Source organism: Patella vulgata, chromosome 6 (genome assembly GCF_932274485.2).
Source record: "Patella vulgata chromosome 6, xgPatVulg1.2, whole genome shotgun sequence".
In the NCBI taxonomy this organism is placed as follows: Eukaryota; Metazoa; Mollusca; class Gastropoda; family Patellidae; genus Patella; species Patella vulgata.
The window spans coordinates 25,395,826-25,467,914 of NC_065884.2; the positions used below are offsets into that span (position 1 = coordinate 25,395,826).

General features: G+C 34.6%; 1 protein-coding gene across 1 annotated transcript; it reads right to left on the reverse strand.

Annotated features, from left to right (window-relative positions):
* Positions 1 to 39,659: 39,659 nt before the first annotated feature.
* On the reverse strand, positions 39,660 to 60,601 carry LOC126823356 (uncharacterized). Its single transcript, XM_050552149.2, has 3 exons — positions 60,431 to 60,601; positions 46,837 to 52,967; positions 39,660 to 45,568 (listed from the first exon to the last, which is right to left on the reverse strand). The coding sequence occupies exons 1-3, from the start codon at positions 60,440 to 60,442 to the stop codon at positions 43,177 to 43,179; spliced, it is 8,535 nt and encodes a 2,844-aa protein (XP_050408106.2). The 5' UTR covers positions 60,443 to 60,601; the 3' UTR covers positions 39,660 to 43,176.
* Positions 60,602 to 72,089: the final 11,488 nt, after the last annotated feature.

Below are 72,089 nucleotides of genomic sequence, written 5' to 3' on the forward strand. Positions count from 1 at the left end.
TGAATCAGGGTCTTATAGGCTCAATTATAACCCGGACAAATGGATAGACCAGGGGGTTGTCCATTTTAAAGCTAATGTGTTACAGTTTAATTTAACATTGATCGTCATTTCCATTTTTCGGGCAATATTTATTTCAGAGCTCAGCCCATGCTAAACAGTAATTATATTTATTTGCATCCAATGAAAAGTAATCGTAGATAAGGAATAATGTCCGCTTGCATTGAGGGTAACGTCGGTGACAAATTTAATTTAAAAAAAAACAACAAAAAAACAATCAAAACATCAGCAGTAGATTATCTCCAGCATTAGCTTCAATCGGATTAAAAAGAGGTCCACCGTGTGATTTCTAGCGAGGATTAGAGAGGGTGGCAAATGTGGACATATTTTCCTTAAATTCATCATATCTTTGTACATACTGACATGAATCGGACCGTTTTTGATATCCCTTTAAGAGACTCAACTTTCATATTATTGTAGTTTGCAAACGATTACAAATGACGATCAGCTACTTTAAAACCATGCACATGTTTGCTCCACAGCGTTGACATCACTATATTGTATGGGAAGTCATGACGTTACATTTGGAGTTTTATACCCTGCATTACACAGGTATTTCCAGTATGTCAACAAGAATATAATCATCGGGATTAATTGTTACATGTTCCCGACTTCGCAAATACTGTAACTTTTCTGACTACTTTTTTATAACTTTAAACAACCATCAGAGAAATTCGCCCAGTGTTAGGTTCCTCCCTCATTTCCCACCCGCTAAGTCCTCGGCCTTGAAGATGGGAAAGTAGAATAGAATCGGCTACTGAAATTTGATGTTGTAATATAGGAGATTTTACGTCCACTTCCACCAAAGTGATATCGCAGACAATATTTTTGCTTTATGATATTTTTTCTCTCATCTCTCCGGCGTTGATAGAATACTCGTTGCTCATGTTTTCTGTTGGGGATTTTGATTCGGAGGGTGTTCTGGATTGTCTCAAAGGAGATGTTGATAGCCCTTTTCTTTGATGGTATTTGTTGACACTTAAATCACTGATTAGTAAACTTTTATTAACACTAATAATACAGAGAGGACGATGCCATGTTCTCTTCCGAAACCCTCTAGGCGGAAGTGTCTCTCCCCGCCCTGAACACTGCGCATGCACAAAAAATACATATTTATATTAGGTTAGTAACAGTAAATATTATGATTATGATTACAATAAAGGCTAACAGTAATGATACAGGAGGTGACGACTTTTGTACTGTAGACTGGTTCTAGGTTTCAATGGGGGGGGGGGGGGCTTTTTGATACGGTATTTTGGGTCACTGGTTTCATTTCTGATGAGACTGGTGTGGGCACTGGTTGGCCCTTGATTCAAGGGACTTTGTGACAAGGGGAAGGATTCCATGCCCGTTTGCGTAGGTTTTATACCGATTCTCTGTGTACAAGCGAATTATAGAAATAAATATATACCATGTTAATTCCAAAATGACTTTGTTTTTGTTAATGGACGTTAAACTCCATGTTGAATGTTTTTGTTAATGGACGTTAAACTCCATGTTGAAGGACATTAAACCCCATTTCCCCCACCTCTCTCGTTAAAAGTTGTAGTCGCATATTTATTTTTATATTTATTGCTTAATAGATTGTCAAATCACTTTTATACTGCCAAAGGAATCATTCTATAGTGAATTAAAGGATTAATAGGATTATCATTTAATGAGTTAGAACTGTGTATAGATGCAACCATAGCTTTAAAGGGTTCGAGTAGATTGATAGTGACTGCCAACTTCTCTTGTATTGCATGTCAATGATTGCCAACTTAAGTGAAGGGGAAGGGGAGGAAATGAATCACCGAAATAAAGAATATCATATATTAAACCGGAATTATCCCAGTTGTGATGAATGTAAGTTAAAAACCATTTCCGTGCTTCAAATTAACTGACTCAAACAATCATGTGAAATGCACCATGGATATCAGCGGCTAAAATAATGATATACGACATGGCCATTAGCATACGTCCCTACATCTGTGACAGATGCAGTAAAGATAAACATACTGTATATAGATATGTGGTACTGTCGAATATGCATCTTTAAACGAATAGAACTCCCTTCCTTTGCCAAAAATAGATTTTGTCGAACAGTTTTTCATAGTTGAATTCTTGCAGCTATGTCAAATAAAGTCTTTGGCAATAGGATTTAGCTAATACGACACCGCGAGTTCCCGTGACAACCAGAATTAAAATTGCTTCATAAAATAAAATTCCACACTACTGTGTCATAACCTTCACTTGTTTAAACCAACGCCTTTGTGTATGTCATATGGGCGCGTTGTGGAGGCTGATTTTGTATGAGGAACAAGATCGCGAGGGTGTAAAACGTACAACACAAAGCGCTTCATAGTGCCCAATTCCCTTAGTCTTAGTCTGGTGCTAAACATATATCATGGACGCCGAGAGGGGCTCACTAGTCCGCCGCTATAAAAAATAAAAAATACTATAAATATGAATATTAAGAATACAAGCAGGTATGGTGGCTGATTGGTATCCTGTCGTGATGTCGCCCCTCATAAGGCGACAACCCATCATCACGACATTTTAACACGTTAACCCGACATCAAGACATTTTAACCCGACAATACGACATTTTTAAAATGTCGCAATGTCGCGTAAAAATGTCGTCTCGGGTTAGCGGCCATCTTCCTCTCAATGTACAGTTTGATTATGTACACTGATCCTGGTGTTGGTCACGTAAGTTCCCCGGGATTTTGTAGCGTGATTTCTCCATTTCGGTAGTGCAGGACAAAGGGCCTGGTAAAGAACAGTGTCTAGTTGTGTAGATTGGACAAAAACACAAGCCATTGTGTACACATTGGCATGTACATAAAATAAGCCTTCACAGTTGGAATTCGATGGAGAAATGTCACTGTCCCTAGAAAATTTCCATCATAGCACTCAATAGTCCGATTGGCGCAGAAAATTAGGAAAAGTAAATAAAATGAAATGGGGTTTAACGTCCTGTTCTGCTCCGAGTGGGCTAATGAAGACGAGCATGCGCTAAACAGTGTACTATGATGGAAACTTTGCCCGGATAGCGGCACTACCAGGCCTATACTCTTATATAGAATTGAATCAATCTTGGAAAAATGGTTATATATACCATTGTCAGTGTGGGTGCGTTGCGTATATACCATTGTTGGTGCATTACATTCCATTGTCAGGGTTGGTGTATTACATTTCATTGTCGGTCGAAGTTGGTGCTTTACATTTCATAGTCAGTGTGGATGCGTTACATTTCATTGTCAGGGTGGGTGCGTTAGTATTGTTGTCAGAGTTCGTTACGGATGTGCATTTACATGAGATCTTCAATCGTAAAAATGGCAAATGTGGTGGGGATAGATATTATGGACACAAACCAGTGCCATGAATAAAACAAATATCCTGGAAATAAACTATCACAACTATCATACACTGTACAGATAAATATCATTGACACTATAGTAAACATGAATATCATGTGAACCCACATTTGTGAAGAAGATAAATACCATGGATACTAACAGCTCATCAACACACGGTATTATGTATAGGTTATTAACCTACCCGAGGCTGATATGATAGAGAACACGCGGGTGAGAAGGTTTATTATCCGACATATACAACGTCATAGTTTTAATCACGCTTAAGATAAATGGATCCCTTCCATTAAAAGTCAACAATGACTGGATAATTATAGGATAGTTTCCGCCAAATAACGAAAATTACCGAACTAATCACGTGAATGCACGTGAATGTTATTATTTATACCCAACTACTGTCGCCATGAGTAAATATAGGTTCAATTGAATTGAAAACAAAAACAGATTGACGCTGGAATAGATGTGAATACAAATTCCGACGAGGATCTACTAGTTGCTAGTCAAAAGGATGAAGAAAATTTGGATTAAAAGGCAATCTTTTTCGATAATACTGACAGTGAACCTTGAAGGTTTTCGGTATGTTCAGAGAAGAATTTGACCGATTGTGTTAAGTGGACTGTACCCAAAAATGCTTTACAAAAGAACTCTTGGGCTATAAATACTTTCAAGTCTTGGAGTGTATGGAGAAATAATCGAAATTTGGACGAAAAGAAAATTCTGAACAGATATCTTAGGATAACCGATCTAAATATGCCGATAAGTACGCCGTCTATTTCGGTGCTGAATGCTACAAACTGTACCATAAAAAATTTAATTGTCAAAAGAATAAAAATGTATTTCTGTGTTCTTTGTATTATTTCGATCATCAACGTCATCAGCAGTTGAGATGAACAACCGAATATTATTAACCTGAGATGACTCCATGACAGGTTGATATGAGATATAACTTCTATGCACGTCAAAGAAAAAAAACTACCGCCAGTTATATACATACATATAAATACACCCACCACTGATTAAAATACATGATATAAGGAACAAATAAGTTTATTGTGGGGAGATTTAGAAAAATGGGTGAAATATAATCCAATATGACAATTTAAAAAGATAGTCACACAGAGCGAAGCCGCTATGTCTCGAAAAAATAAGATATTCATAGACATCAAATTAGAAGCTATTCCGTTAAAAAAATACCCGAAGCCTTGTTTTCAGGATAGTGTGAGTAACTGCGGAACGGAAGGTCACCAAATGTTGAAATTCGGTGGGACTTGTCCTCGCATGACCCAGTGCTTTACACCAAATTAAAAACTGTAGTCTCTATCGTTTTCACGTGGTTTTCGGAAAGTGGGTGGTGTGGGGTTATCCAGAATCGCCACTCTTATGACCCCACTGCTTCACGTCCAATTTGAAAAATATCTGTTAAAAACTGTACCGTCTATCGCGCTCACAAGCTTTTCAGAAAAAGGGGCGTGACTCCAGAATGATAATCGTCCTCTCATAAACCAATATAATACTATAGAGGTTAATTTAGTTCTGTTTAATGGGTGACAACGAGAACTTGAAGAAGTAGGTATTTTACAAAATTCAACTTTCTTAGACTAATTCACCTACAGTTACTGGTGTCCCAGTCATCTCGTGCACAGATTAGTCCAATTAAAAGGCAATTAGGTAAGATTAGATAAAGAGCTGACAGTTCTCGCTATAATATTTAAACAATCTATAATGAAGATTAATATGCTGAACATTTCAGTCAAATTGCTTCACTCTGAACCGAGGTATTCGCGATTCAATTTCAAGATAGCCTCGAACGCCATTACTAACTTTGGTGCGATAATAAACCAAGTCTCGATTATCCATTTTTACGTTAAATTATTCATCAGATGTATTCAAATCCACTAAATATTGCAGGCTAACGATGGCATCGAGATTTGATTATGGTCTGGATAATTTAATTAATGTCTAATTAATAATTTATATAACATTTCAGGCCTAAAGAAAGACCTGTAATGGGCAGATTTGGCTTTTGCATAATGCATGTTAATAAACAATGTTAATGAAAACGGGTGCTCAAATGAAACACTTACCCCAAAATGACAATTATCCCACCCTAATAGCCAACGTATTAAAACGTTTGATATAAATTAAACAGCGCCATCAAATTTGCTTTAGACATCATTGGCGATCTTAGGGGGACGTACAGCCGCCTGGACTTAGAGGCCGGGATACCGACATTATGCATGTTTAAATAAACAATGTTAATGAAAACGGGTGCTCAAATGAAACATTTACCCGAAAATGGCAATTATCCCACCCTAATAGCCGACGTATTAAAACGTTTGATATAAATTAAACAGCGCCATCAAATTTGCTTTAGACATCATTGGCGATCTTAGGGGGACGTATAGCCGCCTCGACTTAGATGCCGGGATACCGACATTATGCGGGGTTCTTAGAGCAAGGCTTACCCACGGCCTCCCCGACATAGAGGCTGGGATATAGACAACATGCAGTGTTCCTAGAGGGTCATACCTTTAGTCGCCTCGGCTTAAAGACCGAGTATGTAGACTTGGAAAGAAGGGCGTAACTCTTAGGGAACTTATATTTAGCTTATATTTCATGGCATAGTTGTGTGTGTAGTTTCCTGTATCTTTGTATTATGGATGTTATAAAAATATAAATATAGTTAGAACTAGAACTGCGAAGCAGTAATGACGGGTTTCACCGGTGCCACGTTACCCTTGAACTTATGTCACTTCCGGTACCAATGAAACCGTTAAACAGGTTTCCACATAAGCATTGCACACATGAAATAAAATGGACGCAGAAACAACCAAATCCAGCAATCAATTCATTTGCTACATGTCAGTGATCCTGTCAAAATTACATTACTTCCGGTGATAATGAAAATGTTAAATTGGTTTATGAAATCAGAACGTACTAAACTAAGGCATACATGTACATAATGACTGACGGGTATCAACACCATCAGATAATAACTCTAAGATACCAGACCATAGCCCACAAATGGTTCTGAAGGTTTTTATAAATCTTTCCAACAAATATGGTAAATATCAGCCATTTAAATTGGAGGAAAGAAAAACAAACACAATTTGCAAGAGATGGATAGAGAAGAAAGTTAAACGAGAAAGTTTTTTCATACAATAATATAATTCAGGAAGTAACAATCTGATATGAGCTAATTATCACAGGAACCAACATCTTTTGGTAATCAATTCATTTTATACATTTAGTGATCCTGACGAAATTACATTATATGCAGTGATAATGATAAAGATAAATTAGTTTTTTAAAATCAGAAATGGCAAAGACCCAAAACCTTGAAAAGTGACTTGTAGAAAATCGTCTATTTCTCTACAACCGTACAAGTTAGAAACCATTTTGCGGTATCTGTATGATCATATGTGTTCAATATATTTGTTGAGCGGAATCAAAAATCATAATTGTAAAAACATTACAAATCAGACTCATTTGACCAAAATATCTGTTTTGAAGGCTACAAATACAGTTTTTGCCAAATTGACGTTACTTCCGGTGATAATGAAAATCTGAAATTACTTGTATGAAATCATAATTGGTAAAAGGTATCAAACAGTGAAAATTTTATGAAAATCGAATAATAATTGACAGTTGTATGGTCCAAAAACCTTGAAAAGTGACCTGTTCAAAATCGTCTATTTCTCCGCAACTGACCAAGTTAGAAAGGAATTTGTGATATCTAAATGATCGTATGGGTTCATTCTATTAGTTGATTGGAATCAAATATCAAAATTTTAAACGAATAACAAATACAACTCATTTGAATAAATTATTTGTTTCGAAGGCTATAAATACGGTTTTTGCCCACATTACGTAATTTCCGGTGATATTGGTAATGTTGAATTGGTTTGACCTAGTTAAAATTGACATTACGCACCAAATGGTGTAACTTTTATGAAAATCCAGTAATGATTGACTCTTTTACAGCCAAACTAGCGTAAAACGTGACTCATGCAAAATTGCCCATTTCTCGGCAACTGCTCATATTACAAACTATTTTTCACATACATTCTCTTCGTATGGGTTATTTCTACAAGTTTATGAACGTATCAAAGAAATATTTTAATATATGAAGGCGCTGGATGGGTTGTAAATAGCTTATTTTTACCCCTTTTTTTACCTTTTAATCGAAATGGCCCGAAAACGAAATCGAAATTAAAAAAACTGAGTCCGAGATTTTGTGCACCTTAACAGTGCGCATCTTTTGGATAATATCAGATTTGTAAAAAATAATATTTGCTTTCAAAATGTGGTACCGAACTGTCAATATTGTAGTTTTTGCTAAATTTACGCGTCTTCCGGTTCCGACAGGAAACTTTACCGGTAACAAAAAAAATGACATTTTGAACCACGGAACATATGAACTAGGTTTTATACAAATCGAACAATAAATAATTAATGTAGGACTGAAAAACTGAATTAGCCAATGGCGGCCAAGGAAAATTACGGAAACAAAAAATGTTGACATTTTTGTTCAAATCAGATGACTCTTTAACCTTGGTTAAAATGTCATATAAAAATATTAATAAATAAAAAAGTTTTTTGTAAAAATTTAAATTTCAAAATTTGGCGCCTAATATCTTCCAAGATTTGTCGAAAATCAAAAATCAAAAGTAACATAGCTATGTCCCCTGTTTCTGGCTATGTCAAAATGCATCATATGCTAAAATCCAGTGATTATTGTTAATATTACGGCAATATTTCAAAAAACGACATTTTCGGTGATTTCGGACATTTCGCAATGTCGCAGAATGCTGGGAATAGCTTTAATCTCTAAGTCACACCCACTTTCCCAGTTAAACTGAAGACATTGTATCGATCCGACAAGAAGTTGCTGAGATATAAGCAAATTGGAAAAAAAAAATAATAATAAGAAGAAGAATAACTAGAACTGCGAAGCAGTAATGACGGGTTTCACCGGTGCCACGTTACCCTTGAACTTATGTCACTTCCGGTACCAATGAAACCGTTAAACAGGTTTCCACATAAGCATTGCACACATGAAATAAAATGGACGCAGAAACAACCAAATCCAGCAATCAATTCATTTGCTACATGTCAGTGATCCTGTCAAAATTACATTACTTCCGGTGATAATGAAAATGTTAAATTGGTTTATGAAATCAGAAATAGCATGATCACATGGTGAAAATTTTATGTAAATCCTATAATAATTGCCACCTTTATAGACCAAAAACCTTGAAAAATGACTTGTAGAAAATCGCCTATTTCTCTGCAACCGTACAAGTTAGAAACCATTTTGAGGTATCTGTATGATCGAAGGAGTTCATTCTATTTGTTGATTGGAATCAAATATCATAATTTTAAAAACATTACAAATCTGATTCATTTGAATAAAATATCTGTTTTGAAGGCTAAAAATACAGTTTTTGCCAAAATGACGTTACTTCCGGTGATAATGAAAATCTGAAATTACTTGTATGAAATCGTAAATGGCATTATGTATCACACAGTGAAAATTTCATGAAAATCGAATAATAATTGAGACTTTTATTGACAAAAAACCTTAAAAAGTGACCTGTTGAAAATTGCTTATTTCTCCGCAACTGAACAAGTTAGAAACCATTTTGTGATATCTATATGATCGTAAGGGGTCATTGTATTAGTTGATTTATAAGCATTGCACACATGAAATAAAATGGACGCAGAAACAACCAAATCCAGCAATCAATTCATTTGCTACATGTCAGTGATCCTGTCAAAATTACATTACTTCCGGTGATAATGAAAATGTTAAATTGGTTTATGAAATCAGAAATAGCATGATCACATGGTGAAAATTTTATGTAAATCCTATAATAATTGCCACCTTTATAGACCAAAAACCTTGAAAAATGACTTGTAGAAAATCGCCTATTTCTCTGCAACCGTACAAGTTAGAAACCATTTTGAGGTATCTGTATGATCGAAGGAGTTCATTCTATTTGTTGATTGGAATCAAATATCATAATTTTAAAAACATTACAAATCTGATTCATTTGAATAAAATATCTGTTTTGAAGGCTAAAAATACAGTTTTTGCCAAAATGACGTTACTTCCGGTGATAATGAAAATCTGAAATTACTTGTATGAAATCGTAAATGGCATTATGTATCACACAGTGAAAATTTCATGAAAATCGAATAATAATTGAGACTTTTATTGACAAAAAACCTTAAAAAGTGACCTGTTGAAAATTGCTTATTTCTCCGCAACTGAACAAGTTAGAAACCATTTTGTGATATCTATATGATCGTAAGGGGTCATTGTATTAGTTGATTTGAATCAAATATCAAAATTTTAAACAAATAACAAATATGACTCATTTGAATAAATTACTGGTTTCGAAGGCTATAAATACAATTTTTGCCCAAATTACGTCATTTCCGGTGATATTGAAAGGGTTAATTTGGTTTGACCTAGTTAAAATTGACATTACACATCAAATGGTGTCACTTTTATGAAAATCGAATAATAATTGACTCTTTTACAGGCAAACTAGCGTAAAAAGTGACTCATGCAAAATTGCCCATTTCTCGGCAACTGCGCATATTACAAATTAATTTTCACATACATTCTCTCCGTATAGATTATTGCTACGAGTTTATGAAAGTTACGAAGTAATATTTTAAAATATGAAAACGCTGGATGGGTTGTAAATAGCTTAATTTTACACCTTTTTTCACCTTTTAATCGAAATAGCCCGAAAACGGAATCGAAATTAAAAAAACTGGTCCCAACATTTTGTGCGCCTTTAAAGGGCGCACAATTTCAGTTATACCAGATTTGAAAACAATAATATTTGCTTTCGAAAAATGGTACCTAACTGTCAAAATTGTAGTTTTTTGTCAATTTACGCCACTTCCGGTGCCGACAGATAACACTATTGGTAACAAAAAAAATGACAATTGAGACAACGGAGCATATGAACTTTGTTTTATACAAATCGAACAATAAATAATTAATCTAGGACTGAAAAACTGAATTAGCCAATGGGGGCCAAGGAAAATTACCGAGACAAAAAATTTTCACATTTTTGCCAAAGTCAGAGGGCTCGTTATATTTGTGTAAAACACGACTAAAAAATATTCATAAATAAAAAAGTTTTTTGTAAAAATTTAAATTTTCTAAATTTAGCGCCTAATATCTGCGAAGATTTGCCGAAAATCAAAAATCAAAAGTAGCGTAGCTATGTGCCCCGTCTCCGGCTATGCCAAAATGCATCGAAAGTTAAAATCCAATGATTATTGTTAAAATTACTGCAATATTTCTAAAAACGATAGCTTCGGTGATTTCGGACATTTCGCATTGTCGCAGAACGTTCAAAATAGCTTTATCCTCTAAGTCACACCCACTTTTCCGATAAAACCGAAGAAATCGTAACGATCCGACAATCAGTTGCTGAGATCTACTCAAAACAAAAGAAGAATAATAATAATAATAAGAACTAGAACTGCGAAGCAGTAATGACGGGTTTCACCGGTGCCACGTTACCCTAGAACTTATGTCACTTCCGGTACCAATGAAACCGTTAAACAGGTTTCCACATAAGCATTGCACACATAAAATAAAATGGACGCAGAAACAACCAAATCCAGCAATCAATTCATTTGCTACATGTCAGTGATCCTGTCCAAATTACATTACTTCCGGTGATAATGAAAATGTTAAATTGGTTTATGAAATCAGAAATAGCATCATCACATGGTGAAAATTTTATGTAAATCATATAATAATTGCCACCTTTATAGACCAAAAACCTTGAAAAATGACTTGTAGAAAATCGCCTATTTCTCTGCAACCGTACAAGTTAGAAACCATTTTGAGGTATCTGTATGATCGAATGAGTTCATTCTATTTGTTGATTGGAATCAAATATCTTAATTTTAAAAACATTACAAATCTGATTCATTTGAATAAAATATCTGTTTTGAAGGCTAAAAATACAGTTTTTGCCAAAATGACGTTACTTCCGGTGATAATGAAAATCTTAAATTACTTGTATGAAATCGTAAATGGCATTATGTATCACACAGTGAAAATTTCATGAAAATCGAATAATAATTGACACTTTTATTGACAAAAAACCTTAAAAAGTGACCTGTTGAAAATTGCCTATTTCTCCGCAACTGAACAAGTTAGAAACCATTTTGTGATATCTATATGATCGTAAGGGTTCATTGTATTAGTTGATTTGAATCAAATATCAAAATTTTAAACAAATAACAAATATGACTCATTTGAATAAATTACTGGTTTCGAAGGCTATAAATACAATTTTTGCCCAAATTACGTCATTTCCGGTGATATTGAAAATGTTAAATTGGTTTGACCTAGTTAAAATTGACATTACACATCAAATGGTGTCACTTTTATGAAAATCGAATAATAATTGACTCTTTTACAGGCAAACTAGCGTAAAAAGTGACTCATGCAAAATTGCCCATTTCTCGGCAACTGCGCATATTACAAATTAATTTTCACATACATTCTCTCCGTATAGATTATTGCTACGAGTTTATGAAAGTTACGACGTAATATTTTAAAATATGAAAACGCTGGATGGGTTGTAAATAGCTTAATTTTACACCTTTTTTCACCTTTTAATCGAAATAGCCCGAAAACGGAATCGAAATTAAAAAAACTGGTCCCAACATTTTGTGCGCCTTTAAAGGGCGCACAATTTCAGTTATACCAGATTTGAAAAAAATAATATTTGCTTTCGAAAAATGGTACCTAACTGTCAAAATTGTAGTTTTTTGTCAATTTACGCCACTTCCGGTGCCGACAGATAACACTATTGGTAACAAAAAAAATGACAATTGAGACAACGGAGCATATGAACTTTGTTTTATACAAATCGAACAATAAATAATTAATCTAGGACTGAAAAACTGAATTAGCCAATGGGGGCCAAGGAAAATTACCGAGACAAAAAATTTTCACATTTTTGCCCAAGTCAGAGGACTCGTTATATTTGTGTAAAACACGACTAAAAAATATTCATAAATAAAAAAGTTTTTTGTAAAAATTTAAATTTTCTAAATTTAGCGCCTTATATCTGCGAAGATTTGCCGAAAATCAAAAATCAAAAGTAGCGTAGCTATGTGCCCCGTCTCCGGCTATGCCAAAATGCATCGAAAGTTAAAATCCAATGATTATTGTTAAAATTACTGCAATATTTCTAAAAACGATAGCTTCGGTGATTTCGGACATTTCGCATTGTCGCAGAACGTTCAAAATAGCTTTATCCTCTAAGTCACACCCACTTTTCCGATAAAACCGAAGAAATCGTAACGATCCGACAATCAGTTGCTGAGATCTACTCAAAACAAAAGAAGAATAATAATAATAAGAACTAGAACTGCGAAGCAGTAATGACGGGTTTCACCGGTGCCACGTTACCCTTGAACTTATGTCACTTCCGGTACCAATGAAACCGTTAAACAGGTTTCCACATAAGCATTGCACACATGAAATAAAATGGACGCAGAAACAACCAAATCCAGCAATCAATTCATTTGCTACATGTCAGTGATCCTGTCAAAATTACATTACTTCCGGTGATAATGAAAATGTTAAATTGGTTTATGAAATCAGAAATAGCATGATCACATGGTGAAAATTTTATGTAAATCCTATAATAATTGCCACCTTTATAGACCAAAAACCTTGAAAAATGACTTGTAGAAAATCGCCTATTTCTCTGCAACCGTACAAGTTAGAAACCATTTTGAGGTATCTGTATGATCGAAGGAGTTCATTCTATTTGTTGATTGGAATCAAATATCATAATTTTAAAAACATTACAAATCTGATTCATTTGAATAAAATATCTGTTTTGAAGGCTAAAAATACAGTTTTTGCCAAAATGACGTTACTTCCGGTGATAATGAAAATCTGAAATTACTTGTATGAAATCGTAAATGGCATTATGTATCACACAGTGAAAATTTCATGAAAATCGAATAATAATTGAGACTTTTATTGACAAAAAACCTTAAAAAGTGACCTGTTGAAAATTGCTTATTTCTCCGCAACTGAACAAGTTAGAAACCATTTTGTGATATCTATATGATCGTAAGGGGTCATTGTATTAGTTGATTTGAATCAAATATCAAAATTTTAAACAAATAACAAATATGACTCATTTGAATAAATTACTGGTTTCGAAGGCTATAAATACAATTTTTGCCCAAATTACGTCATTTCCGGTGATATTGAAAGGGTTAATTTGGTTTGACCTAGTTAAAATTGACATTACACATCAAATGGTGTCACTTTTATGAAAATCGAATAATAATTGACTCTTTTACAGGCAAACTAGCGTAAAAAGTGACTCATGCAAAATTGCCCATTTCTCGGCAACTGCGCATATTACAAATTAATTTTCACATACATTCTCTCCGTATAGATTATTGCTACGAGTTTATGAAAGTTACGAAGTAATATTTTAAAATATGAAAACGCTGGATGGGTTGTAAATAGCTTAATTTTACACCTTTTTTCACCTTTTAATCGAAATAGCCCGAAAACGGAATCGAAATTAAAAAAACTGGTCCCAACATTTTGTGCGCCTTTAAAGGGCGCACAATTTCAGTTATACCAGATTTGAAAACAATAATATTTGCTTTCGAAAAATGGTACCTAACTGTCAAAATTGTAGTTTTTTGTCAATTTACGCCACTTCCGGTGCCGACAGATAACACTATTGGTAACAAAAAAAATGACAATTGAGACAACGGAGCATATGAACTTTGTTTTATACAAATCGAACAATAAATAATTAATCTAGGACTGAAAAACTGAATTAGCCAATGGGGGCCAAGGAAAATTACCGAGACAAAAAATTTTCACATTTTTGCCCAAGTCAGAGGGCTCGTTATATTTGTGTAAAACACGACTAAAAAATATTTATAAATAAAAAAGTTTTTTGTAAAAATTTAAATTTTCTAAATTTAGCGCCTAATATCTGCGAAGATTTGCCGAAAATCAAAAATCAAAAGTAGCGCAGCTATGTGCCCTGTCTCCAGCTATGCCAAAATGTATCGAAAGTTAAAATCCCATGATTATTGTTAAAATTACCGCAATATTTGTAAAAACGATAACTTCGGTGATTTCGGACATTTCGCATTGTCGCAGAACGTTCAAAATAGCTTTATCCTCTAAGTCACACCCACTTTCCCAGTAAAACCGAAGAAATCGTAACGATGCGACAAGTAGTTGCTGAGATCTACTCAAAACAAAAGAAGAATAATAATAATAATAAGAACTAGAACTGCGAAGCAGTAATGACGGGTTTCACCGGTGCCACGTTACCCTTGAACTTATGTCACTTCCGGTACCAATGAAACCGTTAAACAGGTTTCCACATAAGCATTGCACACATGAAATAAAATGGACGCAGAAACAACCAAATCCAGCAATCAATTCATTTGCTACATGTCAGTGATCCTGTCAAAATTACATTACTTCCGGTGATAATGAAAATGTTAAATTGGTTTATGAAATCAGAAATAGCATCATCACATTGTGAAAATTTTATGTAAATCCTATAATAATTGCCACCTTTATAGACCAAAAACCTTGAAAAATGACTTGTAGAAAATCGCCTATTTCTCTGCAACCGTACAAGTTAGAAACCATTTTGAGGTATCTGTATGATCGAATGAGTTCATTCTATTTGTTGATTGGAATCAAATATCATAATTTTAAAAACATTACAAATCTGATTCATTCGAATAAAATATCTGTTTTGAAGGCTAAAAATACAGTTTTTGCCAAAATGACGTTACTTCCGGTGATAATGAAAATCTTAAATTACTTGTATGAAATCGTAAATGGCATTATGTATCACACAGTGAAAATTTCATGAAAATCGAATAATAATTGACACTTTTATTGACAAAAAACCTTAAAAAGTGACCTGTTGAAAATTGCCTATTTCTCCGCAACTGAACAAGTTAGAAACCATTTTGTGATATCTATATGATCGTAAGGGTTCATTGTATTAGTTGATTTGAATCAAATATCAAAATTTTAAACAAATAACAAATATGACTCATTTGAATAAATTACTGGTTTCGAAGGCTATAAATACAATTTTTGCCCAAATTACGTCATTTCCGGTGATATTGAAAATGTTAAATTGGTTTGACCTAGTTAAAATTGACATTACACATCAAATGGTGTCACTTTTATGAAAATCGAATAATAATTGACTCTTTTACAGGCAAACTAGCGTAAAAAGTGACTCATGCATAATTGCCCATTTCTCGGCAACTGCGCATATTACAAATTAATTTTCAAATACATTCTCTTCGTATAGATTATTGCTACGAGTTTATGAAAGTTATGAAGTAATATTTTTAAATATGAAAACGCTGGATGGGTTGTAAATAGCTTAATTTTACACCTTTTTTCACCTTTTAATCGAAATAGCCCGAAAACGGAATCGAAATTAAAAAAACTGGTCCCAACATTTTGTGCGCCTTTAAAGGGCGCACAATTTCAGTTATACCAGATTTGAAAAAAATAATATTTGCTTTCGAAAAATGGTACCTAACTGTCAAAATTGTAGTTTTTTGTCAATTTACGCCACTTCCGGTGCCGACAGATAACACTATTGGTAACCAAAAAAATGACAATTGAGACAACGGAGCATATGAACTTTGTTTTATACAAATCGAACAATAAATAATTAATCTAGGACTGAAAAACTGAATTAGCCAATGGGGGCCAAGGAAAATTACCGAGACAAAAAATTTTCACATTTTTGCCCAAGTCAGAGGACTTGTTATATTTGTGTAAAACACGACTAAAAAATATTCATAAATAAAAAAGTTTTTTGTAAAAATTTAAATTTTCTAAATTTAGCGCCTAATATCTGCGAAGATTTGCCGAAAATCAAAAATCAAAAGTAGCGTAGCTATGTGCCCCGTCTCCGGCTATGCCAAAATGCATCGAAAGTTAAAATCCAATGATTATTGTTAAAATTACTGCAATATTTCTAAAAACGATAGCTTCGGTGATTTCGGACATTTCGCATTGTCGCAGAACGTTCAAAATAGCTTTATCCTCTAAGTCACACCCACTTTTCCGATAAAACCGAAGAAATCGTAACGATCCGACAATCAGTTGCTGAGATCTACTCAAAACAAAAGAAGAATAATAATAATAAGAATAATAATTTTAACAAAAACAATAGTGTTTCACACAAGCTACGCAGTGTGAAACCCTAATAATAATTTTAACAAAAACAATAGTGTTTCACACAAGCTTCGCAGTGTGAAACCCTAATAATAATTTTAACAAAAACAATAGTGTTTCACACAAGCTACGCAGTGTGAAACCCTAATAATAAGAATAATTTTAACAAAAACAATAGTGTTTCACACAAGCTACGCAGTGTGAAACCCTAAAAAACAAAGTGTTCCAGACTGAATTGATCATTGAAGTTTTATACACAGCGTGGAAGTCCCACCGAGATAGGATAGTTTCACACCCATCGTGTACAGGCTTTTATTGACTTCCATTGTTTTTACATTACAATTCGACACGTTTTAAATACCATATACAAGGAACTAAAAAATCATTCCCAAACGTTATTTATTCTTTAAAAAATAGTTACAACAATTGTAATAATTGCCTTGGCGATTTTTTTTCAACGATTGTATTTTCGAAAGAGAAAAATTATATTGTTATAGATTTATACCATCAGGTTTTCCGTTAAAACTGTCAAAAATATTTCGTGAACTTTGTTAATGGTTGAACCCTTACAGCTACGTTTGAATACAATTTCAACAGTGCAATAGGAGCAAACGAGGTAATAATTTTAAATACAATCATTGATGTATATGGGAGAAAAATTAAAATAAGTACCTACTTCTTATATCGGGTTACGTTTTTTGAATCTGTGTTCCCAAGTGCCTCTGCTGGCAAAGATACAAGTAATAAGGTGTATTAAAGATACATTCTTACGAAAGTATTTATCGAATGGTTATGTCCAATAAAAGTATGACAACTTTGGTATACATGGAAAGTATAGAAAAATACTAGATTATCCGAAAACACCCATGAACCAAGCACTGGGCAAACATGTCAGGGTATCACTAGCTGGCAACCCGACGGATTATTGTCTGCCAGATTGACTTTGGGAGTGGTTGGTATTTCTTGATCGAATGGTTAGGCGGTTTCGGGAACATTGAGGGGTGTAACTGTATAACATACTACAATTAAACGGCGGAAAAAAAATGGTAGGAAATAATTAAAAATCCCTTTGGTTATTATGTCGCTAATATTGTCATTTAATCGTCATAAATCTCTTTGCACAGAACCATCAACGTTTTTAATTAGAGAAAGTGGACAATAGTGTTGATGAACTGTAATACATACTATTAATATATTAAAGGGCGATAGATTAACGAGTTATTAAATATACAGATAATCAAAATAATATAATGTTTTTACCAATGAGAGGTCGAACTTCCTTTTAGGTAGCTTATAAATATTCATTTAGCAGATCTTAATCCTAGAACAAAATTTTGAAGCTTCCATTACTTTAGATCAAGAAATGGACTAACCTTGTGGTAACCTTAGAGATTTATTTAGAAATTTGCAAGTGATTAAAAGCGGAATATCGAGGGCTACGTGATGTTTATTCGCCGTATTCTGTCCCATTCGACTGTCAGGCCTTGCGTTCTGCACCTCCTGGTAACAGAAACAAGGCCCTACTCACTTGTCTATCGTGGCTCCTCATATTCCCAGCAACACACAAAACAATTTCGAAACCGTTGCAGAATGTCTTGGGGGCATCTGCAATGTTTTTATGATATGATACCTTACGATGTCAATAATATATGTATGTATATGGTATGATAATACAGGACAGTCATATATCTAATTCGAAATATCAACTCGTTCCCGACCCATATAAGCAACACTCTCCAAATACAAATGTTTCTTATGGCAATTTTGTGTGCAAAATCCGCGAAACACAAGCGTGTAGATCCCCTAATGCAGCAAGATTGACACGAAAGTTGGAAAATATCAGTGTAAACGTTATAATATTGAATGTCCTCTGATGTGATATTCTATAAATACCAACGATATATTATTACAACCAAACACGAGGCCCGTTACTATAAAATACTAAAGCCCGAAAAAAATCTAAAGCCATCTGAATAAAAAATACACTACGCTGTGTGGTTGTGAATTGTTCCCGTCCACTGAATAAAATCTTCGTCAAGTTGGTCGTTCACTTACAAGATTGCACATCAATGAAGTTACGAAATTTCCATTTGTATGTTATCGTAGTGTGACCTTCTGCTTAGTTAAGTATTCGTGCGTGTTATATAAAATACACTGAGCATCACATTGTTGGATCCCCAGAACATTAAGTAGAATCATAAAATAGGTCAACCTGTAAAAGCATTTAAACTTAGATGTTTTATGATAAAGCTGTTTTAAAGACTTATTCATTTGATAGAAAATGCTGTATAAAAATTAAAATTATATTAAAAGCCAAAGTCTTTTCTGTATGTCGAGACTCGAGATAATAGTATAGAAATGTTTATGTTTTTATGGATACAATTTTGTGTACATTATTTCATAATCTTTATGACACCAGCTACATGATTTACATTACAAAAGTCCATTCAATGTTTCCGAGAGGTTTCAACTGCTTGTGTCAGGTTTCACTAGGTCAAATCACTCACTAAGTTGCATGCGTCATAGCTATCCTCCATTCCACGGTTAAAAATTTCTGCATACGTGAGTATGAACATGTTATGACCTACACGTGGTACGTGACTTAACGACTAATTAACACATAAACAAAACAACACCTAGATTAATTAGCAATATATGAGCGGTTACCATGGATACGTTAAGCTCTTACAGAATTTATTACCCAGAATCTATATACATGTATAATATATGTTTTAGTAGATATAAATGCGTACATATAAAATCATTACATATAAGCTTAGTAGTAATAAATACATTTAATATTAGCCAGCCATGGTCTACTATAAACATAAAGTTGGCATATTTGAAAGGGATATAGAGCCTTCGGGCTGTTCTTTCAGTAAATTATATAAAAAATTTACTTTAAATCATGGAACGTATGGCAGAGGAATAGTGAATATACTAAATTAAAAATAAGGGTTTCCAAATGAAATAAAAGGGCGGTATTAATGATAGAGGTTCTCGTTCTCTCCTGGCAATAAAATTAAAAGGCAAAACACAATATGCGTCATCTGTACTGTAAACAAAAATAATCTTTTTAAAAACTATACCTACTGGGGATTATTTTTCACAGCATGTTCTTTTTTAATTATATCATCATAATTCCTGTCATCGGTTGCTACGAACACGAAAAAACATATAAACAATATTAATCTGCTTTAAAACTATCCACTAGTGATTATTTTCATCAAAAGCATGGTGTGTTGGGGGGCGGGGGGATAGATGGTATTGGATACTAATATAAATTTATCTGATTACGTTCTGATTTCTTCTTAATTCCTGTCAGTTGGTCGGTCGGTACGGCCACTGGAAATTATCTATTCCGGCAAAGACTAGTAAATGTCTAGTTATTGCAATAAAACATACATAGTGCATTCGATGCTAAAGTACAATTAAACATGCATTATGCAAGAGCAAAATCTGCTTATTACAAGTCTTTCTTTAGGCCTGAAATGTTATCTAAATTATCAATTAGACATTAATTAACTTATCCAGACCATAATAAACTCTCGATGTCAAGGCTAGCCTTCGATGTAGGCTGGATTAGATTCCTATATGCCGCTAACGGCCAAAGATAATTAAATCAGAAAAAGTGGATAATCGAGACTATGCTGTTTATATTAATGATTTTAGTAATGATAACCGAGACTATGCAAAAATTTCACCGGCTTCTTTCTCGGCTCATAGTGGATCAATTTGACTGAAATTTTCGGCAAATTACCTTTACACTATCTAGTTTTTAACTATTATAGCGAGAACTACCATCTCTTTATCTTATCTCCCATAATGTATCTTTAATATCCAAAGGTAAAAAATGACAAATCAAGGTAGTGGTACATGATGTTTCATAATACATGTTACTTTTAATTTTACAAAAGTTAGTGGCAGGTCGTTACTACAAAATGTAATATTTTTTTGTAGTTTATGGCGTCATTCATGACATAATCGTTTTAATGATTTTGTGTTTAATAAAATTACTTTTTATCTCGAAATTCAAATTAGTACACCAAATGTTAGCTCCGTCCTATCTACTGGGTTATTAGTAACGATTTTGTCGGGGCGATTCTTGGTGTATGCCCAGCAAATGTTGCCTCGTCTTGACAAAGTAAACAAAGGTCTGTATATTTATTACCTGTAACTTGGTGGCTTTACATCAAACTTCGTAGATCAATATTTGTGACATTGTTTAAATTAGCCAGCAATCTTGTCATGTGGTAACTGAATAACAAAACTCTGAAAACCATTACTCTAGTATATAATCTGTGCTAATATATCACTACTAAATATTCATTTTACAGTACAACAGCTATCATATTAGTGTTAACTTAAAAGGAGGCAAGTCGCTAACTCAGTATCACCCATAGTCTTTGACATTGCAAACACGACTTATTGGAACACGAATCGCGTGCCAGAACGCTTTCGAGCGCCATTTGTAATGAAGTGACTCGATGAACGAAGCTAAACATATCCCACAGAAGAATACTACCGGTGTAGACTGGAATTACCAGACGCCAAAGACTGCCAATCAATTTGGACTATTCACGTATTCCGCCGAACATAACGGATTAGAAATTACAGTAAAAACAGAAGTGATTGAATGTAAATAAGTTTATATACATTCATATTACATTATTAAATGCGTTGTCACCCATTTGCGTCCATTTCTTTTTTCCAAAGAACGTAAACATCTGAAATGATGCCTCAGCCAGAAACTATACATTAGTCGTAACATTATCGGCAACACATAAGAACAAAGAACTACTACTAACAGATCCCAGTTTCCAGCCCGGGCCGGGCCCGCTTGCAGACAAACTTCCCTCCACACTTGTCTTTCTGAATGGTGTATGTCCGATAATTGATGTATAGTACGAATTTTCGTTTACGGTAAAATTCCATTCTAAAATTTGGAATATTGGCTGAGCATAGCTATGAACTCATGACCTCCGATCTGCACAGGCTTGAGGTTCACAATGGCGGATCGATTCAAATGAATCTTGTTTGTCTTTTTGTATTGCACAATTCTACATGGAAATTTGTATAGGATGTAGCAAGGAATTGTTCCTTTTGACCATCAAAGAAGAATCACGGTGAAAATAAGGCGGTATAAGGATTCCAAAATAGCCTTAGAACCCAGATGGGGGGGAAGTCTTATTTTCATATTAGTTGTCTATAGCATCAGGCAGTAACGGATAGAGAGCAGAGCCGATAAGAATCTGTTACTAAAAAAACTACTAGAAGAAGAGTCATCATATTCAGAATAGATAGGGGTTTAAACAGTGATTCAGGGTCCGTGGCATCCGTTTTGTGGACTGAGACTAAAAGTACAGAAAACACTAACAAAGAAAAAGTAGATAATAACAAGTTTCGCCATTGTTAGGTCACTTGTAATTGTATACAATTGCACAATAAAGTGACGTTAACTAGTTACGTAACCTCGTTAAGTAAATCTAACGATCACTTCAGAAATTTTTAGACAAAAATTCTTGTCTATCTGCTTACTTGGGCCCACTCTTATAACGAGTGCATCCAAATTCTAGCATGTTCTCAAACTAAATTAAATTCGATGATGGTTGGCTATTATATTAACGTAATCTTATCATCGTACACGAAATATTTAATCATTCGAGAACTTTGTAGCAAACTCCTCCTTGAACCGATTATAACCTAGGAGAATTGAAAGCATGTTGGTAGATCCGATCACGCTATTTGGGTTAGGTCCTATTTATATATACCTATCTGAATAATACAGGTCATGTGATATTTACTCATTCCTTGTAAACCTTCTATATATAGCTCACTGTGCGCGTGATAAATAGCCATTCACGATACAAAGCTGGAATATTCATTTATTTATTGGAAACCCGCCTTTCTTTCATATGTCCTGTTTCTCCTAATTTGCAATACAATTTCGTGTAGCAGAATGTTTTGATAATAATCTCGCATGCAGCTTAGACTTATCTGAAATATATTTAAGTTCATTTGCTCAGGTCAGGGGCACCCAAAGCCTAATATGTAGGCTATACGATTAGCAAAAGGTGTAGGGCTGTACTTGCATATATAATGGGTTATTCGGTAGAATTTTGTCAAAACCTAAAACTATACAGATTTACTAATGCAATGTATTATATAGTCTAAAGTATAATCTAAACCAAATATGTACTTGTTTCGGCATAGTCTATATATAGCTCCACTTCGCTAATCACTGAACCGGTATTTATGTTGACCTCAATTTAGAACGCTTTTGATAAATCGACTAAATTTGGGATGTTTTAGGTAGTCAATAGCCATGGATACGCTTGACAAATGAATTCAGTAACATAAGCACTAGTATTGTGCGTTAGAGACCGTACAGAAGAAGCCTAATCAGAAATTAGACGCGAACATGTGACATACGATAGCTTATGAACTGTGATCTATCTAGGGCGAAATAACACCATAATATCACGTGAACTATTTAAAAAAATGAATGGTTTGCATAAGAGTCAAGCATCATTGGGCAATTGTTTAAATAAGTTAAAATGTGTTTTTGTGCAGCAAGGTGCCCAATGGTCGCGTTGGATAAATCTGTTTATGCCCCAGGAAGCAATAGTTACAAGAGATTTATCATAATGCAATTTATCCATTCCAGTAACTGAGCAGTTAATTGGCAAGTGGATTGTTGGCCCCAAAAGCCAAATATGTCTAGCGTGGGTGTCCCCCGTAAATGATTGTGTCTGCCATAACTTCTACAGCTTATCTAAATGAAAATGAAATGGGGGTTAACGGCCTTCTTTTCTACACCAACTGGGATAATGAAGACGGACTAAAATAAAAATGAAATGGGGCTAATGTATATATCATGTACGTATTTGAACTCACTTTTTAAAAAATACGGTTGCTTTATAACACCTTATGAAAGCACAGCACAACGCACATCGGTTCAGAGAGAGAGAGAGAGAGAGAAAGAGGAGAGGGAGAGAGAGAGAGAGAGAGAGATGGGGTTTACCGTTCACTCAATACAAACTATGTCATTTCTGGACAACATATGGTTCAATTTTATTTAAATAATTCGCTTGCGCGTAGGAGTCTTTAGCAGTGGGAGGAAACGGGAGGACCCGGAGAAAATCCACCCTACTCCTTGTCACGTACAACCGGGAAATCGAAACCACGTCAGTTGACTCAATGACAGACACACAATAACCATTCGGCCATCCCCCCCCCCCCCCACACACACACACACACATCGGTACAAATGGAACACAATGACTCACACGACTTAAAAGGACGTTACGTAAGATTAAGATAAAGACTAGAGTTATAATATTTCAAAAATAGATAATGCAAAATGAATATATTGAAAATTTCATTCAAATTAATTTATTTTGAGCAAAATTTCAATAGTTGTAGTTTTGACAAGATGTGTACATTGATCGTAACCATCGTACTGGTCATTCGAGTTTTAGCCTCGCTTTTTCCATATTATTTAAATTAAATCATTAGAATCGGCGTCAACCGATGGCACCGAGAGTTGATTATGGTCTTATCATGTTAATAAATGTCTAATAATAAATTTATGTAATATTTCAGGTCCAAAGAAAGACCTGCAATTGGCAGGCCTATCTCTTACATAATGCCTGTTTAATATGTCCCCTTCTGTAAAATAAGGTTTTGCCTTATGCTACCCAGAGTCACGGTGAATATCTGAAGCCATACTGAATGATTATATATAATGATTTGACTGAAAGTTCTGGCGATACATAATCAGCTGAAATGTGATTTTTGGCATGATTGAAGGCTGGGGGCATGAGATATCGTTGCGTTTTCCACAGAATCGTAAGAGTTGTAGCGAAACTTGGAGATTTGTCCTTAACTTCATCCCAATCACGACTACTCAGCCCCCTATATGTTTATGACTTACTTTCAGTTAAAATGTCAACTTTGTCCTGTGGTTAATCTTTTATTGTATTTAGAATGCGTTAATGTGGATTCTCAATCTGATTGTTACACATTTCAAAGTTAGTTAAAACATACATTATGCAAGAGCTAAATCTGCTGCCTATTACAGGTCTTTCCTTAGCCCTGAAATGTTTTCTAAATTATTAATTAGACATTAATTAACTTAGCTTCGAACAACCAGTACGGTGGTTGTAATTATTGCACACGTCTTGTCAAACCTTCAAAAACTACCATCTTCGCCCACACTAGAGTAATTTGAATGAAATTTTCAAATTATTATGTTATGTTTTGGTCTTATTCTGAAGTAGGAATTCTCCAGTTCTATGGAAGGGTATCGCTGCCAATATTAAATGCTCTGCGACAATGTCGTTTCCATTGATTATATGTAAAAAATACTGCTAAGGCAACAGTTAAATGAAAAACGTCAAATGTTTTGTGGGAAAATGCCTTTATTGACGTGTCTACATTTTACATTTCTCTCATTACATTTTACATTTGCGTTTTGCCACATCTCAATTGTTCTTCACGCTTTCTACATAGCAACTTTCGCACAGTATCAATTTTCATATGCAAATATAGGATATCGCGTGACTTATACAGAAGTCCGACACACTATAAACCAGCACACTATAAGGATATTCACCGCACGATAACAGTAAATCAAGACGATCGTACATAATCATGAATGTGCCAGGAAATAATTGATAGATTCAAACAGCCAAAGAAACATACTTTCCAGTAATTTATAACACAATAACTGGAATTTCGTATTAATACCCGTATTTTGATATTTTAAACCCCTCCCCCACTCCTTCCGGTCTCTCTATAAACAGAGTTGAGTACAGCCTAATTAACTTTGATCCATTAAAAAAACAACAATATATAAGCATTGTGCCCAACAAATAAATAATATATTTAAAGAGAGGAATGACTATACATTTTTAGTATGGACATAGAGATTTTTGATTAAGACCCGTATATTTATTTTAGTTTAGTTTAGTTCCCCCCACCCTTCCTTCACTTCAACTTTAATCTTATTTTGTAAAGTTAAGCAAATATGAATGTGCCAGAAAATTATTTGCATATTTGAAAAGAGCAATCAGTGATACCTAATATAGTATCTGGAATTTCGTATTTAGACCAGTATTTGTACTTGAATACCCCTTTAATAGTGTGATATTTATTGGATTTGAATTATGGGAATACGATTGTACCAGAAAACTATTTACATATTTACAAACAGAAATGATCGTGCTTTTCACTTATATGTAACATGATACCTGGAATCATGGTAAAGTACCATCCAAAGTGTCGAGGTAAGTAAATTTTTATTGTGTGTTAGGCTCATTTCCTGTTATAGTGTCGTGAATATCCGTGTTCTGGCTTATAGTGTGCCAGGTTTCCGTATATGTTAATAAGTCACGTGATATTCTACATTTGCATATGAAAGTTGATGCCGTGCGAAACATGCTATGTAGAATGCGTGAAGGACAAATGGGATGTGGCAGAGAGCAAATGTAAAATGTAATGAGAGAAATGTAAAATGTAGACACGTCAAAAAAGGCATTTTCCCACAAAACATTTGTCATTTAACACTTAACATTTGACGTTAGTTTAAACAATATTTTATTCAATAAACTGAATTGGATTGAACAACAGGCAAGGCCTATATAAGTTCTCTCCAAACATATAAAATAGTTAAATCTTATGTTTACAATACAGTGGTGACATATGTACAGACAGTGAGTAACAAACATATATACATTTTGAAGTGTAATTTTAAGTTTTAAATGTTAAAGTTTTAAAATCTCTTGCTGTCTTTTATGTATTTTTGCACTATTTCAAATATGTTGGAATTGGTATTATCTGAAAGAGAGGGGTTGCCATATAGGATCAGGTCAATTGTAACATTTTGATTAAGGTGGTGTAGATTATTTTTTAGAATTTTTCTTGGGGCAGAGAAGGCTGGACATATGAAAAAATAATGGTAATTATCTTCGTCTGCAGAATTACACCTAGGGCACATATTTGTGTCACTAATAAATTGGTAGAATAAGTGATTATTTAAGTTACTAGCTTTATTTCTTAATTGGCAATGGATAATATTCTCTTTCCTATTTCCAGTATTATAATATAGTAGTGGTCTAATTAAAGGATACACGCGTGAAAGGCCCAATTTGAATGTACTTAACGTTTGTGAAGTTTTAATATTTTCAGGTAAGTTGTTCCAAAGTTTAATTGTGCAGGGAAAGAAACTATTAGAATATGAACTCGTTTTACAAAATGGTAGATTGAGGTTTAGATTTTCATTTCGAAGGTTATAATTTGATACAGACGGTTCAAATTTTTTAAAGGCTTCAGATAGATAAGTGGGACTTAGGTTATTCTTTATTTTGTATAAGTATATTAATTTGTGTTTTATTCTGCGATTAGACAATGATTCCCAACCAAGCTCTTTGTATAAATTGTTTTTAGATGAATTTCTTCTAAGGCCAGTTATTATTTTACCTGCTTCAGTTTGAACACTTTCTAATATATCAGAATCCTTCTTTGAACAGTTATCCCATACAATATCGGCATATTCTAAAATCGGACGAATAAAAGCAAGATATATTTTGTTAAGTGAAATTCTGTTAATTTTGTATTTCAGTATACGCAAAATATTTAGTCGACCACAAGCTTTCTGGTATATATTTGAAATGTGTTTTGACCATAATGCATTAGACTGAAATGTTATTCCCAAATGACAATGAGTAGTTACGTTTTCAACTTTTGTATTTTCAAAAATAACGTCTGGATGGATTGTATTTTTCCTAGTAAATATAATATCTTTAGTTTTATTGGGGTTAAAAGTTACACACCATTGTTTAGCCCACGATGAGATAATATTCAGATCTTCAGTCATAGAGTTCGCGCTACTTAGAGGATCATTATGAATAATGGTAAAAAGTGAAGTATCATCGGCGAATAGCCTTATGTTGTTAGTAATATTATCGGAGATATCATTTAAATAAATTAAAAATAGGAAAGGACCCAGCACACTTCCCTGGGGGACTCCAGAATCAGTATACAAATAGTTTGATTTGAAACCTTCTAAAACTACGCATTAAATAGTGTTCAATCCATTTACATAACATTTCATTAACTCCATATTGTTTTAATTTAGACAATAAGCCTATATGCCAAACTTTGTCAAACGCTTTTGATACATCACAAAATATAAATCGAATTTGCTTTCCTTTATCAAGATTACTAATTATAACATCATAAATTTCTAAAAGTTGGTTTATTGTAGAATCGTTAGGTTGAAAACCAGACTGATACTTATATAACAGGTTATTTTCTTTTATAAAATTATAAAGATTTTTGAATAAGATTTTCTCTAGTATTTTACACAATGAACATGTTAATGAAATTGGTCTATAGTTTTCAGGGAACTGCGGATGACCCTTTCCTTTATACGCTGCAATGATATGTGAAGTCCTCCAGATATCAGGTAATAATTGGAGTTCTAATGAAAGATTAAAAAGTTTAGTGAGAGGGCTTGTGATTGATGGAGTTATCTTTTTCAATACAGCTGGACTGATATTATCAGGACCAGAAGGTTTTGAACAGTTAAGAATTAGTAACATTTGACGTTTTACATTTTAACTCTTGCCTTAGAGGTATTTTGACTTTACCATTACCGGTATTAGGACTTTGTACATTGTACTTTTTACATATAATCAATGGAAAAGACACTGTAGCAGAGCATTTAATATTGGCAGCGATATTCTTCCATACAGTTCAAGTGTTTCCATAGGCCTAACAGGTCGATGCTGATGTTTGGGGAAAATGAAAGCAATTTATTAAGACTAATATATTCAAATTTGATGTACTTCGTATTTGATTATTGTAATACAGTTTGCTGCTATAGTATCACTACAATGATGTTATTGTGCTATTTTGTTGGTCGTACGGGGTTTTCAATCAGAACAGCGCTATGAATACATTTTATGAAAGCGTGCGTTGTATAAATGATTTTAAATAAAATAATTGAATCATAACATGCCTTAAAAGCAACAATGTAATCTTTTAAGCACTATGGGTATTATTTTCACGAATGTATGAGGGCAAAAATAACCTTCGCCGATTGTTGAATAGGTATATTGAAATAAAAATCAAGCTCAAGTAATTTGGTACATGAGAAAAATCCGACAATGGAAAGTGGTACCTGATGTTCATGAACGGGTAAGCATACCCTGCACCGCGCGAAAAACCCATCACGGTGTAAGATGAAAAATTGAATATGAAATTGTGTTGGGACAAATAGATAGGAGACACAAATATGTTGTCGAGGTTAATAATATCCCGTGGCGACAATAAAACGATTGAATGGCGACACCAGTAGTTTAGTAAATAAACATGTTTCAGCAATTTTGATCTTAACAGTTTTGATAGATTCACATTTAGGATGTATTGAATTATTATTTACTCGATTTTTGCCTTTCATTTTAGAGACTCTTAACAGAAATTATGGTGACCCTTTTTTATATTGCCATTATTTCTTGCCTGGATTGACCAGTAATTTAATAAGGATTTGATAACATTATATAAAATGGTTTCATTTCTGAAAGGCTGTAGCCATGATCTTCCTATAGTGTATCTGAAAAAAAGACAGAGTTTCAATTTTGTTCAGAAATATCGAAAAATCTATATTCCCTATGGCATGAATTACCAATAAAACCCTACATGACGTTATCATCAATACAGTTCGCTGAAAGCTATAAAAGCAATTTCAGATCATTATTACCAGCTATTCATTTGGTTTATTTAACCATGAAGATAATAAACTGATGGTACCAGAAACATTGGAGCAAATAGCTACATTCATGGTCCATGTTTAATATATTAAAGGAGCTAAATCTCTATGCTTTGGCAACTAGATATGAACACACATGGGTCGCAATGCATGAAATAATGTAATATGAATGTATATAAACTGATTTACATTCAATCGTTTTTGTTTTACTAAAAAAATTTAATCGGTTATGTTCGGCGAAATACACGAAGAGTACAAATTGAATGACAGTCTTTGGCGTCTTGTTATTCCAGTCTACACTGGTAGTATTCTCCTGTGGGATTTGTTTTGTCTGATCAAATGTGTTTAAATTGATCAATAAGTCGTGTTTACAATGCCGAAGACTGTGGATGATATTGAGTTAAAGGCTTGCCTCCTTTAATAAAATTGTTTCGTGTAAGAGTTTAATAGATGCACTGGATACAGATTTTATTTTATTTTATTATCATCAAATTTGTTCAGCTTTGGTAACTCGATCTGGGGAATTCATAATTTTTTTAACAATAAAGTTTAATTGATAGATACACATGGTGCAGATTTTATTTTATTAGTATCAATGTTGTTCAACTTTCGAAACCCGATGTGATGAATATTTGAAGAATATAATATGATATTAATAGTTAAAGATGCATTATGTAAGACTTAGATAAATAGCTGAACATTTTTGCTATAATAGTTCAACAATAGATAACGCAAAATGAATACATTGAAAATTCTATTCAAATTACTTTTTTCTGACCGAGAATATCAGTGTTTGAAGTTGTAATCTAGATAGTCTCGAATGTCAAGTACCGTTGCTACGATAATAAACTATCTAGTCTCGATTATCCATTATTAAAGTAAATTATCAATACATTTAAATCCCGGCCATACGATGGTCTAGGGTTGGTTATAGCCTTGTCGGGTGAATAAATAACATTTGAAGGCAAAATAAAGACCTGTAATAGGCAGATTTAGCTCTTACATAATGCATCTTTAAGAGATTTGGTATAATGTTTCTAAAAACAATATTTTTTCTCTGTCAAAAAGAAATCTAGAGAGCGTTCGTTGAACGTAGGTTAGTTAAAGGTCTCGTACCAGTAGTAATTATTTTTGAGAATAAAAACTGGATAATTCCGATGAAAGACTTTCAGAAGAATTGTCAATTAGAAACCTTTATCTGGGCTATTATCTGAAGCTATATAATAAACATAATTATTAATAAAGAGGCTAAACCTCTGATGTAGTCGACTTCGTTATTTATGATTTTTGGCCTGTTTTACAAACGGTTCATTGTTTTCATTGAGCTTTAATGTTCAGACAACGTAAAAGAGATCTAGGACTCTTATTTTAGGCGTTCCATCTGCAGTTATTCATGTTTCAGCTCATTCGCTTTGTTGAGTGAAATTTACTAAGACGAATTCAATCCCGTCATTTATAGCCCTGTTTGTTTAAACCTATTATTATAATATTAAATTAAATCTATTAATTGCTCCGGTTTGAAGAATACAAGGTGGAAATAATAAATATTATAGTTATTTTAAAATTGTGTATATAAGGACAAAAATATGATTAATATTATATATGTTATTCATAACAATCCAAAATTAAACTATCACAGAAAATGTATTTAATGACAAACGTATAGCCTTTAAACGTCTATCCCAGCAATAGATTCGACATACATACACGACAGAAATTTGAAATCAATTCGGCGATGAACTATACTCTTCAAAACAAGTAGGGGATGTTGAAATGCAAATACCTATACAGGTTGTGATATGATAAATAGTCATGGACACTTGACATGCCTTGAGAGTATGTTCACAGATGAAGAACTTATCGCCCCAACAGAACCACTGAGCTGCATGTGCGACACCAATAGTGCCATACACGTGGGGGGTTAATTGTCAAATTTGACACTTCAAGGAAGGGTTGATGAAAACTGCCGCTTGCGGGTTTATCCTATCCATGTTCGCTTTCCTATCGGTTCTTGCATAAGATTTACTGTTTAGCGTATCTTTGCTTTAGTGTGTTACGTTTAATTTGATCGGGAGACGTGTTCTTCGACGTTAACGTCAACCGACAACACTGCAAGAATTGGCCGTGGCACTGCAAGAGGAGTGGGTCAGATGCCAAATCGTGATTGGACGGTTGATTAGGAGCATGCCACGACGAATTGCTGAATGTCTGAGGATTGGAAGAGCAATTACTCGTTATTAAGACAAAAATCAAAAACGTCCATTTTAACTTTTGACAGTGTATCCCTTTGCGCGTGAAATGGGGCCATCAGATAAGCCGTCCATATGAACTGTTTATCTTCATGTATAGGCAATTGGCCTGTTATTAACATACACAGGTTACCTCTAATAAAAATAGCAGTGCATTTCCGCAGTTTTGTATTGTATCTGAATATCCCCTACTTTTTTTGAAGAGTATATAAACATTTGATACAGTCCCCTTCTTTTCCCCAAGGTCTTGACACTGAATAGCTGTGAATTTAAAAAAAACAGCAAAAGGTAATATTAGTCTGGTTTATTCAAAAGTATCAGTGGTAGAGATACTGTAGTTTTGTCAATCGAACATGCCTATGCTTGACGAATTGTCCAATGAAGTTCGATTCGAGACCTATGGTTCGCAAAAGTGACAATATGGACCATAGCGTTCATTATTAAGAGAGAGAGAGAGAGCTGGGGTTTAACGTCCACTCGACATAAACTAGGTCATTTCGGGACTAACACATGGTTTAATTTTATTTCAATAATTCGCTTCGCTTGCGCATAGGCCCCTTTAGCAGTGGGAGGAAACCGGAGGTCCCGGAGAAAACCCACAAGGTTGAACAGGTAACCCTACTCCTTGCCACGTACAACCGGAGAATCGTGTCCACGCAAGTTGACTCAGTGGCAGCGAGCACGTGCTAACCATTCGGCCATCCAACCTCCCTGTTAATAATGGGCTTGGCGTGTGAATAAATGTCTAATTAATCATTTGTATAACATATTAAGGCCAAACAATCTAAATGAAAATAATCTTACAGAACATGTCCAAAGTGCTTGCCGGAAATTTCACAGAAACTGGCTACATGTAATTAATATACTAGTGCCCATCGATAGCGAAAACCATGTATTGTTAAGACATGTCGGCAGATTTTGACACTATTGGCCTCAACATATTGTTGTCTGATTTTTGTTATTTTAATAATAAGGCTTTAAAGATTTTATATTGTTATCTAATAGTATTAAACAATGGGTTATTCGAGCAAAAAGGTAAGTTGTTCGATGTTCGGCAAGGAATTGTCTTGGGTCCGATTCTATCTCTCTCTATATATATATATTATACCGATGACACACATCTGTACATAGCTTTTAATCCAACTGAAACTAGTTTTAAAGCATCTCGATTTCAGTTGGAATTGTGTATAAAGTTAAATGTAGAGAAAAAAAAGTCATTAAAATTGGTTCAAACAATTGTCTTCAAATTATTGATATTAATTTAAATATATGCATTATTAGTTCCCATTCTGTTTCGCCTGTAAAATCCAGTCGCAATATAACTGTAATTTTAGACAACTATTTACGTGTGGAAAATCATTTAACTTACCTAGGCAAACTGTGCTGTTTTAATCTAAGTAAAATCAGAATAATATAGTTAGTTACTGATGCCACAAAGCTACTTATAAATGTTCTTCAAACTTGCAATTGTAATTTCCTGCTTGCATAATATATAATTTGCAAAAGCATTAAAATCTCTCCTATTTCAATCAGACCTCATTGGTTACCAATCAGTTTTCTAATTACCTATACGACTCTTCTGTTAACGTTAACTGAAATGATAGATTATTATTGTTTCCACAACAGAAGTCGCAGATTAGTCTTTGCTAAGACCCTGTAAAGTAAAACTTGTATCATACGGCAACATGTTTATGCTCGGAAAAATTGTCTGTTACGTGTACTAGTATTATTTTGTATACAAGATGGCATAATGTGTCCAGTAGTATTATTTAACTATATATGTCATTGTTGATCTTCATAACATTGCGCTGAATTATATACATTGTGCAGAATAAATCCTGTCAAACCCAGCTTCTTTCAATTCCGTACTGCAATAGAATGTAGTTTCTTTATTGCCACTGGTATTGTTCTTTATTTCCTGTCAAGCACACATATGACAAGGTTAACCTCGCTCCAGGCTGTCAGTAACGTTAGACTTGTTAGTTGATGAAATGCAAAATTAGCATCAACCGCGTCGTCCATCATTCTGTCAGCTCTTTTTGATCAGTTCCTGGCGCATTCGTGCCAAGGAAAGCGAGAAAGGAATGAAATTTAGTTCATCTTGGAAAGAATTAAATCTAGTCTACTTTAGTTAGACACAACTGAAACAGACACGACAACATTACTTTATGACACACGTACAAGCTTAGGAATTAGATTTATTTACATAATATACATACGTTATTAAAGATTCAATTTTTTAATATTTAATACAGAGCTGGTCGTTCTTGCTGTAATAGTTCGATAATAAATAATGAAAATTGAATATATTGAAATTTTCAGTCAAATTACTTTATTCTCAGCGATGATGTTGTAAGAGTTTTGACAAGACGTAGAGTAACTCGGCTGTCAAGTACCATTGTTACGATAATAAACGAAGTCTCGGTTATCCCTTTTAACGTTAAATTATTATATGGCGCGGATGTTCTAATCCATTGAATATTTCATTCATCGGTGTTCTAGAAAGTGGGTTATGGGGTTGTCATGTGAATAAATGTCTAAATAATAATTTATATACCCTTTAAAGCCATAAACAAGACCTGTAATAGACAGATATATGACTCTCGGATCCATTCACTTGAATTGATATTTGTTTGTTTCTTACAATGTCTGTGTACATGTAGTTTGGCTTGTCCGCAGTTTGGTCTTTTGTTTTACCAATAGCTCATGCATTATGCATCTTTAAGTAAAAATTCACGTTAACCAGTATAATTGTGTAATTTGTATCATCGGTTTTTAACAATATTTCATTTGAAAAAAACTCCAGTAATATTACTACATGTATTTTATGAGCTTATCTTTCTGAATTAAAAACTGAATGATTCATTACCGTACCCGAGATAGTTTTGACTAAACATCAACATTTATTTGTCTGCGTTTCTGATATCATGCCAGACATTATCTCTAGCAATAATAAGATTGGAATTGAAAATATGGAGAAGAACTGAGAAAGCACGTTGCTTGTGTTGTTAACTGTTTTGGTTGGGCAATTCATGCTGCACTGCCTGTTAAATTTAAAATTGAAAGATTGTATTGTTGATAGAGATGAACTGTGTACGGGGAAAGCCAATGTGGTAATTAGTTTATAATGTTATGAGTGGTATTCATTACCGACACGAACATTTTCAATCAAATTATGATAACTGCTGTTATCATATTTTAAGGTTTGTATGTAAGAAAAAATATGGCGAGATGAGTTGATGATCCAATTGCCCGACACTGGTCGCCACTTTTGTCCAACTCTATCTATATATTCTATAAATAAGAGATGCCAACAATTTAATCATTTTCCTAAGGTCAGTTACATGTATCTACCGATAAGTTATTTTCGTGTAACCATGCAGTAGAGGAATCCTGAATTAGACTATAATTACTATTAGCAGTCGCGAATAACTTCCGACAGAAGAAACTAATTGTTGGGTGACTGACCTTTATTACATCTTCAATTATTAAACCACTTTACATTTTTTTTATTTGTGCTGCGACCAATGTAATCAGAATTATTGCTTTGTTTAGTTTTATCTTAATGGTTCTGCTTTTCTACTCAAGACCTAACTTATTCAGAACGACTGTCGTTCAGGCGACTGTTGTCAGATGTCATGCACGAGACTTCAATGACAACCGACCATGGAAAATTATGGAGATGTGTACTAGAAAGTAAAAACCACGTCACAATGCTAATATCGACTTGTGACACATGAGTATTTATTACCCTCTTTAAACTATACGACTTTTAATCAAACATAGGACACCACAAATCAACCTATCGATAAACAGTCCTTATTTCCTTTCATTCTTCATTAACATTTTTCATTTTCAAGATTTGCTGACCATTTCTCTCCATCTTCCTTTCTTTGTTCTCAAGTTAGTCATAGCGTACGTGAAATAATATAACATTGCCTTATGTGAAACAGGAAGTATGTAAGTCGTAGTTTTCACGCCTATTTTTAGGCAGGTGTTAAGCAAAGTAAAGATCGGGGTCGGCATAGCGGCCTTGATATCTAGAAAACCGGAAATGATTATTACTTCTGATATCAAAAATATCATAAAATAATAATTTCATTTGTTAAACTAAACAAAAATAACCCAAACAAACCAAATCAAACACACATACAGGAAATTAATGGCATGACATCTTACTTTCCGGCACAAACGTATTTTCTTCCGTTAGTGTACCTCTACCAACGGCATGCCCAAGACAGGTCGGTTGCCCTGGTGTCACGGCCAGCGAATTTAACTATTTTTAAAAACTTAATATATTTCTTTTTTTAAATCTGTTGCCTTAGGAAATACATTTTATTGGGTGTATCGTGAAAAATAGTATGTCCAACCGAGGTTGAAGTTAATGACTTTATCTTTTAGTTTCTGTTAAAAGGCTGCAGAAATCGGAAGATGGTGATCCTCCGTGGGGTTGTCCAAAGCATATCCACCGGTGAATTACATTGTAGCGATGCGGTGGTTTGTAATAATATTGCTAGAATTTTTGCTCTTGAAATAAGATGCCTTTATATTTCATTAATTAATATCTTTGGCAAGTTAGTAATTTCAAACATATTCACATATATAGTGTGCACTAAATCAACTTAGTCTGTAATTGACAGTTGACACATAAAAAAGAGTTATTTATCGAAAACACATGTCACTCATTTACCACCAGAATTACACGTGAGTGGAATTATTCTAATTGCATCATTTAGCTTAAAGTAACCAATCATATCGTTAATTGCACAGGTTCAGGGCCATGATCACGCTTTATGGTGCATGATATTCATTTACCTTTAAAAGAAACCGGGGAACCCTGTAAGTCAGACTTGCATTAGATTCCAGAGATCGAGGGTACATCTGAGTTCCTAGACAGCCGAGAGGCTGGATAGGGTGGAGATGTGGTTTTAGCTATATAGTATTGTAATTTGTGCTATGCTTGTTTACCTGTATTCAGTTATATGCTATATAAAATATAGAAGCGAAGTATGCATTATTATTCCTGGTAAGACAAACGTCTTAAGAAACTGTAAGAAGTAAATACACAACGTGAAGCAGAAGTAAAGACAGCTAGAGACAAATTCTAGACGATCACAAGGCTACAGAAATATGTAGTAAGAAAAGATGCATGGGTCGTATGTAGGATGTGGCGACCGGTTTCCCATAGACGCTCTCCACGTCAGACAGAAGGCTCATGGTGCTACAGGTTATTGTAACTTGAGCACGAGTTGCACCAAATAATATCACCAGACGATGTATATACTGGATGTCGGGAGAGCGGGGGGCAATAACAGTTCTTCTCCACTACTTGCTCGATGCACCTCAGTGTGTAAAATATATGTTTTTGATCAATAGTTTATAACATAATTTTCATCAATACAATAACCTATTTCTTTTTTTTTAAATTTCGTTCAAAAGCTCGATCAAAAATATATCAACAATTAACTGAGTTTTCGCATTATCACATTTCCGAAAATCGTGATTTTATCCGATCGCCATTTTAGTAACCCAGTGTATTTTTTAACCATTGAAATAAACATCCTTTTTTAGCTGGGCGTATTCCATAATTGTTTTAAAACATTAACGCATGGCTTCAATAAATACCAGCGTACAATGCAATAAATGTATGCGATCACGTAGATAGCAGGTACGGTATAGGCATTGCGTGCTTAATATATTCACACATTCATTAGGCGTGACAAAGGTATGTTAATATTTTTCAAACTTAGTAACCCAGCGCCAGATGTTGGATAATCAAAGTTGTTGTATGTGTATAATCCGATTTAATGGGGTTTTTTTGTGGCGGGGGAGGGGGGGTAAATCCCAAAGAATTTAAACAAGCGTCGCCCTTATGTCTATGTGTCGCGCATCTTTATTTTACATAGAGGCAATCACGTTTATATATTTATATTAAATATCTCATATTGTATTTATCTCATATTGTATTAAACATCTTATATTTGTATTAAACATCTTATATTAATTAAATATCTTATATTTGTATTAAATATATTATATTTGTATTAAATATATTATATTTGTATTAAATATCTTATATTTGTATTTAGTCTTTGTATTAACTATCTTATATTTGTATTAACTATCTTATATTTGTATTGAATATCTTATATTTGTATTAACTAACGAGAACTGTATTAACTAACTAGAATTTGTATTAACAATAATCCGGTTTACATTACAAATTTTAAGCGTGCCAGGCACGATACCAGGTGTGTTGGGCAAACTGTAGACGTTCGCGTAGATGGCGAGGGGTGAGGGTCGGTACACGGTAAGCTCTACGGCAATGAATGTTCTCTCTGGTGAGACGTCGGCGCACTGTATCGGTACTGATGGGTCCTCCGTGTGTTCCCAGTGTCTAACGTGCTGTCGCAGATGCCTCTGTAAAGGGATTCACATACCAACCTGGCGGTTTTTTTTTTGCTGCTTAGTATATTTGTATTAAATATCTTATATTTGTATAAATTATCTTATATTTGTATTAAATATCTTATATTTGTATAAATTATCTTATATTTGTATTAAATATCTTATAGTTGTATTAAATCTATCTATACTAATATTTGTGACTGTCGTTTGTCTGTCTGTCTGTTCGGGGTTGGCGGCTACACTAGGTCTGCCCCGAGTCTGAAATTTGGGGTATAGGGGTAGCTCGGACCGGGGAGTAACATAGGCCAGGTGGCGTTAGTCTACCACTTCCGGTTTCGGGGTTATGACCCCCGGGCGAAGCCGGGCATTCTTCTAGTATATCATATTTGTATTACTATCTTATATTTGTATTATATTAAATTTGTACTGACGATCTAATATTTATATTTTAAAACTCTTGCAGACATTATTAAATGCATTGTTATTAGAATTACCTAGGTAACTGCCTTGCCACGTACAAATTGCTTGATTTGTTGATATATATTGAACTAAAACATATTCAAACTAATTTATCTATCAAAGGTTTCCTTCAAGCCTCCACTCCCAATTATTTTTACCTCAATGAACTACTTCAAGCCGTAAAAGTATATTTTAAGCAGCCTTGTTGTCACGTGTTCAGAACAGTGGGGCATTAAACCCATTTCATTTGTTGTCTGTTAACTATATTGGCAGGAAGTTCCATTGTATTTATCGTTACTCGCTGGCGGTACATTTATCATAAATATCGAAGCCCAAGTAAATTTTTGGATTATCTTCTACCAACTTATTTTCCGCCGTTTAAGTATCTCTCTGTTCTCACAACCGCTAGTCATTCGATCAACAATACAAGGGCTACCAGTTAGTGATATTCTTACATTTGTCATGCGTGGTGTATTTGTATGTTTTAGTAAAATTGGGTGTCCCTAATTTCCATACTGTTATTGGCAATAACTACCTTATAAATACTTTCGTGGGAATACATCTTTAAATATACTGTACTTTTATGGAATATACGTGTACTATAATTTGATAAAATATATTGTACTTTTATAATTGTACCAATTTGTGCATATGATATATTTGTTTCTATATACTTATTTATATACCAAAATTTATATCACGCGTATTTATTGTAATAAATCTTTAATCTAACGAGTATTTTTCTTATTAGATAGTGTCTGATAAGTAGCCTCTTGGGGATAGTTTTAGGTGTGTATGCTATCTACAAATACCACTGTGCTCATTTGGGGATTATACCGTTTCTAAAATGCAAGCAGGGCTCGGCCATTAATCATAATAAAGTATTAGGTAATAGTTTCCATATCAGTCTTGTTATTGATGCATCAAAAGTATCAATAATTAAGGTGGCATCCGTTCGGTCAAGCAGAGAGCTGGCATATGACGCTATCTTGGTGGTATTATTCTGAGAAGACTTATTGCAATGTCTATGCTGTTTGTCAGTTATTGCTGGACTGTATGTTAGACAAAAAACAAAATATAAACACTTGTCAGATTTTGTTTAATTTTATTAATAAAAATGATGTTATGATCATTACTAACTTATTCAATTACATATATTGCTTAACAAGTGCTATATATATATATATCTTTACTCAAATTTAATTCAGATTAATTGATAGGCATTTAAAAAGTATATACATATCGTATTTAGTACGAGACAGAATCCACCGACGTATTTAACCAGAATCCACCAAATGGTACTATCATTTCATAAGTTTGACTATAACTATGAATCAATTGGTGGATAAATTAAACAAGTGTTTAGTGACGATTGACAAGACAGAATTTACATAATACAGGTTTGTTCAGCACTGCTTAATTTAATTCCCATGCTATTAACAAGGCTTTAAAAAGTCCTCCACCCATATTTGTATCATGGTGGACAGACAAGGTCGACTTCTACTATTGAAAACAGAATATGCGTTAGTCTTTTAAAACAACAATCTTCTAATAGCTTTTACAGACACAGCTTGAAATCGGAAAACAAACGTGAATAAATTGCTTAATTGATGATATGGGAATGCCAAACTTGATTAAAAGGAACTCTCAACAATGAATGAAACTACATGCACATAGAAATAATCTGTTTCGAGTTTTTTTCTAGTCGTCATTTTTTTTTGGATTAAACTCAAGGTCTATAGATTCATTCTGCTTTGTAACATTACCTGTAAACATATAAACTGAGACGTATCGATACCGCGCCACTTTTATAAATCGATAACCGTAAAACTCGTTTGAGATCAATTTTGCAAATCTGAATGTAGCAACATCGAGAGGGGTGGGCACCAGAGACACGGTATGGCCTTCGTGGGCTGCTGTTGAATTCCCCGTTTCGACAAATGTCCAGTCTACGATCATGCGAAAAAAAACCCCACAATTCAGCAGCATTATGTCTCGCCAGCACTTCAAGTCAAACGAGTGGTTCGTCGCCATCGTGTCTTAGTCTATTGTCGTTCATTACTTAAACAGTCACTCTTAAAATCTTAAATTTCATGTAGACTATTCAATACAGATTAAGAAAAAATTAAGCATTTTAAGACAAGAAATTATTAGAAATACTTTGTGAAATAAAAACATAAAACAAATAAACAATAAATAATACTAATCATGCTAAATAAATATAGCCCCACAACAGTCTCAGAAAATATCTTAATTACAATTTATCTTTTTAAAAAATAACTATCACTGCGAATTGACAATTATAATTGGTTATTTAATAATTCAGAAAACATAATCTATTTCACAAAGATACTTCAATTATGAAGAACATGCATCAATATTTAATTCAAATTAAATAAAAGCGTCCATCACCAATTATTCTTAAAAGCTCTGAAACAGCGTCTGTTCTCATCACATTCGATTAAGGCAGTTACCGGGTGTATATTTACAGGAAGCAATAATATATAGCAAAAAAAAAAATTATATATCATAACAAATCAGCTATTCATAATTATCAACACACACGTATCAAAAATATGTATCTCTATAACTATACAAGTGGTAAAACATGATATCGTGAAAATGGGATATAAAAGGATCTGACTATTTAGCCCATCTTGGCATTTCCTTGAGAGAGAGAGAGGGAGAGAAATGGGGTTTAACGTCCACTCGACACAAACTAGGTCATTTCGGGACAAACATATGGTTTAATTTTATTTACATAATTCGCTTGCGCGTAGGGATCTTTAGCAGTGGGAGGAAACCGGAGGCCCCGGAGAAAACCCACGAGGTTGGACAGGCGACCCTACTCCTTGCCACGTACAACCGGGGATTGGAAACCACGCCAGTCGACTCAATGACAGACTTTATGATACAGCGCGCGCACGCTAACCATTCAGCCATACAACCCCCCGGCATTCCTTGAAGGCCCACGTCCAGTAGAAGAAAAATTTACTAATCCCATATAAATATAGCTAACAAATGAAAAACCCGTATAGGCTTTACTAGTACGTATTGTCGTATAATAGTTATACCATAATACCATATAATAGTTTACTCAATGGAGGCAATTCGCGGTTAATTATTCGAAGAGTTGAAAACGATAAGATTAATTTTAAATGCATTTTCATCGATCCCCTTTATATTTAAAACATTCCCAGGGTGTTTTTCCGATAAATGGATGGAAAATATCAAGAGGTTATTAAACTGGAAGTAGGGCTAACATTAGGCTTATTAGTCTTTGCTTACACAGTTCCATTTCGTTGGGTAGCTGGATGATTGCATTGACTATATATGACGCTATGCTATTTCACGACAAAGGCTCAATTTGTTGACATTCTGAGCCCCAACCAATATAGTTCGTATAATGGTAATGCCAAGATGGATTTAGTCCGGTCTGATATAAAAATTTAAAATATATATACATAGGCCTAGTTGTGCTGCAGGTTTTTCATCCTTCCTATTTTCTTCAGATTTGATTCTGTAGTCATTTATTTAATCTTAATTTTACATTAGTAGGCTTTGAAATTAAATATTTTCTATAAATAAGGTATATAAAAAGACGATATTGTACGTAACAGATTCTGGGGTGTAAGTACACAATCTTTAATACGACGCTCTTCTCTGTATTAAAAGCCTTGGAAGATGCTCCGCGTCATGATCGACACAAATCATTTACATGCAGGCGAAAGTTCCATTCTAACATCCCACACTTAATGAAAGATACTGGCTTGATTAGAAGCTTTAAATCTAAAACATGGTCGTTGTTTAACTCGCAGCTTGTATCAGAAAAAAACACACCTTGAAATATCCCAACTTGGAATAATGGAATACAATTAAATTTACATTATTTGAATATTGCGACAATAACTGTAACCACATTTTACTCTTAACACGATTAATTGTCGAACAGTATAATTAGTAATCTAAGAAAAGCAAAGATTTCAAAGAAATCGGAAAAACGAAAAAATACCAATGTTACTAATCGTAAGGCAATCCTCTTTCACGTTCGCAATTAATGCTCTTGTGATTATCATCTACATGTATATACATTAATTCGAATTTTAAAGCATTAGCGGATTTTCTAATATGGTAACTTCAGCATAATCTGTCATACAATGAACTATTTACATGTATATACAAAAGAGCTCCGATTTAAATTCATTTATCACCGCCTAGTTGGATATTAAAAATCTGTATTAAACTATCGTCAGCTATCTTCAAGTAGTATATATATATATATAGTATCCTTGTATTCTATAAATTCTAAATAATACATTGCTTTCGGGTCCATTCAACGCGGCAAAGAACTACAACAAAGGTAGCGACACAATCCATAATAAACTTGGTGACACGTGATGTTCACAGTTCTTTCATATTACTCCGCTTCTTACCCCGTAAGGGGGTATGTGCATTTAAATTATACAATGAAACTATTTACAAATGTGGCTAGCAAGCCAAGTCTAAAATATTCTTACAACCTCACATTTCCGGCAAAAGTTTAGTTATTAAAACTGTGACATGGAAACTTCAAATGGTTCCAATCTGCACACGTAATTCACGTTAACGACTAACGGTATTCATTGAACCACTGTGCACTTGTTTAATATGATAAAACAGTTCATTTTGCGACATTGGTCGAGGTTCAGCGCAAAATTGACACAGAAAGTTCATTTGCGTTGCGGTAGTATTTGGAACGCCTTGAGATTCTGCTAAATTATTCGGATTTAGGGAAGCCATGTTTATATTTTGCGATTGTGGCTGGACGAGGACAATCCCGGGAAAACCTTGAGCAAACGTTAGGCTTTGTAGTGGTGCAGCGAGTCCTTGCTGAAACTGGGCAAGCTGGATAGGAGGCATTTGAAATCCAGGTTGAATATTTATCATCTGTGGAAAGGGGCTGATCACTGTTGGTGTGGGTGGCGCTGACGAAGTTTGTACGGGGTGTGGTGCTGGTGATTTAGATGGTTTTAGATTGAAGATTTTGAATGCATCGGGTGGGAGATCATCTTCTCCTGATTTGGGCTTAGGTTTAATTTGAGTTGGTTGAGTTGGCGCTGACGTTAATTGTGGACTCAATCCTCTTGGAAACAGAAGGCTTGGTTGGGGAGTTGATCTTGTATTAGATGTTACTGGACTGCTTGTCCTCATAGCTTCTGAGCGAGATTGTGGGGGCTGAAGAATGCCGGGATAGCGAGACATATCCTGTGGCCCTGGAAAGTCCGCTGCCGATGAACTTTGATTATCTCCTGGTCTCGGTCGGGCTAGATTTCGCACTTTATCTATGGTTGGAACATTCAATACAGGTTTTGATGCAGCTGCTGGGGCAGAACTTGGTCTATCCAAACGATGAAGTTTATCTGTCATAGCAAATTTTCGTGATCTTACTCGAGGACGTTTGTGACTGGACCACACCGTGTCACTTAACTGAGCTGCTGATTTCTGGCTACCCTGTTCATTCAACAAGTTATCCGTCAATGGCTGAACTAATGACATTTTTTCTCGTATTTGTTGGGCCACCGTCTTCTGATCAATAGAGACAATCGTCTGGCTTGCAGATCTTTGGTGATTAACTTCAGGCGGAATATGATCTCTTGCTGAGTCAACTATAGCTTGTCTTTCCCTTAATTGTTGTGCAACTGTCTTTGGGCTCTTCCTCGGTTGCAGTGGAACTGAGTTTGCCGGCTTTTCAAGCAGAGAAGTAAGGTTTTTGCTGTGTGATTTCGTAAAATGGGAGATCGGGGAAGGGGTGCTGTTTAACGCATCTGGTGATGTTAGCGAACTGTTACCAGTTGTGAACAACTGGGAACCCACGATAGGGGGACATTCTTGAGAAGTGAATGGAGACGATTTTTGTTTTTCACAACTAACAATCTTTTTCGGTACAGGTCGCGGAAAATCGTGTGATTGTTTCATAGATTTTCTGGCTGTTGGTTTATGTTTAACAATGTTAGAAGTAACACAACTCAGTGTCTTTAATACCGTATCTCTAGATATCTTAGAGTCTGAATATTCGCTCGAAGAGGTACCATGTACGGGTGCACTAACAGTAGCTGATTTAACAGTAGCTGATTTAACAGTACCGGGATTTTGAATCTTTTCATTAAAAGCACCATTTTTTGATATAGAATAAACACGAGATAGAATATTATCTTCCATAGCCAATGGTAATTCAACATTGGTGGGATCTTTATGATGAATATTTTGTATATGTTGACAAACCACTTTCTCTGATTTGTTTTTAAATGTTTTGCATTCGGGACATACGTGCAGAAAAACATCACTATGTTCACTTTCTATATGAGCGTACATAAACTCTAAAGTTGGCAAATGAGAGTTACATTTCTGACACATGTAAATATCTCTTTCGACACCCAAGTTCTTATTAACTCTTTGGGGCTCACAACTTGATGGAATAGCAATAACTTGTACAATCTCTTTAGCACTATCGGAAAGAGATGTATCTTTCTTAGCAAAATAACTTGGATGAAATTTTGCTATATGCTGTCTAACCTCGGGTTCAGCTTTAAAATCCGGTCTTCTTCCCTGTGATATTTTACAGTATGGACAGGTAAACACGCATATAGATTTGTGGTGCTGGACTAAATGTTCTATGATTACAGATAAGTATGGAGCATGTACATTACACACTTTACATTTATATGTACAGGTTAATCTCTCATTCCTTAGAACAATATCTGCCACATCAACAGTGCCCTTATGTATAATTTTTGTTTCAGAAGAAGCTCTCTCTGGGCTTTGCTCTTGACCTTTTAAGCTTACAACATTTATTATTTTTAACTGGTCAACAGACGAATCATCAAACTTACTAGATCCTTGTATCTCTTGGTTATCAGACTTCTGATCTTCAATGGATTGTATTTCAGATGCTCTTTCTGGAGAATTTTCATTTGTTATGTGGACTTTTTCTGCAGACTCTTCGCACTGTTGTTCGCTAAAAATAAATAAGAAATTCGTATTTACACATCGCATTAGCATGCTCAGGAATTCATTCAGATTGGGCACGATTTCCAATGCCCAACAACTATTACTTTGATAACAATTTTTGGTAAATGAATTGAGGATACGTTCTTCTATTTTAAGAGGAACTCTTGGTTTAAACTTCTTTCCTATAAGGCAGTTGCAATCAATACGTATATCTGGCCAATATGCATTTCATATAAAGTAAACAATTAAAGCTTTCAATGTTTATGTAGCTGCTTACAGCTTCCTTCAATCCTTTCGAAGTGGCTATAGGACCTATATGTAGCCACGCAAACTAGAATATAAATGAACTGACAATAGGGCGGGACAGAGATAAATCCCTTGTGCTTCATCGTTCCATGTATTAGCTGACCTACCAATTCTCAAGTAATATTTCTATAAAATCAAACGGCCATTTTCGTTAACGCCAATGTTTACCCGGGACCTACTTTTTTCCCATCAGGACGACCATGTGCTGTTCCTTGTCAGCCCCAACCTACCGTTCAGCTAACTTATGTAAAATAGGGATTATTTTAATGAAAATTTGTTCAAAATAAGTTTATTGAATTTAAAAAAAGTGAATCTAGTTGATATGAAAGTACCAGTATTATGTTCCTAAAATACTATATGTGCAATCGATACCAAATATCAATTCTTCATGCAAAAATTATAAATATAAATTTCTAGCATTCTGATGGATTAATTTTTAACAGTAATGATGTAGATCAATAGTATGATGGTGAGAGTCACTCACGTAATCACTTTTTATAGCTTCAATTCGATAACATAAATAATTCCAACAACTGAATGAACTCCTCTACATCTCAAACGACACAATTTAATCAAATAAAATTTACAAATTGAATGACAGGCATTTGTTTTTCACTGACATGTACTTGTTATCACTTATATTTAGGTACCGGTGTGTAGTTACAACGTACATCTGATTCAAATAAAACACACACAGAGAAATGGGGTTTAATGCCCACTAGACACAAACTAGCTCATTTTCCGATTAACATTTGGTTCAACTTTCTTTCAATAATTCGCTTGCGCGTTGGCGTCTTTAGCAGTTGTGGGAAACCGGGTGAACCGTAGAGGTTGGACAAGCGGGAAATCGAAACCATGCCACTTGACTCAATGACAGACCTTATTATCTAAAGCGTCCCCCGTTAACCCAGTCGGCAACCCAACCCCCTTCAAATCAAACAGAACAGGGAAATCTTAAAGTTATCTCACCTTGACGGGATTGAATGTGGTTCCTCTTTTTCTTCCTGTTTTGGTGGGTTGGCATCTGAAATCTTGGTTATATCTACATGATCTTCGTCTGTTGGCCCTATTTCTTTTTTGTGAACCACTTGATTTTGGTTATGATCTTCTATTTGTTTTTCAAATTTATTATTCTGAAAATTTGGTCGAGAAAGATCTTCTTCAATATCATCATTCAAATCAATAATTACTTGTTCCGAATCTGTCAAATCTTCAATGCTATCCCCATCTTTTAGAATTGAAGAATCATCATGGTCGTCTATACTAATATTAATACGTACATTTGTGTGTGAATTTGTAGCATTAACGGGAACAGAAAGCTCTGGTGAATTACACACACCGTCACTGATGACAACAGATGTAGTTTCTTCTTCCGTTTGAACAGCTTCGTTTGATTCTAAAGCCATTACTGAACTTCCTTCACTCTCCTTTTCCCCGGTTGTCTTATTAGGTAAATGCTCCATATTATTTAGTTGTGATGCCGATGTTACAATATGTGGTAAGCTCTCAGCTACATTATTAATGTCTACAATATGTTCTTTCAAATTAGTATTTTCTTGTTCTTTCATTTCAAGCTGTGAAACTTCGTTAAGTGCAGAGTTTACTCTTGTGTCGTTAGCTGTGTCGTTAGCTGTATCCTGTACGGCGGTATTTTCATTTCCTAGTAAATGAAATTGAACTGCAGATTGTTCTTTGGATTTTGATACTTCAGACTCTTGATCACGAGCGCAAACTATATTTCCCTCAGATGAATCAAACATATTGTTTTGTATTTTACTGTCAGGTATTTTCTCTTCATACTGCTTTTGGGTAGAAGATGCACTTTCGCAAACATCATCATCAATGTTACCTTTATCCTTAATTGTTGCTTCTTCGGTCGGGTTATCTTCAGCAGTTGTACTGTCAGCTTCTGCACTTGTTTTGTTCTTCCAAGCTTCCTGAATATTCAAATATTCTCTCGCGCGCTTATAGTGTGTGGTACCCTCTGACTCAGTATCATGTGGTGGACTTGGATTAAACAGATTCGTCATCCGCTCAAATATGTTCCCTCTACTATCTAACCTTCCTCTCTCACAACCCTCGGCTAGCTGTTCACAGTCATAGAAGTCGGGGAGTTTTCTATAGGAATCCAGTCTACTTGGATGTGTAGATCTACAGTGACTTGTGATTTCTTCATTCGAATGGTAAATCGATTTATCACATAAGGTACAGACAAAGAGTTTTTTTTCCTCATGAAGATCCAAGACATGTTGTTTGATGTCATCTTTCAGATTTGTTGAATACTGACAGTGGGTACACACGAAGCGAGTGGTGGGATTGTGTATGCTTGATGAGTTAAGGGCAAGGTTTCCCTGCACAATAAGTGATATGATTAGTGGTTGTTTGGTACATGGTTCTTCTACACAATTGTAATAGTCTTCCTCCTTAACATCTGGCTCTTTAATAATATAGTGTTCTGAACCTTTGTGAAAAGTGTGCTGGTGATTTTGAGCAGCAACAAAATAGGGGAATTTAGACTGACATATACCACATTGGAATGTTACCCCGGATATATGTATATACACATGTGCTTCCATTGTCTGTTTAACTGGAGACGAAAATTCGCAAGATTTACAGAAATATTTAGTCATATTGTTTGCACCTTGATTACTATGAAGGGGTGATTTAGACGAATCTGAAATGGTAGTTTCCGGGCAGAAGGCTTGATATGTGGGTGAAGTTGCAGTACATCTAGGGAAATTTTGACTGGTAGTTTGGCCTGGTGACAAGTTTTCATCAGTTTTTAAGCAAGTGCTGGATGGAACCTCTATCTCTTGTTCCACAGTTGAGGAAACTGAATTCTTATCTTCGTCCACGCCATTCTTAGATTGAACAGCATTGTCAGAATTTTCAGGTGGCTGAGTAGGTCTTATTACTTGGATTGGAGCGACTTTTGCTATTCTTTGCATCTTTGGTGTTTTCTTTGTTTCCACCTGGCCCCTCTTAAGAAAGTCTACAAAACTACCTGCAAAGCCCTCTCCTTTTAACTCATCGATTTTATTTGCGTTTGGATGCTCAACTAGTGACTTAATGTCTTGTTTTGTATCAGACTCTTTAGTCATTTGCTGTATCACTAAATCCACATTTTCCCCGATTTTGTTTTCCTCTTCATCCGACGGCACATAAGACGTATCACTGTCCTGCATATCTTCAATCTCCAGAGATTGGTCATCACAGGTATTGGAGTCCAGTTTCAAAGATTTCACAAAGTCTTTTAATTTTATTGAACATGGGTTGCAATATGTCAGCATTTCCTGAACGGATCCACTATACTGGGTTGTATTTTGTGGTTCCTCTTTAGCGGGAGTAATTTCCTTTTGGGGAGGACGTGTGTATCTACGCTTAGGCATTTGGGACTTTTCATACTCTTCAGTTTCTAATTTTTCCTTTAATGCAAGCATTTGAATAGGGGAGCGTGAAATTTTATTTCTGAACATGAATTGTCTCACTTGACTAGGTGTTTTGTTTGACCCAAACTGCCCTTCAGATTTCATTAATTCCTCAACCCCTGCCAGGAATAAGCTATTTTCTCTTTCGCTCATTGATTTATACACCTTTCTTCGTCTTTTAAATACCATTTTGGTGGAACCCTCCTGTGAACCAGACATTGTTGAATGGTCTATTTTCCACTTATTCTCAGTGTCGACTGTTAGATGCAAAGGTGAGAGGGCTTTTTTAGTCAGGCTCTTGGGTTTACTCGCTTTTGAAACAGACTTTCTTCCCCTTTTATACATTGAAATGAATTGTCTTCCCCTTTTCCGTCTTTTCTTCTTTTTAAAATGTTTTATATCTGTACACAATTCATTTTCACACACTTTATCAACAAGATTTTTAACCGTTTCATTTACATGTTCTTCATCGCTCTTTTCAATGGTTGAAAGAGTGGTGACTCCTTCATCGCTCTTTTCAATGGTTGAAAGAGTGGTGACTTCTTCATCGCTCTTTTCAATGGTTGAAAGAGTGGTGACTTCTTCATCGCTCTTTTCAATGGTTGAAAGAGTGGTGACTTCTTCATCGCTCTTTTCAATGGTTGAAAGAGTGGTGACTTCTTCATCGCTCTTTTCAATGGTTGAAAGAGTGGTGACTTCTTCATCGCTCTTTTCAATGGTTGGAAGAGTGGTGACTTCTTCATCGCTCTTTTCAATGGTTGAAAGAGTGGTGACTTCTTCATCGCTCTTTTCAATGGTTGAAAGAGTGGTGACTTCTTCATCGCTCTTTTCAATGGTTGAAAGAGTGGTGACTTGGGTATCACTAAGAGGCGTCGGATCTACCAACATTTCTTCATTTTCTTCTAGAACATCTACATTTTCAACATCAATATTTTCATAAATCTGTTCTCCAGTTTTTTCTGGAATATCTTTGGAATCAAGTGAACTATCGCTTTGAAATATGGGTATATTTGATTCCGAATCTTTAGTCGTGCTTAAAACGGGTATAGTTATATCTTCTTGTGGGGTTAGAAACATCGATGGCCTTCCACGAGATCTACCTGACCGTACTTTCACTGGATGTATTCTTGGTCTACCCCTAGGTCTGCCAGGTTGAGCACATTGAGAAATTTGTGGTACTGGGTCTATCAACTGCTCCTTTATTAACACAGGCATATTGAGAACAGGGCTAGGTAATTCATCAATTACTTGGTTTGTATCAGTAGTATCTGTTGGACTTAACACAGGAATATCATAATTCTCCTCAACTATGTTTGAACTTGATGCAGAGGCTACATCTAATTGTAATGGGAGGACAAGTTGTGATTTCTTTTGCTTTTGTTTCTTTTTATTGAATCTTTTAAATCTATAAGAAAAAACTTCTTTCTTTTTCTTTTTCTTAACAGGTTTGCTTAGATAACACTCTTTAGTATCCTTGCTAACCTCCTCTTCACCGCACACCACTTTACGATCAGCTGTTATTGAAAGATCATCTTTTGTTGATGTAAAGATACGAAGAGGTGTAGCTTCGCCTGTTGGTTTCACTACAATTTCAGTAACTGTCTGAACAATAGGCTTTGTACATTTGCTTATGGTTCGATTTAAGGACTTTGATGAATCTGTCTGCAGATGCTTGTCAAAAGTTACTGTCTGCACCGGAATAGTCTCTCCATTTGGACGAACAAGAAATTCTTGAATAGTTGGCGCAACTGTTTTAGAAACCTTTGGAGAATGAGATGTGTTTATTTTTTCTGGTTCCATTGTTTCTGGTAATGAAAGGAATTCCATTGTTTCACCATTCGGTTTCACAATGATTGATGTAAAGGTAGGTGTGACCTGTTTTTGTAATTTCTTTTTTATTTTTCTGCTGACAATTTCAGGCAAAACAGTTTCTGGCAGAAATTCAGTAGTTCTTTCTGTTCTGGCCACTTCTTCTATATGACCCATTTCTTCTTCTGTACTACCCATTTTTTCTGTATGATCCATTTCTGTACTGGGCACTTCTTCTGTATGACCCATTTCTTCCTCTGTACGACCCATTTCTTCTTCTGTACGACCCATTTCTTCTGTATGACCCATTTCTTCTGTATGGCCTATTTCTTCTGTATGATCCTTCTCTGTCTCACTTCGTGATACATCTGTCTGATCAGGAGGAAAAAGATTTTCTAAATCTTCATCCAATTCATCTAAATCTTGGAGCTCTGAAGTAGACACATTTGATCCATATAATCCTAATTTTTCACTATCAGTCATTGATAATTCCAAGGCATCAGAATCGTCACTTTCATCAACCTCAAGATGCTCGTTCATAGCTTTAATTTCAGTGTTTTCTGATTTTTTTCGCATTTTCCTTTTCAATTCACGTTCATCAATCAGATCATATTCAGCACTAAGAGTTCGTTTCCGAATAGTTTTGTGTCTAGGTTCTGGAAGAGAGTCTTTTGTTAAATTTCTTGAAGCAGACATTTTTGCGCTGCGAAGTTTTACTTTATCTGCAGCTAACTGTGTCCATGTCTTATTTTTACTTCCTTTAGGTCGTCCACCCTTCTTTCTTGTACAGCTTTCATGGTTCTGGTGTTGTTTTATTGGATGTACTAAACGCTTCACTTTTGGTCTTTGTACTCCTGTTGTTCTTTTTCTTCTCCTTCTCTTCTTGCATACCTTATCATCTAGCTTTATACTTACTAATTTAGAGTCTGATAAGCTTTGGGGAATAACTGGTTTCACCAACTGCAAAGTGTCACATCCAGTTTTAGTGTCACTTGTGGAATCTTTCATCAAGCTAGATGTACTACAACTAGATACTGAAGGTAATGCCTTCGAAGGAATAACATTGAAAACTTCATCTGAAAACTCAAATGCTATATTCTCGTCTTTCAATTTTTGTCTAACTTCTTTAAGCTTTGACAGTTCAAAATCCTTTGATCCTTTTACATTTGGACTGTTATCTCTACTTCTAGTTGTTCTAGGTGGCATTAATGAATCTTGAATCCTTGACATGGAACTATCATCTACAGACTCCGAATTATGGGTCTCAAACTGATTTGGACTAGGATCCCTTGACTTCAAACTTTTAGATCTTCTCAGGTTTGGACTCACATCTCTGGATTTAGTTGATTGTGGCCTATTTAGATTTGGACATGTGTCGCTTGATTTTAAGTTAATCAATTTACTGGAATTGGGACTAGCATCTCTGGACTTTGATGTGAAAGTTGGAAATTTACCGATGTTTGGACTTTCATCTCTTGATTTTGATGTTCGTAATTTACCTGTTACAGGACTAGAATCTCTAGATTGTCCATCTTTTATATTTCTAGAGGACTTAAGTCCTCTATAACTAGGTCCCTGTGAGGAGGATGTGGAAGTATTGGTACCCTTTTTACTTCTTGAAGATGATGATACTTCTCCATTTCTGTTATTCCTTGAAACAATTGGTGTTGAGTCTCTTTGAGTAGGTGTTCTTATGTTTCTGGAAGTTGTACTAGTTTCGTCTTTCTCTACTCTTTGTATACTTTTTCTTCTAGTAGAGGCTGGTCCCATGGAAGGTAATGTTGCATCTGTTATCAGCCTTTGTTGCATTAAAATCATTCTTTTCTTTCTCTTCTCCAGTTCCTCCAATCTCTTCAATTCCCTCTGGAAAATACCAACATCATTAAAAGTTTATACACATGTACAGAATGACAAAATACATATTTTTCATCTACAATGTATGCAACCATATATAAAATAATAAAACCGTGCCAACAATTTGATTCAATATGGATTAATGATGTCTTAGAGGGAGGTATATGACGAAAGGACAAAAAATTCTTTCACAAATAATGCTAATTAGTAATATTGTAAAAATCATCATAATCTTAACCTTTAGTCATGTGTAATGCACTAACAGTAACAACAAAAGCAAAAGAAATCCAATTGGTCATGGTGAAAATTTTAAATCAAAGAAAGAATCCCTACTTTCACAAGGTATCCATTGATAAAAATAGATTTATTGATCACATTAAATAAACACAAACACATTCAGAAGCAATTGAGATGTAGTCACTTGAACGAGCCAATATATATATGTTTATACAAGAAAACAAGTTACAAATTACCTAAATTACTCTAAAGATGACACAAAGACCAAATGTTTATTTCCCACATGTATGATACCGGTATATATATATATCATTACACAAACTACATGTAGCTTGTGATTTAAGGTCTGACTGGTTCTTAATCTACGTTAATGAAAATGAAATGTCATATTTTTCTGCTCCAATCGGGCTAATAAAGATGAGATTATCAAATTCAGGGCACATAACCATTTCTTATGAGTAGATACAATATACAAAGGTGAGAAACACACTGACTATGAAAGGTGGGATTAAAGTCCATTACCCTACATTCCATCAACTAGTCGTAATACTCACCAATGCTCACTAGTTAAACAACCGAGACCCTGGTGGCTATTGAAAATGTCTGTGACTTCTCACCTTAGTATATTATATCTACTGATTGGTTTCAGAAAAGTTATTTGGCGCTGAATTTTATAATTACGATAATGAACATGAACATAATAGCCACAGCTTAATGTTATTTTTGAAACAAACTGAGATCCAATTCACATACTTTTAGTTCTATAATGGCTGTTAACAGCTTACGATCTTATCTGAATAATATTGTAGCGAAAAGCTTTCTTTTCCGTGTTTGCATAGTCTGAAAATATTCACTGTTGTTTTGTAAACACTGGTTGGTATTCATTGAGGCCGAATTATATACGCAATCCACTTTTTTCTCAATGCTTTGATTTTTAGAAACTTCCTCACACAACTGAATTATAAGGTTTATCAGACTTATGACAGAACTTTGAACACACAGTTGAAAGTGGATTGAATAGCTGTGCCAAATTTTATTCATTCTATATTAACTTTTGATTTTTATATGTGATACATTAGGTATGGAACATATAATAATTACAGTCTATGAGTCAAAATATTAATTGAACCATTCATGTACCATGTATATCAGATGGAATCATGTGTAGTGTATGCTTATATAATAATAAAACTAGCTTGATGCACATACCACTTTTACATGACTGATTTTTTAAATACACATGCAATAGAATAATATAATATAATGGAAATTTAGTTGCAATAAGTAGTAAATAAAAAGAAATCAATAAAACTTTCTTTTATCGTGGAAATTTATATGAAATCTGTCTAAATAAATATGCAAATTATCTTTAATGTCTTTGTGCATCGTTTGCATTTATTTGGAGAGAGGCCGAAATAGAGTTTAATGTTCATTTGACACAAACTAGGTCATTTTGGGCCTAACACATGTTTCAATTTTATTTCAATAACTCGCTTAAGCGTCTTTAGCTGCAGGAAGTTAAAACAACGTCACTTGATTCAATGCTCAATGAAAGACCTTGTGATCTAATGCACGGCTTAAACCATTCAGCCAACTCCCCCACATTTATTTGAAAAATCCCCTGTTTTCCAAGACAAAATCTACTCAAATTGATTATTTAACATTTACATTGTAGGCGGCACTGGCTTTCGACCACATCCTTTTAGGTCAAAATCGTCTGCAATGTTGACAGTTTTAAATTCATCTTATTTTTTTAAATATTGAATTGAACAGAACCAGATTTGGACTTATATATATGTTTATTTTTGAGATTTAACTTTCACAATAAAATGTTTATCTCTACATAGCCTTAGAAGAAACTGTTCATCAGCGAACTCGATCAAGGCATTCACCTTATAAACACCTGAGAGTTAGTCAAGGTACACATATTAATGTAATGAAATTATACACCAACTCAATCAGAACCAAAGTTATCAACGTCCAAAATCTTGACCAATCAAATTGTTTAACCTAAGCAGGAAACTCTCATTATCAAACTTAGTCAAAGTTAGGATCAAGGTTTTCGTGTCGAAAAGTATCAAGCACTCACTCAATTAGAATCAAGGTTATAAACCTCCAAAATCTTGACCAATCAAATTGTTTAACCTGAGCAGAAAATGCTCATTATCGAACTTATACACAAGTTAGAATCAAGGTTATCGTGTTCAAAAGCATCGACCAATCAAATTGCTAATCTCTGCTTACAGTAAGCAGAAAATGCTCTTCATCGAACTCCATTAAGGCATTCACCTAATAAGCACCTATACCATGTTTGAACATTCTACCTCAAATAGCACCTTCTTCATTTTGAATTTTGACTTTCAATGTCGGAACTCTCACTGGAAGTGGTTTCGAGACCGGCTGGTTAGCATGCTAATGCCTTACTAAGTCAACACGGCTCCTAACATTTAAGACAGGTGACCCTACTTCTATCATACCAATGATAGTATTACATTAAGTCTTGCTTTATGGACAGATTTGTCAGGGTTTATTTCCCGTTCCTTCTGATTCTGAACGACAAGGCACACATTCTTTGTCAGCCCCACGTGTCCACCCTCGAAAAATCCCACAATATTGCTTGAACCATGCTAGGAGTAGAACCCAGGATTTCAGTGCCACGACCACTCAACTACTGCTAGCCACTATATACAAAACTATATGTAGTTACTTGAATTCCAGCAACATACTTTTTAGTTAGGAGGAGAAAAATCTATAAAATTTGTTCTGAACACTACAGTGCTTTAGCCCCTCACTAACTTACAAAGCCAATATTTGAACTATTGTTTTGTTAAATTTGAGGAGCAAAAAACTCCAATGAAAACTGAAGAATTTCAAAACAAACAATAACTACAGATTGATTTTTACTTTAAGCTAAATCATATGTTTTATATGGTGGGATGAGAACTATTCAACAAATGTATATAAAAAATGGGTCATAACTCTAGCAGACTACATTTGAAATTTCAATATCCTTTTCAACAATTTGGTTGTGTGGCATTTGTGTGGATGGGATTTCAATATCCTGCAGAACTCTGGGTCTGAAGTCAATCAAATGTTGAGTTGGGACATGACTTTCATATGACAATAATAGCCTGAAGTCAATAACCAAGGTTAGCCAAAGCTAGTGGAGTTGAGAGAAGGCCAAGAATTGGTTATCCAAACCTTACTGCAGCCATAAGTTTGGAACTTGTTGCCAATCAAAATGAAACTTATCGCTTGAATTCCTTTAAAAACACCAACACTTTGGATATTTAAACACGGCATCGATCAACATGTGTGATTCTTTCACACACTTTCAGACACAGCATTTACAGCAGTGATCAGAGTCTGGACTGGACCAAACTCTAACAGTAATTATTGGAAAACAATGAAAATTGATAGGTCCCTGCATCTCATTAATCAAAGCAAAGCATAGTTAATTTCATATTGATTAAATAATAACTCTTGCCACTCAAGAAAATTTAATAGGAATCTATAACATTTCTACTCCATCTGGTCTAACAGAGGCTCTACAGCCTTTTCTTAATATTCTTATTTCAAATTCCAACTATCAAGGGTCATTTTATGTGCACGCCAACTATAAAAAATAGGCTTTTTCCATCCCATCCAAACAACAAGAGGCTGTTTCTTGCCAGGTTAGCAGGGCAGCGCCTTTTCAACGAGGCACAACAGCTCCAAGTTTTAATTCATCCCTGCCAAAGTAACCATTCGTATATCTAACTTGGGGTCCTGATCATAGCCATCTCTTCAGGGTGTGTGTGCTCATTTCTAAAACACCTGATACCACCATTCATTTGGGGAGTTCACAAACTTTTTCCAATGTGAGACAAAGTGAGATGGGGTTTAACGACAAGATAATTTCGGGACTAACATATGGTACAAGTTTACTTCAATAACTGGTCTTTAACAGTGGGAGGAAACAAGAGGACTGGGAGAAAACCCACAAGGTAGGAAATGCGACATTACTCCTTGTTACATACAAAAGCTGGGAATCAAAACCAGGTCCCTTGAATCAATGACAGACCTAATGATCTAAAGCGCACACCTTAGACCATTCAGCCACGATACCTCCTCTCCCCCACAAGAAAATGTGAAACTAGTAAATCGAAACGACATGGACTGTGTATTTGAATAATTCTTTTTTCATGTGAACACCCGATACAACTTTTACCCTTTATAACTACTCAACTGTTGACAATGTTGTTAGCGTAGCCAATTCCTAGGGGTTACAAATTAGGTCACGTGTTCAGTCATTATTTGTCAATTTCTTGCCGAATCCTCAAAGATTCCAACCAAGATAGACCTTAATATAGTACTAGTGGATCATAAAGGTTGTCTGTACTCAATTTTGTAGTAATCAGTAGCTCAATATTCAGTAAATGTACCCTCACAGCAGCTCAGTTGTCCAAGTACATGTACTTCATAACAGAAGTCGCATTTTGATTATTTAGGAACAAAAAGAAAAGCAAAAAATGTATTGGGGAGACTGGGGCTAGTTGAACCATTTTTTAAAAACCAGTGCTGATTAAAACCATGAAAGACAATTTCCTCTAGTTTCTTCCCATTTTAAGGGGATATATTACTGTGTATATAGTTACCTTTCGTAAACCACTAACAAAGCGAGGCAACTACCGTAAACATAAGAGGAATTGGTTTCCAAAAGAAAAATGTTGAAAGGATCGAAAGTACCATAGCTTGGGGCATGATCAACCCCACCCCCACCACCCCTGCTCAAGTGAAAGGAGTATTTTAGCTTCAGATTACACTTTATTTAAATTTAATAATGAAATGCATACCATGTGTAATACAATCTGATTACAATACAGATTTATATTTCGTTTTGCTTTTTATACTTTGGATGGTCTCCACTACATGTAGTTCTAACCGGTTGTAGTGGAAGGTTGCATCAGGGGTCATACGAGGGGCTTTTGACCCTATGATGTCAGACATGTGATTAACCAATTAGCGTTGATGTTTCTAGTGGGATATACACAGTTCTGTGCACCAAACGCCATGAACTTGTCGTAACAGAATAATTTATTGACTAATCCCTGACATCAACCAGAATGTGGGTTATATAACAACTCTGCCAGATCCTAGTGTAGTAAAGACAAGTAAAACAAAATTTTGAACTATAAAAACAAAACGAAATAGGATTTGTGTTTTAATCAGATTGTGTGTCATATAAATATGAAGATGATAATATGTAGTACTGCACTACAAACACTCCAATGCAAGTATTTTAGTGTTCCACTACATTTGATAGCATAATTAGCACAATATTTGTGAGATCACATGTTACAGAGAGAGAGAGAGAGAGAGAGAGAGAGAGAGAAATGGGGTTTAACGTCCACTCAACACAAACTATGTCATTTCGGGACTAACATACGGTTAATTTTTTTTATTTCAATAATTCACTTGCACGTAGGGGTCTTTAGCAGTGGGAGGAAACCAGAGAACCCTGGGAAAACCCACGAGGTTGGACAGGCGACCCTACTTTTTGTCACGTACAACCGGAGAATCGAAACCCCACCAGTTGACTCAATGACAGACCGTATAATACAGGGCGCACGTGCTAACCATTCGGCCATCCACACCCCCTCCCCCACATTTTACAACTCACACTGTGAATCGACTTCTGGTCAAATTTACTCTTTTAACTTATTGGATGAATTTTTCCAAATGAGCAGGGTCCAACTTGCCCTCCTGCCCAGGTTAGGAGCAGAACAGTAGGATGTTAAACTCCATTTCATTTCATTTCCAACTTGCCCTTCCCACCAACTGTCTAGAATTGAATGATTTTCCCCCAAAAAAGCTACTAAAATGCATCACATGAAGAAGCTTATACTTTATTTATGACAGCAAAAAAAAAAATGTTTTCCTCTCCAACATAAAAAAAAATAGCAGACGAACACCATTTTAATGCAAGGGGAACACAGTGATGTCACAACCACTCAGAATGACCAATTAACAGGAACTGTTTCCCAGTCACATGATATTCCTGATGGTTGGACTTTCGCAAGGGTCAAACTAGCCCTGGTCTCCCCTACTGTAAAATCTCATTGGCAAACATTGATAAGATTACTGGATATTATAATCAAGGACACTAACTCTTGCAGTAATCATAAAAAATTGTTGTAGTTTGGTACCGTTAGGCCTATTCATCACACAAAATTTGAACCGCAGGACATATATTTAAAGTAGTTCATAACAGTGATCGCATTTTGATTATTTAGGTAAAAAGGAATTAATAATACTGTAAAATCTCATTGGCAAGCATTTCAAGACTGACCAGATTCCTTGATATTATAATCATGGACAATAACTTTAGCAGTAATTATCAGCAATTATTGTAGCTTAATCATCACACAAAAATTGAAATGAAATAGAAAGCCAACCTGGTCCAAAAAATATTCAATTCAATCAATTCTAATTTAAGTTATGGCTGCGTCAAGTTTACATAAATTTGTTTTCTATTTGTGTGAGCTTCTATGACAAATAGAGTAATAATCATTCATCTACTAGTCCATTCCATCCCATTATCAAGCATAGTATAAATACTAACACTAAGAAAACAACAATATTTGTACAATACTGGAAGACAAAATTAATACAAAAATAAATTTATTTTGATTTCAAAATTCAGTTTATCATTTTTTAACAAACAAACTTCGACTTCAATCAACATATAAGATCAAAAATATTTTTTCATCCTGTGAAAGGTTATTAAGAGTGTGATTATAGATCCATTCATTTATCCAATAACCAAGTCTTACCTGGCCTAGGGTAGATCCATGGCCGCATGACATAACAACATATTACACCAGTCTTGTAAGCTTGATTATGTATTCAATGACAAGTGAACAAATTTATCCCATCCCAATCAAGGTTGAATATTTATGTGACAAGCTAAAAGTTGTCTAGTTTATTTCAAGAACGCAATGATATATACCGTTATCTTCACCGTTAATAATGGCTGTACAGCGCCAGCCTACTACAATCGTTAACACTGAGCGAAGTGACTGTGAGCGGCATGTCGACCGCTATGTACAAAGTACGTACTACGATTAAAGTATGGAGTCTAGAAGTAGAAAGGGGACACTCGATAGAGTTTGTTTCGACACTTCACTACTAAAAATAGACTATTGCCCGGTCAATATATACAATACAATCATGAAACAAACACTTGTACTTACTTTTTCGGGCATTTTGAAGGTCCTGTGTATTTCTAGGCTCGTAAGTTATCGGTTTTCTGTGTCCGCCATGTTATCGTCTGTTTGTTGTGCTCTTGCATGGGCATAGAGCTAGCTAAACTATTGACAGTCTCTCTAACTTAACAACCGGATATGACGTTAGGTCTAATCATCAACCCATTGGCACTTCCAGAAGACGTCTTTCAAAACTCTTCATAAATTTACATATTACGCCACAGTTGACTGCACACACAAAAGGCGTCGGCTGTGTTTATACAACAGTTGAAATGAAATAAGATATTTGGCTATTCGGCAGCCTATTGCTATTTGAACCAAACTCTTTCACTCGCCTAAAAGTGGGTTAGGTTATTCGACAGGATCCGCTACGTGTTATTTTTCATATTTATCTCATTTGCGTATGAGTCACTGATAATGGGCCAGGCTAGGCCTATAATAAATATTATGTAGGTCGCTATATACAGGTACTTAATAACTAGGCTTATATATATATATATATATATATATATATATATATAATCGACATTAAATAATATGTTTTGCCAAATATAGAGTAAGTGGCTGGTTAATACCAGAACCACGAAATGCTTATATTACCATGTGCAGCGAAGCGTGCATATCGTATCTCTGATATATAAGATTAACGGGTTATGAATGTTGTAGCATCCTTTTGAGGGCATATGTTGTAAATTAAATAACATTGCCGGGTTGTTGAAATTGTAGTTTTATAATAATTATTTACATAATTACGGTAGCCTGCAATGGTCTAAATTTTGTTCGACGGCGTTTGGACAGTAGGCCTAGTCTTTTGACAAAACATAAGCCCATCCGTTATTCCAACGGTTCCTAATTCTTTAACATCTTATTAAACAAATTGAAACAAATATTTAGTCCTAGTTATAATTAATTAAATGGACAACAAACCTTTTATTGACTTGTCATGTTGCCTCAATTGTTTTAAGACACCAATAATAAAATCCCCGCCTGTTTGTGTTAATCAAACCATGTGTAAATCGGTTTCCATATTCTACAAAAATTATCTTTTTTAACTTTTTATTAAAGATACATTATGGGAGGTAAGATAGCTAAAAACTAGATAATGTAAATGCAATTTGGTGAAAATGTCAGTCAAATTGATCCACTACGAACCGAGAATTAATTAAGCGATTGAAATTTCGTCCTAGCCTCGATCATCATTACTAAAGTCTGTCCGATAAAAAAAAAACATAGTCTTGATCATCCATTTCATGATTAAATTATGAATGGAAGTCGAGCAGCTGCGGATTGGGGCCGGCAACCGTGTCGGAACGGCCCCTTTTACTGACCGCGGATCCCGGACGGGGGGTCCTGGGGCTCTCCCCCTGGAAAATTTTGAAAAATGAACCCCAAATAGGCGATTTGGTGGCATATCTGATTATAATCTGTCAAATTCAGCCAGCAGTCCAGCTATCATCAAATTTTGCTGAGGCCTTAAAATTGAATTTTTTGGGAAATACGAACCATCGGCAGACGTTTCTGGCGTACCCCCACAAACAGGGTGCAGGTGACTTAATAATTAGTAAATTTGCGCGCGACAGTGTCGGGTGAATCCGATGAAATTTTCGGTTGAAATTCGGAATCCCCATTGCAGGATTCCGAATTCCGGCCCACACCCAACACACCCGGCCCAGAAAGTCTCTTATACCTGCCCATTCCAGACTCCAGTGATGGCGTGGCGGCCCGTTAAAGCCACCGGCCACATACAACGTGATCATCATCGCTCCATGGCCGGTCCAATACCCCCCCCCCCCATATAATGTTCAGCAGAAAAAGGTTTTTTTAGACAAATTGGACAAAATGTTCTTTTTCATTTTTTGTCCGTCCGGCCCAATCGCCCGATTTCCCAATCCGCCCCTGAAGTCGAGCAGCGAATGGGATCATAATCCAGTAAATATTGCAGGCTAGCGATGCCATCGAGAGTTGATTATGGTCTGGAATAGTTAATGTCTAATTAATAATTTAGATAACATTTCAGGCCTATTGAAAGACCTGCAATTGGCAGATTTAGCTCTTGCATAATGTACGTTTAACGGTTAGATCTAGGCCGATTTAATTACTGGCGATATCAATAAAACGAATCAATTGCGCATGTTTACGTTTAGTGTAGTCCTACACAGAAATATCAAATTTATCCATTATCTCATGTTTTTAGAAAAATCTCATAGAATGAAGCCTTGCAAACCATTATATTTTTATACAATTATTACTAAACACGGTTGCATGCACCTCAAATCTAAATCTACTAATCGGACATTGCCGTAATTTGTTTTGAGTTGTCATTGCAAAATATGTAGATTATATCTTTGGCACTGCTGTAAATTTAGAACTAAAAATATGACAACGAGACACATTTCAAAAATTATTTAAAGACCTTGAACGTCATTCGAGGAATTGGGGGAATCTCTTGCAAACTACAATCTTATGAAATTTGAATTTCTAATCCGTCAGCATTTACAAAGATGTGATAAACTGAAAATTAGTCAACACTCGAGATCCTCTGCAGACAATATGAACAAAGCCAGCTCTTATACCGATATAATCTTTGCTAAAACCTTTTGATCCACCGATTCCAACCCCGGAGAATATCTCCCTTTTTTATTGGTTTTTTTTATTATTTTTTTGTTTATAAATGAATTATTAAATACCGTTATCAAATTGAATAATTATATTTCTACATGGATAAAGTCGATGACTATTTGAAAATTGCAAATGCCACACAAAGACTTGAAATAGAAATAAGCCTATTTGGGGAAGTGGCGATTTTTTATTCACATGTTATGGCATTAAGGACAAGGCAAAATTCTTAAATCATTTTGAATTCAATAGTTTATTTATTTATTTATTTGTGAAGATACTGAAGAATATACGTATAGCACAGGCAGCAGCCGTCTAATGTTAGGATTCCCAGTTAGACGCGCATTTGTCTTCCGGGAGCAAAGATAAATGAAGTCATAAACGGAGAGAGAGAGAGAGAGAGAGAGAGAGAAATGGGGTTTAACGTCCACTCGACACAAACTAGGTCATTTCGGGACTAACGTATGGTTTAATTTTATTTACATAATTCGCTTGCGCGTAGGGGTCTTTAGCAGTGGGAGGAAACCGGAGGACCCGGAGAAAACCCACGAGGTTTGACAGGCGACCCTACTCCTTGCCACGTACAACCGGGGATTCGAAACCACGCCAGTCGACTCAATGACAGACTTTATGATACAGCGCGCGCACGCTAACCATTCAGCCATCCAACCCCCCGCCATAAACGGAAGGAATGGCTATGTTTCATTCAGTGTCAATTTAACCAGTTTGGATATTTTATAGAGAAAATACATTTTTAGCAAAATGCTAGCTTACATAATATTTAGACAAGGATAGCCCGTAGTTAGGCCCTATTTATGGCTGGTCCAGTAGGAATTTGAATCTAGCTGGCACCCGCGCATACAGTTCACAGCTTGACCTCGCTCATGACCTCTGGCATCGCGTCAAATAGTGAGTGCCCATGCGTGGTTTTGTTTTCCCCCAAGCGCTTCCCAGCTATTCAGAATGTAGGGTCATTACTTTGCAATGCAATGCTTGAATAAACATTTATATAATATATTGTCAGGCTATATTTATATAATATTTCGGGCAAGAAATGTTTATATTTATGCATGTTATACACATTTATGTTATATTGTGTTTATCTATATTTATATAATGCAAGATTTATTTGTATATTATATGTAATATATACTTATAATATAATATTATTATTATATATACATAGTGATAAATTTTCAAGTATTTATACAGAATTTAGTATATAATATATTGATGGATAGTTTTTAATATGATAAATTGTTTAATAAATTGGCTTTGAGGTATAAATATACTGCAATATGATAATATTGAACAATGATAAATTATTATTCTATTTACAATATACAGCTTGCTTATTATTTTAATATCCGATTTATCAAACACAGCCTAAAGTTTCAATATATACAATTAAATTGTCTAATATGCATACAAAAGTTGGCGTAATTAGCTGTCAATGCTCGAAATACGATATCTGTACTTATTTCTTCCTTATTCTGATTTGTGCAAATTAGACCCAGTGTCTGGTTAACCCAGAAAAAATGGCGAACTAGTGTTGTGCATTGTCAATATACTAGTTCATAGTGAGGCGGCGAAATAAGCCGTCGCCTGCTTGGTCCATACGCAAATACGCCCGCGCATGGACCAAGCAGGCGATGGCACATGCAGTCAGGCGTTCCTAGTCAATAGTGTTGTCATAGTTATATTCAGAGACATCGTTTAGTGTAACTTTAGTGTAATTTTCCCAAATAGTATGCCATTTGCTAATACCATACCTCCAAAGACAAGGACGGCAACATTTAGGACTTGGATATCTGTTTTGCAGGTTTTTCGCGCGGATGAGCTCGTTTTGGCAACTTGGATACTTCATTGAATTTTTAAAAATAGTCCTCAATACGCAGTGTTTTGAAGGGGTAAAAAAAAATCGTCATTCCCTACCCTATATAGACTGTCGCTGAAAAGCAGTGCCCGGAATTTAAAATGGGTGGGACAATGGCTACTTGCCATGTGGGGCCAGGCGTCCAGGTAACTTTTTAACTACAGGGGTACGCCGCGATGTCGCTTTCTCTAAATCAACTGTGATTACATCTCAGCTTCTCCCCTTCCGAGATAAGCTACCTTCTCTCTCACCCCACTACTCTCAAGTGTCTGAGAGTCCCGCCCCCCCCCCCTACGGACTGTCCCGTAAATACCCTTTGCTGCCTTTTCATCACTAGCTGCTGATACTTCGACAACTTTCTCTCCTGTTCTTCTATTCTTCCTTCCCATGGGACTGCGACCTCAGGTCTGTGTGATTTCCGTTGACAAAAGTACAACATTAGTTCTTAGCGGAGGTTGTTACTATTTCTTTTGCGGATCTGGACATCCGCTGCCAATCTGCTTGTGCTGCCAAACCACCAATTCCTTCAGCTATGCACACTTCCTCTTCAGCAGCGCGCACCAAGTTGCAAAATGTGAATCCTTCCTTGATCTTTCTATTCTTTCTACGGATGATATCTATCCTTGCTGCTCTCGCTTTCAGAACCACGTCGTGTCTCGAAGTATATCTGTCATTTTGCAATGGTATGACAGCACGCGTTCGATGGTTGCTGAGTAGTCCTTGTATAGTGTGCACACCGGGATTAAGAAAAGTGCATGTATACATATACATGTATACTTTTCAAAAAAAGTAGGGGATATTGAAATGCAAATACCTATGCAGGTTGTGATATGATAAATAGTCATGGACACTTGACATGCTTTCAGAGTATGTTCACAGATGAAGAACTTATCGCCCCAACAGAACCACTGAGCTGCAAGTACGACACGCAATAGCGCCATACACGTGGGAGGGGTTCATTGTCAAATATGACACTTCAAGGAATGGTTGATGAAAACTGCCGCTTGCTGGTTTATCCTATCCATGTTTGCTTTCCTATCGGTTCTTGCATGAGATTTACTTGTTTAAACCATAATTGTCCCATTTCTTCTCCCATTTGACGAACACTTTGCCGGACCGTTTCGCTTCTACTCGTTTTGTCTGATATTCCCCATCTTGGTTTCATTGTTATACCCAATCCTTGTCTGTCCATTGCTATAGCCCTATGATAACACTATACTGTAGTCTTGTTTCGGTGCCTTTTACTGATTCTCCTGGTTTCCACTTCCTTCTTTTCCGTCTTTAAGTTCACGTTCGATCCTCAACATTATGACTCGGCGTGTCTTTGTGACTTTGAACTCCTCAGTCGATGCTAACATGGTTAGCTGCATCTTCATCCCGGTGCTGTACACATGGATGCGGCTGAAGTTCTACATCGGAAATGGCAAATTCATAAACTAGTAGAAGCCAAAAGATTTGCGACAAGACCCTGTGTTGGTATATCTAAGCCTTGAATTTTCCAGGGCCTTGAATTTTCCAGGGGGGTTGGATGGCTGAATGGTTAGCGTGCGCGCGCTGTATCATAAAGTCTGTCATTGAGTCGACTGGCGTGGTTTCGAATCCCCGGTTGTACGTGACAAGGAGTAGGGTCGCCTGTCCAACCTCGTGGGTTTTCTCCGGGTCCTCCGGTTTCCCCCCACTGCTAAAGAGACCTACGCGCAAGCGAATTATTGATATAAAATTAAAAACCATATGTTAGTCCCGAAATGACCTAGTTTGTGTCGAGTGGACGTTAAACCTCATCTCTCTCTCTCTCTCTCTCTCTCTCTCTCTTGAATCTTCCAGACAAGACACTCTTATATATCATTGCGAGTAATTCATCCAACCCCCTCTGTACTTCTTTTATGTTGTTAATGTTAACTAAGTTAACATCGCACTCTTTTCCCAAGCAGGAAACCCACTTTACTAAATGCACCAGAACCCAATGGATGTACTAAAAACACTATTAGAAAACTAATTCATGAATCTTCCAGACAAGACACTCTTATCTATCTTTGCGAGTAATCCATCCAACTCCCATATGTATTGTTAATGTTTACTTAAGTGCGCCAGAGCCCAATGGATGTACTAAAAGCAATATATTGGAATGAATCTTCATCATTAAACATGCATTATGCAAGAGCCAAATCTGTCTACAGTAGGCCTTTCTTTAGGCCTGAAATGTTATCTACATTATTAATAAGAAATTAATTAACTTATCAAGACCATAATTAACGCTCGATGCCATCGTTAGCCTGCGATATTTAGTGGATTTGAATACTTTGTTTATTATCTACCACGGTAGTAATGACGACCAAGGCTAGCCTAAAATTGAATCGCTCATATCTCGGTTCACGGTTAAGCAATTTGATTGGAATTTTCAGCATATTCTGCTTTTATTATCTATTTTTTACTATTATAGCGAGAACTGTTGACTCTTAATAATAATATAAATAAATAATATGAAAATTTGTATAACGGCAAATCCCACACCTAAAGTACGCTCTTTGTTCTTGCTACACACAATTTTAAATTAATTATAACGTCTAAATAAGTATGTTTTAAGTCTTTATTTAAAACACTCAACAGAAGGAGCACTTTTGATGAACACTGGAAGATCGTTCCATTTTGATGGAACAAGAAACTAAAAGCTTTTATTCTCCACCTTGGGGTTACCAACTGTATTTGATCACATGAGCGTGAACACCAAGAAGCGCATAATTTTTAATTAGTTCAGTTAAATAAGAGTGTGTTAGATTATTAACACAGTGATAGTATCTTGAACTCAATCTTTTCCTGTATTCACAGCCAGTGTAAAGAGTTTAATATTTTTGATACATGAGCTACTTGTGGAGCACGAGATACCTTCCATCCAAGCGGCAGTGTTTTGTATCTTTTGTAACACACAACACCAAGAAGGCTATTACAATAGTCTAATCGGGATGGGACTATAGTTGCAATTGCAAATTTTCAAGTTATATTTTTAAAATGTATTAAAATAAAGCCTTAAAATAGATGGTATCCATAAACAGTCCTAACTTGTTAAAGAATAATCCTATTAATCCTATAATTCGCTATTGCCAGCTGAGAAATTGGCAAAAATATCATTTTTAACTTCAAATTCCAACGTTGGAAAATGGCTGCCCCATGTTGTCAATAGCAAAATAGGGGAGGTAATTGTGTTGTTATTTCCTGTGTCATAGATTTTTAAGGGTGAGAAATAATGCCCATGATTGTATAATAGTGATTTGATAACCTATTGAGCAAAAGACATAGAAATAATTATGTATGGACTTTCTTAGAAAATCTGAATATCTCGCTTTAAGGAGCGAACAAGTGTACATGTTGCTTCGGGTGTTAGATAATCTATATTCCGACTGATATCTTTGAGGGAAAGTAACTTTTCCTGGTAAGATCTTTGATATGATTGTTCATACTTAAATATACATTATGCAAGAGCTAAATCTGTATATTGCAGGTATTTCTTTGATATGTTATATAAACTATTAATTAGACATTTATTAATATGAAAAGACCTTAATCAACTCTCGATGTCATCTTATGTGTCAGATTTTCAATGGGTTTGAATCCGATTTGCTTCTCAACGCTCATTGATGATTTAATCCAAAAATGGATAATCGAGACTATGTTTTTTTTTTATCGTATCGACTTTAGTAATGATGATCGAGGCTAGATCTAAAATTCAAACGCTAATATTTCGGTTCAGAGTTCAGAGTGCAGCAATTCGACTGAACTTTTCAGCATATTCCCTTTACATCATATAGTTATTAACTATTATAGTAAGAACTACCAGCTCGTTATTTAATCTTTCTTAAGATTCCATTTAGATTTCTGACTGACGGGGAGAGAGTAATTTCGGATTCTTCGACTGCTATGTGGTTTAAATTAAGTTTGTTTACACGAGTCAGTGGTCCAATGACTATCGCTTCGGTCTTGTCACCATTTAGTTTTAGGATATTTTGTATCACAAATTAGACACACAGACAACGGTCAAGCCCGAAATAGTGCGCATTCGTACTAAATAAACTTAAAAAATTAGTCATTTATTAGCACGCCAATATCGCCAAATGTATTCATGTTTCGGTAACTACATTATGACGTCAATGTCTAATATAATATTAAAATGACCCAAAGAGATTCAATAGAACTGAAAACGATAGCCCCAAAAAATGTTTGTTCCTTTTTTTTTTATCATATTTTATTTCTAAATTTCTCTGGGTGTAATGCAAAGAAGCTCCCTTTGTCTATATATTGGCCCATATATTCTAAGATGGGCTCTGGTGCCCCAGGTACCATATGTGTGATGCTAAACCAGTTCCATCATCAGATGGAGTTCATCTTCTTCGGTTATTTAGGCGCTGATCCGCTACAACCTCCAGATGTGCACTGATCAGGCTGAACCAGGAACTGAATGGCAGATTTATACATTTTGAAGATGAATTTGTGGAAAAGTTAATAATTTACAGGATAAGGAGGTATACTAAAGGCCGGTGTGGCCCTAGACTTATACTTATTAAATATTTGGCGATGATATTTTTTAGAAAAGGCAAATCCTTGCAACTGACCTTCTTGTATATTGTTTAACTATTATATTAAACTATATTTATAGTATCTAACTATATTTATAGTATCTAACTATATTTATAGTAATTAACTATATTTATAGTATCTAATTATGTATATAGTATCTCACTATAATTCTATAATATCTAACTATGTTTATAATATCTAACTCTATTTATACTATTTAAATATATTTATAGTATCTTTAAACATATTTATAGTATCTAACTATATTTATAGTATCTAAATATATCTAACTATACATGTATTTATAGTATCTAACTATATTTATCTAACTATATTTATAGTATCTAAATATATCTAACTATACATGTATTTATAGTATCTAACTATATTTATAGTATCTAACTATATTTATAGTATTTTTATAGTATTTAACAATATTACTATGCCTTACTACATTTATATTATCTAACTTTAGATATAGTATCTGTGTTTATAGTATCTAGCTATATTTATAGTATTTCACTATGTTTATAGGATCTCACTATGTTATAGTATCTAACTATATTTATAGTATAGTTATAGTATGTAACTGTGTTTATAATATCTAACTATGTTTATAGTATCTAACTATATCTTTATTGCATCTGACGATGTTTATAGCATCTTAGTATATGTTTATAGTATCTAACTTTCACTATATCTAAGTATATCTATAGTATCTAACAATAATTATAATATCTAACTGCATTTATACTATATATAACTATAGATATGTTATCTAGTATATAACTGTAACTATATATATTATCTAACTATATAGTATATAACTACATGTATATGCATAGTATTAAATTATATTTATAGTATCTCACTATAACTATGTTTTTAATATATTTCTATATTTATAATATCTAACTATATTTATAATATTTAACTATATTTATAATATCTAACTATATTTATAATATCTAACTATATTTATAATATCTAACTATGTTTATTTATAATATCTAACTATATTTATAATATATAACTATATTTATAATATATAACTATATTTATAATATATACTATATTTACAGTGTCTACCCCCGTTTATAGTTCTATATTTATTATAACTATATTTTTAGTACCTAACTATATATTTACGGTATTTAACTATATTTATATTCATAGTATCTAACTTTAACTACATTTATGGTATCTAACTATAACTATATTTATAGTACCTAAGTATATTTATAAAATCTAACTTTATTTATAGTATCTAACTATATTTATAATATCTAACTATATTTATAATATCTAACTATATGAATAGTATCTAACAATAATTATAACATATAACAATGATTAGTATATCGAACTATATCTATTGTATCGAACTATATGCATAGTATCGAACTTTATGCATAGTATCGAACTATATTCATAGTATCGAACTATATGCATAGTATTTAACTGTGTTTTAAGTATCTCTGTTTATAGTATTTCACTATAACTATGTTCATAATATCTAACTATATTTATAATATCTAACTATATTTAGTAGAATATCTAACTATATTTATAATATCTAACTATATTTAGTAGAATATTTAACTATATTTAGAATAGCTATCTATATTTATAATACCTAACGATATTTATAGTGTCTAAGTCTGTGTATAGTTCTTTCCCTGTTTACTGTGTCTAACTATAACTGTATTTACTGTGTCTAACTATATCTATATTTATTGTGTCTAACTATAACTATATTTTATTTATTGTGTCTAACTATAACTATATTTATTGTGTCTAACTATAACTATATTTATAGTATCTAACAATATTTATTATATCTATCTATAGTATCTATCTATATGTATAGTATCTAACAATATTTATAATATCTAATTATATTTATAATATCTAACTATATTTATAATATCTAACTATATTTATAATATCTAAGTTTATATTATCTATGTTTATAGTGTCTCACTATAACTATATTTATTATATATAACTTTATGTTAGTATCTGACTATATCTAACTATATTTATAATATCTAACAATATTTATAATATCTAACAATATTTATAATATCTAACTATATTTATAATATCTAAGTTTATAGGATCTAACTATGTTTATAGTGTCTCATTAAAACTATATTTATTATATATAACTTTATGTTAGTATCTGACTATATCTAACTATATTTATAATATCTAACTATATTTATAATATCTAACTATACTCTTCAAAAAAAGTAAGGGGATATTGAAATGCAAATACCTATGCAGGTTGTTATATGATAAACATGCTTTGAGAGTATGTTCACAGATGAAGAACTTATCGCCTCAACAGAACCACTGAGCTGCACATGCGACACGCAATAGCGCCATACACGTGGGAGGGGTTCATTATCAAATTTGACACTTAAAGGAAGGGTTGATGAAAACTGGCGCGTGCTGGTTTATCTATCCATCTTTGCTTTCCTATCGGTTCTTGCAAAAGATTAACTGTTTAGCGTATCTTTGCTTTAGTGTGTTACGTTTAATTTGATCGGGAGACGTGTTCGTCGACGTCAACTTCAACCG

Coding starts and splice junctions, on each gene's coding strand:
- LOC126823356 (XM_050552149.2), bottom strand. Junction 45,569..46,836: donor CCACATTCAATCCCGTCAAG/GTGAGATAACTT, acceptor ATTTATTTTTAG/CGAACAACAGTGCGAAGAGT.